The following is a 72,089-nucleotide window of genomic DNA, read 5'->3' on the forward strand; positions in this document are numbered from 1 at the left end:
TTGCTACAATACTGGAGCTCACCAGTTTGCAAAGGTGAAGGGAAAATCCATGGATAGCTAAGTCCAGGAGAGGACAAGAAGGAAGAAGGGTTGAAGGCATTCTCCTTATCCCAAAGGACCTCAAGGCAATCGTTGAAGCACAAGAGGTTTGTTGCAAAAGGATGCTTGTCTTTTGATTTATTACATTTCTTTGCTAATGGAATGCAAGTTGTAGAATGAAAAAGTTAAGTAGGCAGACTCACTTTATTGTTGCAACATTATATTCATTTCAGCTTCGAAAGTATAGTGTACTTAAGCGAAAGTTGAAGGATGGAACCTTATATTTCATTTCAGTTTCGAAATTATAGTGTGCTTAAGCGAAAGCTGAGGGATGAAATGCATGCATAAGAATGATGTTCATGAACACAGGGATGTTTATGGTTTCCTTGCTTTTGAACATGTATGTGTAATTAACTTGTGGGGTTGATTGCTTTGACATGCATGTGATGCCATGTTGACTTGGGAGAAGTTAACTTGGTCTCCAAATGGAGATAATGATGAAGTGTTTCGTCTTTTGAAAAAGAGTCCTAATGGTATTTTTCTACATGCTTGACTTGAATGTTCATTTGTTTAAAGGCATGTTTTGTGGGCTTGTTATCTAGTCCATCATTTGTATGTAGATGTAAGCCCTGGAGGTGTTCACAATGTGTGAAATCTGTTTCTTTTGTTGAAGTAGGAGTTTAGGCCATCCAGTTGTTGTCTGTATTTCTATTGTTGTTAACAGTTGTTGTTGACAGCTTGTCTAACATATAGAAACGAAATTTTTGTGGAGAAGATGTACTTCACATTTGTTTGAGCCACCTTGGATCAATGATCAAGGAAAAGAAGTTCAAACCACCTTCTATGATCAGTTTAGCAAAAGTTTTGCAGAAAGGCAAGGAGGAAGACAGTTCTTCTCAGGAAGACAGTTCTTCCAAGGAAGACCAGACCATCCAAGAAGGGAAGTGATCAGAAACTTTGGTTCAGAGGCACTATGCAAGGCAAGTGTAGGGAGGCTGAAAGAAGAGGGTGAGTCACTCTCATTTACTATTCAGATTAGTATATCAATATTTTGGAGACCAAAAGTTCTCTTAGTGGGAAGGTGTAATCCAAAAATGGATCTTGGATAAAGCTTGAAATCTAAAAGACTTCATATAAGAGGTGAAAGGTGCCAAATGACACACATCCTTTGTAAATTAGAGGAAAATGAAAGTTGCAAGCTACTCTCAGAAATAGTCTCATTGCAGAAAGCCCTTCATTCTGAATCCAACGCAACTTGAATGGGCGAAAACAAACTTCAGATGAAGAAGTTATCACAAAGAGAAGCTCCCCTCGTTCTTTGGGAAAAGAGGCAAAAATCCTTTAAAAATGAGCAAAAAATCCTTATAAGGGAAAATTGCATCACGTGAGGCCAAGGCTTAAAGTCGGGCGGAAGGCACCCCCGATCAGCGACCTCTGATGATCGGATCGACGGGTCGGATCAGAGGCAGGCAAGGTATACCCAAGGCAGAGGTCTCGAGCCGATGCAATGGTGTGATCACCGAAATCAGCTAATCGCAATCGACGATACCACGAGGCAAAGAAGGGACCTCGGGTGATGTGATATCGCAATCGCCGATATCGGTGGATCACAATCGGAGCTACATAGAGGAGTGGCTATAGACATATATATATATATATATATATATATATATATATATATATATATATATATATATATATATATATATATATATATATATATATATACATATATATATGTGCGATGCAATTAGCCGGACTCGATGGAGTTCCAAAATGCAAATGAATATTATTTCAAGTCCACACTAAGCCAATTTTACGATATTTTCCATGTTTTAATGTATTTTTGAAATACAAAGGGAAACCTTGGAACCGGGCCAAAACAACTTGCGATAGCGATTATGGGCGGACCCGATAGGAGTTTAGGGAGGAATTCATAGGGATTAAGTCCGATGAACAGTGTTCTCTGCGGATTTTCCCATGTTTTATAGTGTTCACTGTGTAAACAAAGAATGACCGTTTTTGAAGGATTTCAAGTGTCGATTGCCCCTTTCGTTACAGCACAAGTGGGCGCCATCCCTGAGGGAGTTTAGCAATGATTGATAATGCTCAGAGAAGGGATTTAAGCAAACAAATGTAGGAAGATAGGAAGCCTGAAAGGGAAAATGAATAGGTAGCACCAATTTTTTGGCTTAAAAAGCGCAGAACAACAAAACCGGGGGCACTCTTTGGTTGGTTGCTATTGTTGATTGTTTTTGTTGCTGAAAGCAAAGCCAAAGTAGGAGGCTGAGGTGAAGGAGGTAGTGCAGAAGCAAAAAGGCAGCCAAGGGAGTCACTTAGAGTTTAAGTGAAAAGCCCAGAGAGCTGTAAACTGGAGTCTGGGAGAGAGCAAGCTGAGCGAGCAAGGAGCAAGAGCTGAGTGCACAAAGAGTCTTTGGAGTCACTTGGAGGTCGAGTGAAAAGCCATAGAGCTCAATTGACAGCAACGTATTGTTGTTGAAGGTTGTTGGAGTTGCTTGGAGGTCGAGTGACTCACAAAGGCACGCAAAGGCTGAGAGAAAGAGCTCAGAGAAGCCAGAGCAGAGAGCCATGAGCCACAGCCAGAGCCGAAGAGCCAGAGCAAGAGCCGAGAGCCAGAACCAGAGCCAGAGCCAAAGAGCCAAAGCTAGAGTCAAAGCCAAGAGCTAAAGTGAGAGCCAGAGCCAGAGCCAAGAGCCAAAGTGAGAGCCAGAGCCAGAAAGCCGAGAGCTTCAGAGCCAGGGATGAGATGGTAAAGTAAGCCCATCGTGTTCTGTGTAAACTGATGGAGTTGAGTCAAAGACTTGTAAAAGAACTGCTGCCATAATCCCAAAGAGCCTAGTTGAGTTGACTAGAGCTCACGAAGATGTAGCCCAAGAGTTGTGGGTGAACTCCTAATTAACTTATTGTTATGTGTGTGCTTTACTTGTTGCATTATTTACTATTCTTTACATTTAAAATATCAGCATAAGCAATAGTAATTACAACATTTAACAGTAAAAAATAAACATATGCATATCCTATTTCAAGCACATTTCTTAATTCTGCATTGGTTAATCATTAAGACTTGGGAAAATTTAAATCTTTGGAAGTGGGAGAGGTTCTTGTAAGTTAGTCAAGAAGCCTAAGTGCCCCATTTTCAGATCAGGTAGTAAACATGAAAACACATCCGCACAACAATTTTTAAAAGAATATTTTAGATTCCATAATAGGAAAGAACATAAGGTCTTGCCTCAAACAATTTTTGCTACGCTATCAAAAAAAATATTCTTCTGCAATGGTGTAACTGAAAAACACAAATCCTAACCTCCGTATTCTAGCATATGTACACTCATTAAGGGTTCTAGGAAAACAGTTTTAGCAGATCCAAGAGGGTAAAAGAAAATCACCACACCCATCACAATTTTTAGAAGCACATAATGGTGCAACTGTACTTGATAACCAAATAATTGCAATTAAATACCTACAAGTGTGTACCATGGAAGCAACAGTTGAGTAGAATCCCTTTTTTGTTGGACACACACATTTCCAAAATTGTTTCATGCCATGATTCAAACAATATTTCAAATTGTTTGGTGTTACTTCGTCAGATAGTTTAATGAGGAGTTGGAGACATTTTTGAATAGCTAGTTCATCCTACTTCAGCAATGAGTTTCTAATGAATGAGACAAGAATTCTCAGGAGCGATATTGGATGGTGTGTTTCAGTTTCCGAAAGAGGAAATAGAAAAATCATTAGCACTATCTCCAGAGGACAAACTCTCTTACATGGATACTAGGAAAGTGTTGTTGTAATCCTTTTTCTTTTTTCTTTTTAAGAATACAAGGTTGAAACCTAGAGATCATGCATAAATCATGAACATAATGTATACTGCACATATGGATAGAGAAAAGAGATGTTGATATTGTATGGTAGGTGACCTATGTGATTGATTGTAAATGATAGAGATCAGAGGTTGTGGGCCAATGCACCTTAAGCCATAGAGATTGAGTGATGCCTTGATGTAAAAGCTCATTTAGCATTCATAGAGTTCGATGGTGAATATAGGAGTGATGGAAACATGGTCATTGTTGCAAGCCCTATTATTTTAGTTAAGGAACATCGACATATATATTTTATCAATGATAAATCATACATGAAGCAAGTGTGTGTTATAATTTTGTAGATACACAATTTGTAATTCCTACAAATGGATTTGAGAGCAGGAATGAGAATGCAGAAACAAGAAATAACATTCCATTCATTGGGGACTACGTGAAAATATAGCTAATGCGCATTACCATAAACAATAGCGTGATTTGAACAATATGTGGACTTGTAACTTCAATTGATTGTTGCAATAAAAATGTCAGTATGATCAATTGTGCAAATATGGTTTGACCTTGCATATATAGGTGGGCAGTTTGGACTAGCTTTTGGCCACACAGATCAGTGGAAATTTTGTGCCAAATTGAAAGTAATTTTTCTGCTATAATTTTATCATAACAATGTTGTTTTGCAGGGGCAGAGATTTCATTGTAAATTTTTAGATATTTGTCATAATGTTTTGAGCCATGTTTATCATGAGTTGTAAATTGGGCCATGAGATTTGGTGTAAATAGGTATGGGATGTCCTAGAGTCGCACATGCTTTTCTTAGTGCCTATTTGGCATTCATGAGAGTTTTTTCAATCTATAATTTCATATATCAGCCATGTACTTTCATAATGGTCATGTATCTCATTGATGAGGTCTTGTAAACAATGTTCAAAATTTTTTGGTCATGTAATATAAAATCATGATGTAGAGTGATTGATGTCATGTCATTTAAGTCATTCAGTCCATGGTGAGTTGAGTACTTCAACCATGTAAGATATCTATGAAGCCTTATATTTTGTGGTCAAATATTTGGTTAAGAGTTAGTCTTTTGTTTCATTCGGTGTAGCTTTCAACAAGAAGGAATTTTTCTTGCAGGTGATGATGATGCTCAAGGGGAGAATGTCTATTGCATGGTTGTTGCCTAGATGTGAGTGTCATGTAGTTTCTTAACATGGATGGTCATGATTGATGGTTTAGGGAGTTTGATTTTCTTTGTCATCATGATTTCTACCACTATGCTTTGTTAAAATATTCTGCTACTATTCATTGAGTTAGAGAATGATGATGATGATCATGGCATGTTGTTTTTGGCTTGAGATTAATATTGGTATAGGTGGAGTTGATACATGAGCTTTTTTCTAATGTGCTACCACTACTTGGTGTTATGATCCTCAAGGGGAGCATGTCCAGCATTTTGTTTTGGTCATTAGACATGTTTATATGTATGATGCTAGTGTTTTGGCCTGAATTTGATTTTGATAGTGATGGAGAGAGTATTTTTGCTAAAGTTAAATTCTTGATGATGCTCATTTGCCACTGCTATTTGACCATTGATGTTGTTACTTCTTGCCATGCACTCATAGAGGAGAGAGAGTGTTTTCAAATTGGAGATATATTATGGTGAGATTCTACTGCTATCTAGGGGGAGCTATTGATTATTCAATTATGATTTCATTGATGAGTTTAGTCCTTTTCCATTGATTTCAAAGGGGGGTGTCTATGAAGATTAGTTTCAATGGTCGCCATCAACTGGATGTTTTAGCAGAGGTTTCCATCAATGCCAAAGGGGGAGATTTTTAGCATTGATGATGAAATTGTTTGTGCAGTTGGTAGTTGTAGTGATGGATGTGTAGGTTTTAACACCATACAAAAATTACCTACATACGAATTCTAAAAATAGAAAATAAACAATGGCGAGAGCATAAAACATATATACACAGAGATTTTCCCTGGATCCCAACCGAGGCTACCAAATTGATTTTTCATTATATTCCTTTCAATGTTACAATACATTTATATACATTTTGATGCATTCATAAACCCAAATCCACTACCCTGGATTAGAATATAACATAGTGTTGGCTTAGTGGGTCCTGACCCAGGTTCAGAGTTAAGATTGCCAAAAAAATCCCTACACTACTGGCCCTTTCAACATCAATCCGCGGAGCTCGAACTGAAGTCTCACCCGAAGTAGTATGGGGGGATGCTGGAACCAAGTTTCTACACCCATAGATGGTTATTATTTCGTTTTATACCCTGTATCCGCCTTCGCGTAGATCAATAAGCCCTTAAGTCTTATCAATATAACTTCATTTTACCAGCCCCTAGACCTTTGTGAAGGTCTACGATTGCCTTTCGTGGACCCTAAATAGGCGAACCAATCACTGACACGCCTCTATAATTACTCCTAAGTCCATTATTATCCAGATTGACTTAAGCGTCTGATATCTTTAGCATGCATTAAGATATTCTTCGCATAAACAAATATTATTACTTGCGTTCATATAACAATGTAAACCATGCAGAATTGCGCATCAATACAGTATTAAATCATAAACCCAATATTCATCATAACATAAATGCATTCATTCATAACAGAGATAAATGGACAAAACATAGATATTTCTGGAATAATATCTTTATTGATACTTCAAATTTGCTTACAGACTCAAAACTACTATGCACACTCAGCTGCAAGGGTCTGCACACTCAACTGCGGACTCTACTCTAAGCCTCTACGCACATAGTTGTAGAGCCTCTCTTCTACTCTAAGACTCTTCTCTCTTCACTTCTACTAACCCATTACATTCATATCATTCACTACCAAAAACTTGCCTTAGACTCTCTAAGACTTTCCTTTTTATGCAATCCCATGGTCTGCAGACCATGGGTAGGTATATAGAAGCCGACACAACTTACATAAAAGAAGGGAAAATACCTTTATGACACTTACTACCTACATTCTCCGCTATCATAACTTGCGGATACTTTACACTTTACATCACAAAAACTTGGGCTCCCAAAATTGACCTTAGGGTACCCTGTCCCAACAGGCTCCCAACACAAATCGTGACTCACCCCTGAGTCACTCTGCTGGTGCAGAGATATTACTGTGAAGACCTCCCAACTCCACTTGTGCTCCCAAAATTGACCTTAGGGGACCCTGTCCCAACGGGCCTCCAACATAAATATCGTGACTCACCCCTAAGTCGCTCTGCTAGTGCAGAGATCTTACTGTGAAGACCTCCCAACTCCACTTGTGCTCCCAAAATTGACCTTAGGGGACCCTGTCCCAACAAGCCCCCAACACAAATATTGTGACTCACCCCTGAGTCACTCTACTGGTGTAGAGATCTTACTGTGAAGACCTCCCAACTCCACTTGTGCTACTGCAACTTCAGTTGTGCACTGCGTAGCTTCCTGCTTGACCTGCTCCACCAGCTGCTCGGTTGTTGGTCATGCGCTATCTTCCTGGATCTTCTATTGTGTTCTCTACAGGCTGGCCAACTTCTCCCCAATGGTGGTGGATATCACATAGGACTCCTCCAACCAAGGCCCCAATCTAGCCTTAGGGACTGCCTCTTTCCACTACACTGCTTCGACCTGTTCTTGCAGTTGCTTTGCATCCTACAGCTTTTCCAATCTCTACCTGACAGCAACAGTGTGCGTTGTCTCCTTTGCTTCGTCATATTGTTGGTGCAGTTCCCATGCCTCTATCTTCAACCTCTACAAGTTAGGATCTTCTTGCATACTTTTGATTAGCTCCATAGACTGCTCGAGTGCAGTGAATTCCGCCACCGTGAAATCTATTGTACCAACTCCATCCCTCACAGCAACTTCACGTTGTTTTTTGACCTCTGGTGGAGTTGAAGGCTGTGTCCTCAACTCAAGCTCTGTAATTTTTAGGTTTAGCTCAAGCTGAACCTTGGCCATCTCTGTCTTTGTGTCATGCACACCTGCAGCCAATTGCCGAATCTTGGCTTCCATTGGCGCTTCTTCTGGGATATGCAGTTCCAGAATGGTTCTGCATGCTTCGACTACTACTGCTGCAGTGTGCTCATTCTTCTCATGAACCTTCTTCTAGGCTTATAGTGCAGTTTTCTTCTCAATGAATATCTGTTTGTTGTTGACTTCTGGCTTGCTGATCATGCTCAATGTGTGCTACTGTCGAGGTTTATGCTCTTCAAGCACACCTTCTTGTAGTGTGTGAAGGAATTCGCTAGGGAGCGCGACCAAGTTTACTCCAACATTCCTCAAAGAGCCAACTGTAGCCTTGTGAGCATCCACCTCCACACTCAAGGCTCCATCAAGCAGCATGACTGCCCGAAGATCCAAAAAGCGAACAAAATCCGTCACTTCCGTTGTCCCCGGTGCTAAACTGGTTGAGGCCATGCTGCTTTGCCTTGCTCCTGCCTGTATTCTGGTTGTTTGAATTTGTAGCTCACGCAGACCTGTCTGTATGGTACTGAGTGCCTACTTCTGCTGCTGCTCAAACTACTACAGTAGTTTCACTGTCGTGTCCCTTACCTTGTCCCCAATGTCATCCAAGTTACCCTCTATCAAGTTGATCGAATCTAGTGACGACTTAGTGGCCTTGGTATTTTTGTGCGGCCCTTCCTTCTCCTCCTCCCTATTCCACTTTACTCAGAAGGGAGTGCTTTCCAGATCTCCACCACCCTGTTCTGATTGCTCCTCTTCCTCTGTCTATGGTGAAGGATATTTTTTAATTCTGTCAGAGTCGCACTCTTCCTCCTGTTCCTTTGCGGCACACTCTTCTTCTATTCAAGCCTTGTCCTCATTCTCCTTCTTCCACTTTTCAGCCAACTATTGAACCTTCAACCGGGCCGCTTCCTTTTTCTGCTTTTCCACAAACTTACTAGACCTGAAGGACAAATCGAATGTTGTGCACCAATCTGCTAGCCAATGCTCGAGGACCACTGTAATGGCATCATCTGTCACGAGGTATGTTAAATCATACCACTTTTGTTCTGGTTCCTTTTGCGCCCAGATGGAGATACAGTGGAAGTACGCTTTGAACTCTGTGTACCTAGAGAGCTGCTCGAAGACAGTTGGTAACAACCATGTCTTTTGGTTGATGGCCATATTAATGCTCATCTCCATCAATACCCAAAACACCTTGCTCTCCAAGACCCGCTCAGCATCCTTTGTGGCCCATAGCGAAGCAAACTTCGCTACTTCTGGAAAATCTGGCGCGATCAAAGGAAATTGGCTATTCTCCGGCAACTCCCAAGCAACCAGCACAATTGAAAGTAAGATCCATGAGTAGTGAAATGTCTTGCTGTGGTCTTGTGCTTCTCTGTAGTTCACGAGGAACTCGCTGCACAAGTAGCGCGCCCAGTTGAACTATATGCCCTCCGCGCATTGGGCCACTAGTGAAACCACTAGTGCCAGCACCTCATCTATGTGACACTTCCTCATTACCTTTCCAGCCAAGATCTGGGTGGCCACCTTCACCACAGGGTCCATAATGCTCGAAATTGAATGCTTGTGCAACTTCCTAACAAGCTTAAACTTGTCCTTCATCCTTTCGATGAGGTCATGCTTTCCTGTCTTTCCGCCAAATGCCTTGGCCAGATTCAACACTGAATGTGGTAGTAAGGTGATACTATGGATCAGCATATTGGTTATAGGGATCAGCTCTCCCAACCACAAGCACCTGTCGTGCACCAGACATAGCAACTGTTTGATAACAATCAAATTTATGGGAGCGCGGTGGTAATGCGACATGCATAGTAGATTCAATAATCTTGCCTTTTCCACCCCACAAATCCACTTCACTGGTTCCAGCGTGGTGACACCAAACTCCTTGTAGAATACTTGCTTCATGAAGGTATCAGTAGCTAGGTGGGGGAACCGCTCAGTGTCCCCCAAGTCCCAATCTTCAAGCTTCAGATGTGGGATGCACGCCAAGCGTGGACCTTCAAACGTGATATTTTCTGGCAGAAGGGGTGTATGAAGGAGAAACTTTCCCTCATCTAGGTCCTTTGGGACCTTCACCTTGCCCTGGCGCAGAGGGATGTATTCTAGCAGCTTCGAAATAGGGTCTACCCCCTCAATATCAATGTCCTTTGCGCCCTCGTCGACCTCTAGATCTACCACTTTGCCTTTCTCCTACGTGGTTGGATTTTCTTTTCTCTAATGTTTCCTTGGTGACTCACACACTGATAACATCTTCTTTTGTTTATCCTTCTTCAGTTTAGGGACCTCTCTTACCGGTGTAGGCTTCAGCCTAGGAGACCTTAGCAACTTTGGCACTACTGCAAGAACCTTCATACTCACAACCTCAGAGGCAATAGACCCTCTTGCACTCGCGGTAGTAGTTGGTGCAGACATGAAGTTGTTAATGAGCTATTGGGTTTCCTCAGGTAACCTCTCAAATATAGAACTAGTGACCAAGTCCTCAAAGAATGCATGATTCATGCACACCAGACAGCACAACACATAAACTCTCAGAATGCAAAGTGTTTCTCATTGGATGGCCATCTATAATTTATAGGCAAATTCGAATTAAAATTTGACCGTTCCCCCCAAATCTGCTCACAAATGATAGATTGGTGGAAGATTTTCAAAGATCTTGCTCTTAAATTCAGCCTTAAATGCCACCCCCTCCCCGCTCCTCTTAGCCATTTTCTCACTGTCAAATCATGAACAGTGACATTAACAGTCACTTTTTGGCTACGTTGTGCGGTCTCTCGTCCTATAGCGCAACTTGATTTGCACTTCTGTTGATGCCGTGACACCCTTCCATTCCACGCAGTCCCCCAGTCACGGAGTTATACAACCTGGGTAGTGTATTTTTATATTCCCGCGCCTCCTTGCAGCTACTTGGAGCGCTAAGACTGTGATACCATCATATAGTCATCTGGCCAGATCCCTAGTGTATGGCTTCAATCAGCTACCATTTACCTTTCCAAGAAATGGATCTCCATTCAATTTCACAAGCTGAACTGCTCCACCATCGGTAATATCCTTGATCACATATGGCCCCAACCAAAGCATCTGAAATTTTCTTGGAAATTTATCAAACTTGCTGTCATATAATAAAACTAAATCATTTACCTTGAAGGTGTGCAGTTTGATGTGTCGATCGTGCCATGCCTTTTCGTGCTCCTTCTGAACTTGTTGATGGAATCCAACCAAGAATCTATCTTCCTCTAGCTCTGTTAGCTGCGCAAGCCTTTCTTCTAAGGCTCCGCGGTCCACCATTCCTGTGAACGCTATTATCCATAGGCTAGGCATGATGTACTCCATCAACATCACAACTTCTATGCCATAGACCAGTCAAAAAGGTGTTTGTCCAGTCAGCTTTTTATAAGTAGTTCTATAAGCCCATAACACCACTGGTACGCGCACGTCCCAATCATTCCTCTGCACATTGCAAACCTTTGTTAGTGCATTCTCCAATATCTTATTAAACACTTCCACCATCCCATTAGCTTGAGGATGATATGACATACTGTTCTGATGATAAACTTGGAATTCCTCAGTCAGCGCATTGATCATTTCATTAAGCAAATGCGTACCACTATCACTCATCAACACCTTCGGGCAACCGAACCTAGTCAGCACATATTTGAATAGGAACTTCATTGTTGTTGCCCTTGTACAATATTTTATAGGATCCACCTCCACCCATATGGTCAAATACTCAGTCACAGTGATGATATATTGCACACCTGTCTTCTTTCCTGGAGGTTAAATCAGTCCTACAAAATCAATTTCCCATTTTTTAAATGGTTGTAATGACACTTGTGGATTCAAAGGCATCTCATCCATCCGTGATGGCCTGCCCATCCTCTGACATGCATCGCATGCCCTACAATAAGCTTTGGAATCCTTATGCAGTGTCAGCCACCACAACCCAGCACGCAAAATCTTCTACGTTGTTCCTTTTCCTACATAATGGCTTCCCGCGGCCCCTCCATGAGCTTCAGCCAGGATACTGCTTTGTTCAAAATCAAGCACATAGCATCTCAGTATCTCATCCGATCCCATTTTATACAAATGACCTACAATCACAGAGAATTCTTCCATGCATACCACCAATTCCTTCTTCTATTGACAAGTGTATCCCTCTAGAGTCGTTCCTGTAGTCAGGAAGTGGATGATGTCTACAAAATGATTGTCTGCCACCTGCACCGCAAATAGCTTACACACCTGGCAGTCCTTCCTCCAAATTAGTTGGCTCCTCTTTGGTTTTAATGCGTGACAGATGATTTGGTCTGACATTAAATATCCCTGGCTTCATAATGACTTCGAAATCATATTTCTGAAACAGTAGCAACCATCTACATATTTTCCCCCCCAACACAGGCTTGTTCACCAGGTACTTTAATGCATAATGGTTTGTATACATCTTAAAGTGTCCACCTAGCAAGTAATGGCTAGATTTTTGGAGCACATACACCATAGCCAACCCTTCGCGCTCCGTCATTGAATAGTTCTTTTCAGCCTTAGACAGCTTCCTACTTGCAAACACGATAGGGTGATCCAACTCTCCCTCACCGGCCTGTGTTAGTACTGCCCCCAGCGCAATGCATGACACATCCACATGCACATGAACTTCCTTCTTCCAATATGGGAAGACTAGGATCGGCACAGTGACCATCTTTTCTTTTAACACATCCAAGCTCCGCTGACATTCTTCATTCCAACATAATGTAGCATCCTTCTTCAATAGTTTTTCCATCGGCACGGTAATCTGGGCATAACTCTTGATGAACTTTCGATAATAACTAGTATGACCCAGTATTGTGCACAATTGTTTAACACTTATCGAATTGAGACTTATGTGATCCATATCAAATTTTTGAAGAATTCTTCGGCGAAAATCACATGGAGAAATTTTTGTCGACGCGTTTCGAACCAACCAGTGTGGTTCATCGTCAGGACAAGTTGAATGAGCAGATCTGGCATATGCACTTTAAATAGACCGGGCAGAATATCCAATGACTCAGATTACTTGATAAGGTAACAGCTAGAAAGACAACAGCTCGATTTGGCCTGATAACGGCTAGTTTGACCATTATATTAATTTATATTATTTATTTATTTTATTTATATAACAGAAATAAATTAATCATAAAATTAATTAATTATTAAAATTAATTTTAAATATATTAATAAACTTACATTAATTTAAGTTTGTTAGAAATGTATACTATAATAGGTAAAATTATAATAAGTAAATTACTAAAAATAAATAAATAATTTCAAATATATTAATTTTGAACTGTTAAATAAAAATATTAGTTAGTTATAACGGCTAGTTTGACCATGATAAGGGCTAGTTTGATAAGGCGAATTTATTTATTTATTTACTTATTTTATTTCAAAAATGGAATTAATAAATTATAATAGGTAAATCATAAAATATATTAATTAATTTAAAATTGTTTGAAATATAGAATAAGTAATAATAAACATAAATAATTTCAAATATATTAACTAATGAGAATAAAATTAATTTCCAAATGTTAGATAAAAATATTAGTTAGTAAAAATTTTATTCAAGATCTATGTAATGGTAAAAATAGTATTTTAAAATTAACTTTATGCAAATTAAGTTTAAACACTTCTTAGCACCTCCAAATTGATTATAACCACAATCTTAGCTAGATCCACCATTAATCCTTGTCTGCACACTACATGACCCAACAAAATTTTAAAAGGGATACAATATAGACACTTCTTCAAGTTTAGCATGATCTGATACCTCCGACATGTATCCAGCATCAAGCGCAAACTAGCTACATGGCGTTTGACCAGTCCAAACACCATCTAATCATCAAAGTATACCTCCAAAAACTTGTGAATAAACTCTTTGAATGCCGCAATGACTACGCACAAAAATATTGTCAGCGCATTCTTCAGTTCAAAAGGCATTACAATATATTGAAAGCATCCCCACTCGGCCGCGAAGGTTGTCTTACTCATATCTTCCAGCGTGATCTTGATCTGATGGTACCTCAAGAACCCATCAATGAATGAATATGCTTCCTGTCCTCCTACATTATCTAGCACTTCATCAGTGAATAAAGTTGGAAAAGGATCATGCACACAAGCATCATTCAGCTTCCTGAGATCTACGCAGATCCTTATTTCATCCTTTTGCTTCTTTTCCTGAACTACCATGGGATTGACCTAATCGGATTCCTCCATTGGTTCAATGATTCCCGCTACCAACATTTTGTCCAATTCTAAGTGGACCTTCTCTTTGTACTTCGGATTAAGGTGATATGGCCTTTGTTTCACAAGCTTCGCATCTGGTTTCAACATTATCTTCATTACTCCTAAATCGCCTACTATCCCCTTTAGGACTAAAAACTTTGTAGGGAAAAAAACCTGGTACTCGCGGAGCAACTCAGTGACCTTATCCACCGTATCATCATCCCAGTAGTCCCCTATCTTTGCAAAATTTAGCTCCGCCTCTATCCCAATGTTCACTTGTCGAGTTTTTAGTGGTGTGGTGATATCTGGATTCTCTTTCTGCGGCCCCTCAACTTAGCGGTGACCTTCTATCTTCAGGATATTAATGTTCCTTGAATCCTCCTCTTCTTCTTCAATAGTCACATTGTAGCATTCCAGCGCATGGCGTAGTTGGGTGGTCCAATCTGGTTGAATCAAATCCAACGGATCCTGTGGGATTATGAAGATCACTGCTTTGACCTCTTGTAACACTTCATCAATGCACTCAAATCCATCCTAAAATCTAAATGTCATCAAGAATCCTTGTCTCAAAATATCCCATTCGTCTATGTCACGGCAGAGCTCTGTTTCCAAATACCAATTCATTGGTATCATGTCTAAAGTGTGACAGAACAAATGCACCCAGTCCAGTTATGGCTCTGATCCATAAGTATCGGTCCATTTTTCTAAGTGATCACGTGGATCACTCCTTCCATCATATTTCTATGTCAATCGTACCTTTGGGTGACCAAACCGTACCCTCATCAGTGTTATTTATTTGCGTCATTCATCGAAATTGTCTTTATGCGTACCCCACCATCTTGCAGGCGTAGCATGCAGCGCCAAGTCTAAGGCTTGGAAGCGATGCTTCTCTAGCACTTCCCTTTCAAATGCATCCAAAAATTTATCAACATTAGTTAAACCATCATAATAAGGTAGACTTCTTACCTCCAACGACACACAATGCAACAATTTGGTGATCATGTTACATCGTAACATAGACACTTCGTGCAATCGATTATGCCAGTGTTCCAATTCTTCATCTAAATCTGATGTGCAGGAGCTCTCGTGGTCCCATGCAATACATCCATTAGCTATTAGATTCACCCAATATTGATCTTGCGTCATTATCTTATAAATTTGGTCCAAATCATCATCATTTTCATAATCGAAGATCGATTCAATATAGGGCGGTCCTTCTGCAGGGTCCAAAGGTACTACTAAGCTAAGCGATTTTCTTTCAAATGACATCATCCGCTTCTTCAAATTGATCACCCCATTCATGTCAATGGCCCAGTCAATCCCAAGGAGCGCGAGGTAGGGATTGTTGTCATCGACAATTTCTATCACTTTGAAATTCACCAATGCACTCGCACCTTCAATATCTACTGTGACTCCCTGCAATCTTCCCATGGGGATAATATTTTGTTGATTCACCATCCTTAATTGAATAGGATACCACTGCAGTGTAGGTCTCCCCATTCTCTCCCATGTTTGTTTCAGCAAAACATTTGCACCTGACCCAAGATCCAAAATAGCTTGGTCCATTTCATATTCTCCTATTTGCATAGTGAGCCTCATTTCACACCTTGTTCTTGCCTTATTCTTACCAAGTTTCCTAACCACGCGCGGCCCCTCAGGAGAATTACCAGCACATTTATTGATCAACTCCTATAATCCATTTATAGGCTTGCTATCACGTAGCAGCTTCATACAGGTCTCCAAAAAAGTAGTAAGCATGGATGGGTCCATTTCTTCAGACTGATTATCCTAACTTCTTGAAGTAGAAGCTTCAGCGAAGATTTTCTTTTCTTCCATGAAGGTTTCCTTCGCACGCTCCAAATCAAAGTCGACCTCCTTTTCTGGAGCTTTGCAGACCCATTCACTGTCTTCCAGCTACTTTCCTTTATCTTCACCAATCATCATTCCACTTCATAGCACAATATTCACATTAGGATCCTCTTCACGGGGTTCAGCCTTCATCATCTGCAGGTTTTGTGTAGGCCGTTGAAGTTGCGTCCCCTTTTTGTGCATCTTAGCTATTAATATAGGGAAGTCTTCTGTCACATGGTCAAACTAAGTATAGTATCGGCATGACAGGCACGTCAGGTTCATACATTCTCACACGTAGTGTCCTAGCCCCACACAATTGTAGCAAATAACTTGCCTCCGACCTCTCGCAAGTCCTCCTCCACCTCGACCTCTTCCGCGCCCCTAATATCCTCCTCGCGGTCCCTCAGCACCTTGATCTGAAGGTCGAGTTTCTATTTGCATTCGATACGTGGGCATTCTCTCCATCATTAACTCATAACTATGACAATTACACTCCTCGTGACCTATTAACTTGAAGAACATTCAGAAGAGAAGTTGCAGTGTTTGTACAATTTTTTGCAACAAGTGGCAATTATCTATTGAATGTTTTCCAGTTACCTGATAGATAGCACACCACATCGCGGGCCCTGTACTTGGCCCTACTTGAGCTTCTAGCCTCATAGGCATTGCTCCTCCTCCCGCAACATGATTCTAGAAGACGGGGAAATGATCTTTATCATTCCCTTAACTCTTATATTTCAAACACCAAACCTCTTCATGCACCTATGTCCGAGCTACTCTATCCTTCTTCAGACTTTGGAATTCTTGGAAAAGGATTTGCAACTCCGCGTTAATCTGCTAAACTTGTCTCTCGTGCAATCTCATCACAATTTCTAGGGCCTTCGCTTGGGTCCCAATCTTTTGTTGTGATAAAGCAACCCTCAAAAGAGGCAAGAGAGAAGCCACAACCATTTGCAGTGCTGCCCATCTGTAAGATTCATGTTAGCTTTGTGAATCTTGCACTTCAATCTTTGTTCCAGCTCCCAAGGTGTCTTGCCAGGCTTCACCATGATCTTTTTCAATCTATCGATCGATTATGCTTCAGATTTGGGCCTACTAAATTCCTTATTCAAGGTAGTCTGAATATCTGCCAACGCGGTCATCGGGTTGTTAGTGTAGTGCTTAATGTGCCACGTTAGCGCATGTTCCTTCAAAGTAGTAACCAATGTTGCTTTCTTCATATAATCTTTTGTAATGCCCTGGGCTTCCCACATAACCTTAGAAACGAACCAAAACTGGTGCGGGTCCTCATTCCCCAAGCCCTTGAAAATGGGAAATTTTATTGAATTCTCCATATTGAACGGTGGTGGAGGTGGTGGCAGTGTGGGTGAAGGTGTATGTGGTGGAGCTGAAGATGGAGGTGGTGTGGGTGGATGGGGTATTCATGGGAACCCTCACCTTATTAACTGGACAACCCTCTGTGGAGAAACCTGTGTTGCTTCTTCGTCATCACTCAGAGGAGGCTCAATCAGTGGGCTATATTTAGGTCTTGTTCCTTTTCTATCCCTGAATAACTTTCCACTTCACGTAGCTCCAAACGTTAAGGTAATCGAATAACCCTCTTTTCACACAAGAGCATATTAATCCAAGTATTCAAAGACCTTAAATACCTACCTCGAGGTCCTTTGGAGAAGCATCGTCTGCTTCACTATAGCTAACTGAGGTATTGGTCGCGAACTTTGTCATAGACCCTCCGAGGATATAATCAAGGTGATCGACAACACGGACGATCTTATCTTCAGAGGCTTCCAATCTTCACACTAACTCCGGGGTCCAAGCTATTGGACCATCAAGCCTCCACCTTCCTTGGCCATCTGCCAATTTAGCGATCCACTAATATAATATGACCTGGAAGGAACATAATAAAATTTCTTGTATCTCTGTGTATAGATATTTGTCCAACCACTGTTCTTTCGTTAATCGTGGATTTTAGTTTTCTTGCACCGCGAATTCGTGGATCTTTCTATCCAACCAATCTTCAATTTCCTTCTTAGTTGGATTCTAGTGATGCGACATCACACATCTCTTTATGGAGATCCAAGTCCTAGGAATAGAACCATTTGTTGGCTTAGTGGGTCCTGATCGAGGTTGATAGTTAAGTTTTCCAAACAAATCCCTACAATACTGGCCCTTTCGGCATCAATTTGCAGAGTGCGAACAAAAGTCTCACCCGAAGCAGTATGGGGGGATGTTGGAACCAAGTTTCCGTACCCAAATATGGTTATGATTGCATTTTATACCCTTTATCTTCCTTCACACAGATCAATAAGCCCTTGAGGCTTATCGATATAACTTCCTTTTACTAGCCCCTAGACCTTCACGAAGGTCTACGACTGCCTTTCACAGACCTTAAACAGGTGAACCAATCACTTACGTGCCTTTGTAATCACTCCTAAATCCATTATTACCTAGTTCGGCTTAAGTTTCTGATATCTTTAGCATGAATTAATATATTATTTGTGTAAATATATATTATTACTTGCATTCATATAACAATGTAAACCATGTAGAATCACGCATTAATAGAGTATTAAATCATAAACCCAATATTCATTATAACATAAATGCATTCAATCATAACAGAGGTAAATGGACAAAACACAAATAGTTTTGAAATAATCTCTTTATTGATACTTCAGATTTGCTAACAGACTCAAAACTACCCTGCACACTCAGTTGCAGACTCTCCTCTAAGACTTTGTGCACACAGCTGCAGAGCCTCTCTTCTACTCTACGAATCTTCACTCTTCACTTCTACTAACCCATTACATTCATATCATTCGCTACCAAAAACTTGCCTTAGACTCTCTAAGACTTTCCTTTTCATACAATCCCATGGTCCGTGGACCATGGATAGGTCTATATAAGCCGACACAACTTACATAAAATAAGGGAAAATCCCTTTATGACACTTACTACCTATGTGCTCCGCAATCATAACTTGCAGAGAATTTACACTTTACATCACAAAAACTTGGGCTTTTTGCTCCAAAACTTGGGCTTTCGCCCCAAAATTGACCTTAGGGGACCCTCTCCCAACATGTAGTTCTCTTGATCGGATCTACAAAATACCATGGGTAGAAAACCATCATGGCAAAAACCATGTGTGAAAACCATGCACAAAACCATAGGTAGGTCCGCCCACCTAATATAGGGTCCAAAAATAATTTCCCTGGGGCATTGTGCCCGACGCAACAAACATGGGTGACTATTGCCCCCACGGGTGGGGTTAAACATGGAAAGAATATTATAGACACCCAACATTGTCCAGCTTGTTTTTTTCTTTCCACGGGGGACCATAGGAGAGCTTAGTCATTTATCCAGCCCTGCAATGCCAAGAAAACTTCTCAGTGCTCACAGACTTCATCAATGCATAAGAAGCATTCTTCAAAGTGTCCACCTTTACCAGCAACACCTTTTTTCCTGAACCATGTCCCTCAAAAAGTGATACTGAACATCAATGTGCTTTGTCTTGGAATCATAAGCAGGGTTCTTTGCCAATAAAATTGTACTTTGGTTGTCACATTCTATCCTTATATCTCACTGTACCAACCTCATACTTGAACATAATCTTTACAACCAAAATGCTTCCTTGGTTGCATGAGTGGCTTCCATGTATTATGCCGATGTAGTTGAAAGTTCCACTACAAACTACCTCTTACTCATCCAACTGACTGCACCTCCAAAAAGGTTAAATACATACCCACTTGTAGATATTCTCTGATCCAGATCTCCAGTCTAGTCTGCATCAACAAATACATGGACTTCCAAAACTCTTTCCAATCTTGGTCTTCCTTAGTAGCATAGACCATTATAATCACTAATGCCATGAAAATACCTGAAAAACTGCTTCACTGTTATCCAATTCTCCTTCCCTGGTTTTAAAATAAAATTTCTCAATATTCCCACTGCATGTGCAATGTCTGGTCTACTATAGAGCATTGCCTACATCAAGCTACCAACTGCACTTGCGTATGGAACATGGGACATGTCCTCTTCCTCTTCTTGTGTCTTGGGACACTGTTCAATAGATAACTTTACACCAACCAGAATAGGAACCTTCACCAGTTTACTATCTTGCATATTAAACCTCTGCAATATTATCTTGACATACTTCCTCTAGTTTAACCAGAGCTTCCTCTTTGCCTGATCTTGTTTAAATTCTATGCCCAAAATATAGTTTGCAACACCAAGATATTTCATGTCGAATTTGGAGGATAATTGGGTATTCAATTCCTGGATAATTTCTTTGTTATTTCCAATTAGAAACATATCATCCACATACAAGAAAAAATAAATAACATGGTCACCAATTAATTTAAAATACACACAATGATATGCTTTGCTTCTGGTGAAGCCAAGTCCTCGTATATATGTATCAAATTTCTGATACCACATCCTTGGTGATTGTTTTAACCCATACAAAGACTTTTTTAACTTGCATAAACCCTTCACTGCAAAGCCTTCAGGTTGTTTCATGTAGATCTCTTCTTCCAAATCCCTATGAAGAAATGTTGTCTTCACATCCATCTATTCTACCTCAAAATCAAAAGCAACAACAACAAATAAAAGTAATATAATAAAAGCTACCTTGGAAACAGGAGAAAATTTATCACCAAAATCAATTCGCGGTGCCTAGGAATAACCTTTCTCTACCACCAAGCTTTTTATTTCTCCACCTTACCTTTTACATTCGTCTTCTTCTTAAACACACATTTGTTTCTGGTGAGCTCCAGTATTGTAGCAATAATGCTATAACTCCTGGGGCTTCATGTCTCTCATTTTATCAACCCGGTAGTTCGTAGAAACTTGGAAGCGACGGTGCTATATGCACAAGTACTAGCTCTTGTCGCAGCTGTCACTTGGTCAGCTGGCACAAGTCCGCTAGGGCTCAAGCCAACTTCTATAGGTTCTCAGAAGAAGCTTGCTAATTGATGGACAAAAGCTATTCTCAAAGGAAAACTACTCTACTTGACAAAATGGACTGAAAGCAAATCAAAGCATGTAAACCTAGGAAACCCTAATTTAACTAGTCTAACCTCTATAATGCAAAGAATGTGAATGAAACCTCTACCAATGCTGCTGTTACCTCTAATAAGTGAAAATGCATGGATCTAAGCTGCTTGCATCATAAAAGACATGTTTTTGTATTTTTCCTTTAAGTGTATGGAACGATTGTGATTGAGTGCTAATTAGGGTTTGGTTGTGCAGATGGGATGGAGAAGGAAGGAAAGCGTGGGACAGGTTGGGGAGGCTAGGAGAGGTCCCTAGGGATCCTTAGCATCCATCCACAGAGGTTCCTCGCATTCAGATGCTCAGCAACCGAGTGAGTGGCCTCCTACAGGATGTCTGCAGGGGATCCTACAGGATACTCTGGTTTCTACAGGATGTCTACAAACAGCTACAGGATGACCTACCGTGAGTGTTTGGCGTGATGGAGGAGTGATGAAATGGTAGGGGGAGATGTGTAAGGTAGGAATGAGGCTGGTGATGGCTCAGAAGTGGAAGAATAGGATGGGAAGTGAGTGTAGGGAGTAGGTTGGAAGGTAAAGGGCTATGTCAACGAAAGGGCTAGAGAATGAAGTTACGTGAGGAGTGAAAGACTTTGGGAGATAACAGAGCGGAACAGAGGGCAAAGATGTGTTTGCATGCATGATCAAGATGGAGGAGAAGGTAATGGAACGAGAGAGAGCAGTGTAAGTGAAACAAATGCTTATGATTGTCACCAAACCAAAAATGCATTAACCTAAACTACCTGTGCTTGTAAATTCAATGAACAGCAATCCAAAACGCGAAGGAGAATGTGCATGAAGCTGTGATGAAGGAGTGTGGTGCAGGTGTGAATCATGTGGAAGCATCTAACATAACGTGACTATGTTTGCAGCAATCATGAAATAAAGAAATGCGTATTTTTGTGGCTGGTATAGGCTGCACTCCAATCTCCAAACGGAGATGGCAGTGGAGACTTCCTCAACCTTTTTTGCTGGAGCTCCAATGTATTATCAACCTGCTAATCTAACTAAACAACCAAAAGCAATTCAACCATAAACCAGTCCTATCTATGCTCATGAAAAAGACTAATTCAACAACCTGTAATTCAAATTGCATGTGAAAAGGAAAACTCAGAGTGCTGAAACGAAATGCAAACAACACTACAGCAGAGGGGATCTATGGCTCTCAGGTTGGGCCCTAACCTGAGAGCTATAGTCTCCTTAAGAAAACTCAGAGCTAGATCAAAATCTGCCTTCTTTATTCATAATCTGATGTCATGCCAAATTGGCTTACAAAAAGGAACAAAAATTGAGCTGTGCTCCAAAATTACAATAGTAGTGCGAAAGTTTCAACAACCTATCAAAGGCTACGGCCTCTATACTTATGCAAAACAGTGATCCAACAAGTGTCCTTGATTTTAGGAGCTCGGCTGTCCAACTAGAGTTTAACTGTTGATCCTGTAGGACAGTCATAAGTGTTGTTCCTGTAGAACAGTTGTAACTGCTGTTCCTGTAGAACAGCTGGCTGCTTCTAAGCTCGGAGGGGAGATGGATTGGAGCTCGGAGTTCTTGGTGGGAATCACAAGGAATGTCCCCAAGACCGTGGACATCCACTCCTAAAAACCAGCAGTGCCACCTCGTTGTCTCCTTGTCTCCTTTTTCGTTGTCTTTTGCTCCCTTTTAATGCCAAAACCTGGAATCATAATGCATTAGTCACGTAGATAGAGTGCCTACCTTCTTCCTACAAACAACATGAACAAACTAAGAAATGCATGCATAAGCAATAAAAAATGAATGGTTTGAGCAAGTATAATAGGCCAAAATGAGCCCAAATTGTACCAAAATTGAGGCTCATCATCACCCCCCAGCTGAACCATTTGCTCATCCTTGAGCAACTCAATCAAGATCCTCATCCTTCATGGCTTGCACTGCTCCCCTTACATCCCAAGCTTCTGTGGTGATGTCCTCTTTGTTGATATGAAACCCGGCTGTTTGGTCCACCTTTTCCCATTGTGCATTGTCATCTTTCTCTGTACTTCCTTCAGCCAATCCTAGCAGCAATGGGGGGCTGAGTTTAAGGCCAATCCAGCTGGCCTAAAGTCTTTGCATGGATTTCTTGTAAAGGTCCACTCTTGCCAATGCTTCCCTCATCCGGGTCGGGGTATGGTACTCCCGGATCTTCAAACTATGTGCCAAGGTATGCCACCTGCGTGCACATGCGTGGGTAGCAGTTTCTCCCAATAATCTGTCCATATCTTCAAAGTGGGCTATTGCTTGGGCCTGTTGGCCCATAAATCTCAAGGAAGCTGTGGGATCATTAGACAACTATTGGCGGGCTGAGATGAGGGCAACCGGATTCTCTGGTTCTGCTCGAATGTACAGTGGCTCTCTCACTTCTCGGCTCATAACCGATTTTTCTTCGGTTGCTCTCTGATCCTCATGATTTAACCATGAAGCGAAGGCCATCAACTGCATATCACCCAAGGCGATATTGGGATCCCAAGAGACTTCATTAGGCAAAACTAGATTGTGGATGTAGAATTCTGCTAGCTTGGCTTTGTCTTCTGCTGAGCTAATATTGCATAATTCGGCAAATTGCTGTGGGCTATGGATTTGTGCAATACCTCTTTGTGCTAATGTGTTTATCTGGAACTGTAGCCACTGATCCTTTAAGTACAACCCATAAGACTTTGCAGGATTTCTGCACTGCAGGGCTTCCATGGCCCAACTGGCCATGCAGGCCAATTGTGTTTCCTTTTGTTTCAGCTGCTCTTTCAGAGCTTGTGTTTCAATTTGGCCCTGTTGTCTTGTTTCCTGTAGAAGTGTAATTGGCCCCTCAAGATGGGCGGTCAGCTCTTGTTTCCCTTGCTGCTCATTTGTGGTGTCCTTGGAGGAGGTTCCTACCCCTGCCCTTAGCTCCTGTAGCTGCAATTTCAACTTCTGGTTCTCTTCCTGTAGAAGTGCATGTTGGCAGCTAGCCACATGTTTTGCCATGGTGAATTCACTCCTGACCTCCCTGAGTTGATCTTGTAAAGGGCCTATGTCTGCCACACCCTTTGATTTAGCGATCTGCATCGATGTGTGGGAACGGACTCTTTCTTTCTCTAGTTCAAAAAATAGAGGTACAGTAAATTTTTGCGGTATGATCTTTCCCGCCTCCAAGAAGGTGTAGTAGGAGTTCAGATTCGGTGAAGGGCTAGGTTCAGGGATATGTTCTCTTTCTTCCTCTCCAGGAGGTGCTAGCTCACCCTTCTTTGGTGACGAGGGTCCTTCCCCTTGTCTTTGTTCGGTTTCCTGTAGCCGAGCCAAGGTATCCTGTAGGACATTTTCGGCTTCCTGTAGCCGGGTTTTTTCATCCAACAGATCTACCCTTTCTTGCCATGTGCTCTTCTTTGGACTTCCCTTTTCGTAGGTAACTGTAATCTTTGAGGGTGATTTCTCTTTGGGAGAAGCAGGGGTGTCTTCGATGACAATTGGGCTGCTGGACTGTGTTTGTGGTTTCCCTGTTTTTATCCGAACACTTCTCCGGGCTTTGAAGTAGAGAGGAGGGTCCCTCTTCCTCTTCCCTTTTGGCTTAGGTGGCGTATTGAGGCCAGCTAATACAGCCACTGCCTCCCTAGCCAGAACATCCACCCTCTGCTCCTTTGATTTTGATTTTGCATGGCTTCCTGTAGAAGCCTGTTTCTGTGCTTTTGTGCTTCCTGTAGAAGCTATTTTCAGGCTTCCTGTAGAAACCTGCTTCTCCTTTCCTGTAGTGACAGGTGTCTTCACTTTCGCTCGCTTTGCTGCAGGGGTTTTCTGTTTTTGTTTGCTTGTGAGTGCTGGAGAGGTAATTGGGCTGACGTGGGCCACCTCTGCTTTGTCCATTCTGCTCTTCATCCTCTTTTCCCTTGCTGACAGGATAGGTGTGCCACCCTTTTCTTCGTCCTTCTTTTCTTCAGCCACTGCTTCCTTGTCTTCACTGCTGGAGGAGCCACTATCTTCGATCAACATTTTAATGTCCCCATCTCATGTTAGATTCCTAAATGACTCCCAGGAGAGGGGAACTTTATACGAGTGTAGTGCATCCTCCACAAGCAATTTTATTAAGCCATGGTGGGCTATCTGATCAGGTATGCCCTCTCGTAGCTTTGTAGCACACTCCATTAAGGACTGCAAGAGATAATAAGGGATGCTCAGCTTTTGCTCTACAGGAAGGTCAATTCGGTGCCTCAACTCAGTGAGTAACCGAAAGTGGTATGCATACACGATGCTGAACCGGCCTTCACAAGTAATATATTTCATGATTTGCAAACTGACTTCATTCCAAGGTGGTGATAAACTTGTTCTTCTTACCCCATTTTTATCCTCCGAGAATTCTTCCTCAGGTGGAAAGAATTCTTTCTTTGCTTGCTGGCTCTGCTTCCGCTCTTCTTTATCCCACGGCAGACCCATGGGCAGTTCTGTGATTCGACTTATATGCTCTGGGGTGAGTTGGAGGCTGAGACCTCTGAAGCTTACTGTGGCCAGTGTCTGGGATTTAGGCTTCAATGCCTGCAAGAATTCCTCGGCTACTTCATCATCGTAGCCCTGCAACTTATCACAAAAAGGCATCCATTGTGCTCTGGTGAAGAGCTCTACCACTGCGGAATTTCTCCTTAATTTGGTGGAATCTGTGGGTTCTCGCCTGATAAATCCACCCGGCATGATGGCACAATTTTCTTAACCGGAGGTGGTGATGGTGGAAGAGAGTTTAGTTTCGGTGACAGAGTGCAGAACAATGCGTATAACCCACAAAAATTTTATAACACAGTCTAACCATGCAACAATCCTGTAGAATTGCAGTATGGGCACACAGACAGCAATTTGTCTACTTTCTCATTTACCCAGACAGTAACTGACAATCCTACCACCTTAAATGAGCAATTGCATGAGGAATCCAGGGTTACCTCATTACTCGGCCACCTTTTTTTACGTGAACACCCGCGCTCCTGTAGAAGACTGCGCTCTTGTAGAGACTGCTTCCTGTAGGACTGCGTTCCTGTAGAAACTGTTCCTGTAGGAGCAGTATGCAAACTTCGGGGAGGACTGCAATTGGACTGTGGTTGAGGTGCGCTTCACCGGTGTTCTGGTAGCCGAAAGCTTGGCGTATCAACGTGCCGAGGAAATCAGAAGAGCCACTCAAGTTCGAAGTGGTGGTTGATTGAATGCATGTCAAAATCTAGCCGATTAGATTTTGAATCGGCGCGATCCGTGGCGCAGGGGACAGCTCATCCCCCGCCGGACCATTGAGCGACGTCATCAACCACTCATTGGCGTATTCACTTGCTGCCGCATTCATTCCCACAGATCTGCCGCCGCCTTTTTCTGCTGAACTCATTCCCACGGATTCTCACGTGCGTGCTGCTGATTTTTTCATCGTGGCTGCCACCCGATCATCCGACTATACCATAACTAGCCGACGTGGCTAGTCAACTGGCCATACGGCTACTCAACCATTCACTCTTACGCCATGCAAACAAATCAAAGTAATATTCATGCGATTTGATGGAGAGAAGGTTGAGACACTTACCTGCGCGCGTCTGCACACGATTTTCAGTTTTTGGACGACGGATCTACCTGCTGCACGCGGCTTACACAGACCCGGAGGCTCATGGTTACAGGTTGCTGACGCTGGAGTGGATGGTTTTTCTTTCATGCGCCCGCGTTTCATCTCGGATGGCGGTGCTGTGGAGGGTATTCACTCGAGCAGGTTGAACTGTTACAGGATCCCCGCGAGGGGTCTCGTCACAGTCCTTTCTCCTTGGGTGCATGCTGCACGCTGGCGGTTCTGGCTTCTCGATCACGATCCCAGCGCTCTTGATGCATATGGTATGAGATCTCGTCATTTGTTACCTTTGGAAATGGCTTGCCCGCGAGAACTCATCGATTTTCTTTGTGGGTGCAGGGACTTGGCCGCATGTCGACACGGGTGGTGGAGTAAGGTAACAGCGTCGTGCATGGGCCCAAAAGAGGCTTGCATGCGTCCACACCAACTCGTAGTCATCAGATATGCTCATGAAACGCATTCTGAGCCGTTCTGAGCTTCTACAGGAAGTTTCCTGTAGAAATACAGGGCTTCCTGTAGACAGGCAGCTCTTCCTGTAGAAATTTGCACCTTCCTGTAGAAACTCGCACCTTCCTGTAGAAAATTTGTGTCTTCCTGTAGGAGACTCAATTTATAATGAAAGTGCATATACCTTGAAGAACATAAGCATTCTTGGAGGAGGTGCTGGTGAGGTGTCCTGGCTGCATGATAAGGACTTTTGGCCTTGAGTTGAGAGGCTTCCTCTCCTCCATAGAACACCTGCAATCTGCATGCAAATTTCACATAATGACTTATTGATCTTGTATTTTTCCCTTTTTTTGTTTTTTTTTCCTTTTTTTTGAAAGATAGCAGGGGCGCCTCAATGAGGTTTTCACCCCTACCACCTGCCTTAAGCGCCTCAGAGAGGTTTTCACTCAAGGATCTTTATCTCTTTTTTTTCTTTTTTTCTTTTTTTTTTTGAAAGATAGCAGGGGCGCCTCAATGAGGTTTTCACCCCTACCACCTGCCTTGGGCGCCTCAGAGAGGTTTTCACCCAAGGATCTTTATTATTTATTTTTTATTTTTATTTTTTATTTTTTATTTTTTTTTATATTATTATTATTATTATTTTATTTTTTTTTTAGATTCTTCAGGGTGTGCCCAAAGCAGGGGCAGGACCCTTCTCTATGACCAATACTGCCTTCTCCATTGTTTTGATGAACTCTTGTCTTGAGGGAGGCTTCCTGTAGATCTTCAATCGATGCCCATTGACAAGCATGGGAATGGCTTCCTCATCAATGGTTCGAATGAGGACAGATCCATTGTCATGAAACTTTTCCACTGAATATGGTCCCAGCCATCTGGTTCTCAACTTCCCCTTGAAATCTTTGTATCTGGAATCATACAACAAAGCCCAATCTCCCGGCTGAAATTGCTTGTCATGGAGATGTTGGTCATGCCACACCTTCCTCTGAAGTTGAACCACTTCTGAGTGAAGGAGCGCCTGCATGCGGTGCTCATCCAGTCCATTCAGCTGCAATAACCTTTCTTGCTGTGCATGGCTGAGATCTAGGTCCAGCTGAGCTGCCATCCTCAAAGTGTTATACTCAAACTCAATGGACAGCAAAGCTTTCTTCCCATAGACCAGCTCATAAGGTGTGAAGCCGGTGGTGGTCTTCCAAGTGGTGTTGTAAGCCCATGTGGCTTCAACCAGGCGATCTGCCCAATCTTTTCTGCTGCTGCTCACCACTTTGGTCAAGATCCCTTCTAATGCTCTGTTGGTGACTTCCACCTGCCCATTTGCTTGAGGATGATAGGGAGTGGAAGTCCTATGCTTGATCTTGTGATGAGCTAGGAGATCTTCAACCAAGTTGGATGTGAACTGGCTCCCTTGATCGGTCACCAGCTCTCTGGGGTAGCCAAACTTGTAGAAGATGTTCTCTCTTAGGAACTCGGCCACTTTCTCTTCTGTTGTTGCCTTGATTGCTTTGGTCTCTGCCCACTTTGTCAAGTACTCAGTACACACAATGATGTAGGATCTTTGCCTCGAAGAGGGATTGATTGGACCCACAAAGTCCATGCCCCACTTCTCAAATGGCTCAAGAGTCACTTGAGGTTGGAGAGGCATCTCATCCCTTTGGGTCGGTTTCCCCATTCTTTGACATTGGTCACACTGACTGACATATCTTCTGACATCTTGATGAAGTGTGGGCCAATAGTAGCCTGCCTGCAGGATCTTGAAGGCAGTTCTCTTTGCTGCAAAATGCCCTCCACAAGGCCCATCATGACAAGTGAGGAGGATATCAAAGACTTCCTCCTCCCTTACACAACGCCTTAAGATCTGATCGGGGCCAAGCTTGAACAGGTTGCCCCCGATCCAAGTAAATGAGGCACTTTTTCTGATGATTCTGCTCTTCTCTTTTGAAGAGAGGTGCGGAGGGAACTGAGCTGAAACGAGGTAGTTTGCTATATCAGCAAACCATGGAGAGAGTACTGAGATAGCAAACAGATGCTCATCAGGCATCTGGTCATCCACCGTCCCATCTTCATCTGCAGACAAATCCAATCTAGATAAAAAGTCAGCAACAACATTTTCTCTACCTGGTTTATCAACAATGGTTAAATCAAACTGCTGCAATAAAAGTAACCATCTAATAATACGAGCATTCACATCTAGTTTATTCATCAAATATCTAATAGCAGCATGGTCAGTATGTACAAAGGTCTGGTAACCAGTAATATAATGTCGGAACTTGTTTAATGCATGGACCACAGCCAAGAATTCCTTCTCGGTTACAGTGTAATTCAGCTCAGCTTTGGACAAGTTTTTGCTAACAAAGTAAATGGCATATGGAAGTTTCTGCTCAACTTGTCCTAAAGCTGCACCTATGGCTCTATTTGAGGCATCAGTGTGGATGTGGAAAGGTAGGGCCCAGTTTGGACCTCTCAAGATTGGTGCTGACACCAACTTGTCCTTTAACTCATTCAAACTCTTCTGACAATCGTCAGTCCACTTAAACTCCACATCTTTTGCCAACAGACCAAACAATGGTGAGGCTAACTTGCTGAAGTCCTTAATGAATCTCCTGTAGTATCCCGCTAATCCCAAGAAACTCCTAACATCCCTGACCTTTTGGGGAGGTGGAACCTTCTTGATTAGAGCAATTTTGTTGGGATCCACCTGTAACCCTTGGCAAGAGATGGTATGGCCTAGCACGGTCCCTTCAGTCATTAGGAATTCACATTTTTCAGGGCTAAGGGACAAGTTCATCTCGATGCACTTGGTGAGGACTTTTCCCAAGTTGGACAATGCTTCCTGGAAGTTAGCCCCGTAAGGAGTAAAGTCATCCATATAGATTTCTACTACATCATGGACCAACTCTGAGAAGATGCTCAAGACAGCTCTCTGAAAGGTAGCAGGAGCGTTGCATAGTCCAAAGGGAAGGACTCGGTAGGCAAAGGTACCCCAAGGACAAGTGAAGGTGGTCTTATCTTGGTCTTCCGGGCTGATTTGGATTTGATTGTACCCGCTAAACCCATCCAGGAAAGAGAAGAAATTCTTTCCTGTCAGTCCATCCAACACTTGATCTATGAAAGGTAGAGGGAAATGGTCTTTCTTGGTAGCTTTGTTCAGCTCACGGTAATCCACACAGATTCTCCACTTCCCATTCTTTTTGGGAACCAACACTAGAGGGGACACCCATTCACTGTCTGAGATGGGGTAGATGAATCCGGCATCCAACAGTTTCTGCAATTCTTCCTTGACAATGTCTTTAAGTGCTGGATTCATTCTCCTCTGAGGTTGCTTAACCGGTTTACAATCCTCTTTGATGTATATATGATGGGTACAGACCGAGGGATGGACTCCTTTCATCTCTTTATAGCTCCAAGCAAAAGCATCTAGGTGGTTGGCCAACAGACTACACAGCTCCTTTTCCTGGGAAGGAGATAGGGAGGAGCTGATTTTCAATGCTCTCTCAGGGCCGAACTCCACATTCTTAACTCTGGGAGTGACAGGGTTGGTTGTACAAAGATCCACTAAGGTGCTAGCTTGGGCATCCTCCACCAATTTTTCTAAAGGTAGTGCACTGGTAGGTGGGTTTTGGATCAGAGTCTCAATCAAGTCATCCTCGGTTGGGGGGTTTCTTTTAGTGGTATCTAGGGTACACAGAGGTGCTGAATACACCTCGTCTTCTTCTCCTTCCTCCAACCAGAGTGGTAAATCATGCTCTAAAGAAGGTTGGGCAGGAGGGTATAAGACTAGCTGCTTGGACATGGGACCATTTTTGATGGTCATGTTTCCTGCCTGACAACTTATGTAAGCATCTGCAGTAGCTAACCAAGGCCTTCCTAAGATGAGAGGATATCCAGTAAGCTTGGCCTTTGGTTGCAGAACCAGGAAGTCTGCAGGGTATTCCCAAGAATCGATGGAGACCATGACATCCTCCACAACCCCTTCGGGAGTCACGGTGGAGCGGTCTGCTAATTGCAGTACTGTCGAGGTCTTCCTCAAGGAACCCTGAAGATTGAGTTTAAGCATGGTATCCCTGGTCATCACATTGATGGCTGCCCCCAGATCAATCAAGGTGTGGGGGATAATGGTGCCATTGATGTGAACATCTACTACAGGACTTCCAGGATCTAGGTACTTTGGGCAGATGACTTGTCCTAGCATAAGGTCAGACAGTTGTCCTATGAAATTGATAGTTGAGGCATCTTTCTTCCGTCTACCTGGGTGTTTGAAACACTTCTCCTTAACCAGCTTGTTATATATTGGCACATCCTTGATAGCTTGGAGAAGGGTATCTTCACACACAACTGCTTGAGCTCTCCCAGAAGCTCATCCTCCTCTGGGTTGGGTTGTGTGGTGGCTGTTAGTCTCTCAGGAAAGGGTGGAATAGGCTTTGGTTCACTCTCCTGATGGTCTTCCTCATCCTCTGGGGGAGGAGGTTGGCGATCTGGAAGAGTCTTTCCAGATCTAAGATTGATCTCCTGGATCTCCACAGCATAGGTAGGGCATGAGGTCTCCCCAGTATATACCTGCTGAGCCTGTCTATTGTTGGGGTTCGGGTTCGGTTGAGCAGGCATTTGAGGTTGCCTTGGAGGAGCAGGAGGTAATGGTTGTGGTTGAACTGGAGGTGGAGGCAGAATGGCGGGTGGAGTGTTGTACTGAGGCCTCCACCCCGACTTAGGTGCATTCCATTGAGGCTGTGGCTGGGTATGTGAGTGATATGGATGAGAAGTAGGTTGAGTGGGGTACTGAGGTGGATAAGACCATGGAGGAGGCATGGACCAAGAAGGATGAGCAGGGGGGCCCCAAGAAGGCATGGGAGTCGATTGGTTGGGGTTATAATAAGCTTGAGATGCCCCTTGCATCCCCTGCTGATAAGGTCTAGATCCTTGTGGCCTCCTTTGGTTGAGGTAATAGAGAGGCTCTGTGGGAACTTCGGTCCCTTGGTACATGGCTTTAAACCCAGGTAAGGTTGGACACTGATTTGTTGGGTGGTCCTCCTCACAAACGAAAAACACTTCAACCGAATGTAATGGGCATTCGTTCTTAGGGTGTCTTCTGGTGCACCTAGGGCAGAAGACAGCCAAGGCTCTCTCAGCTTCTTCTTTCTTCTGCTGGATCCTGAATGTGTCCAGCTGCATGGCAATGGTCTGTCTCACCTCACTCTTAAGATCTTCTAATTGGTTTGTAAACTCATGTTTGGAGAAAGGAACACCGGTGGAGAGGAGATTTCCTCTACCTCGTTTCCTAGCTGCCCTGGAATGATTTCTAAACACAGTTTTGATGTCCTCATAAGGCAGTTGGTAAATGTCCCCCCCAGCTAACATGTGAAGGGTGTCTAAGAGATCTTCAGGGACTCCTCGGAGTAGAACCAACTTGAGGGATTCAGGGTCGAGTGTGCACCTGGCCCGCTTATAGCTAATTTGGAACCTCTCCTCATAATCCTCTAAGGACTCATCATTCCCCATGGTCATTCGAAAGATCTCTCCCTTGGTTTCCTTAGACCTACAGTAATCCCTATACTTGGTATTGAAGGCTTGCTGCATTTGAGCCCAAGTAGCGATGCTATTCCCAGGTAGTCCCATGAACCAGCGTAGTGCTGCATCCTTAAGGGTTGAAGGGAAAAGCTTCAGCTTTTGCTCATCTTCAGTATAGTCATAGGTTCTACAAAGGACAGCAAACTCAAACAAGAAGGTATCAGGATCCTCAGTGGTCAATCCATGGAAGTGAGGCAAGGCAGAGGGGCTAATGTTCTTCATTTTCATCTCTCCATTGGTCTCTCAGATGGGGAAAGCTCCTTCTATTCTCTCATCTTCTCTTCTATTATCAGCCATGGCTTCAGATGGAGTGGTCTCTAACTCTTCTTCTTCTATAGGGTCTTGGTATATCTCAGGATGTTCACCTATAGGTTCCTCTGGGTCACTGTCACCAAAGAAGAGAGAAGGGTGACTCAGTGATGTGGTGGGGGTGTTTGGTAGGAATTTGCCTGATCTATCTCGGTTCCTACGAGGCATGAAATGGAAAGGACTTTTCTTTCTTTTTGTGCTTTTGCTTTTTCTTTGGTACCTGCAAAACTGAAACATAGTGATCTACACTAACTATATTGCTCAAATGAAATTTGCGGAATTGGAAAGCTAATCTATGAAAGCAGGAAATACTAAGCTAGGAAAGCAAGAAATATTAATCTAGGAAAGCAGGAAATGCTAATCTATGAAAGCAGGAAATACTAAGCTAGGAAAGCAAGAAATACTAAGCTACTTTTGCAGAATGGAAATGAAATAAACCACTGAGCAGAAGTAAGAGTACGAAAGTAGAAGAAAAGCAACAATTACTAATACTCTGACGCTTCCCCGGCAACGGCGCCAAAAAGATGGTGAGCTCCAGTATTGTAGCAATAATGCTACAACTCCTGGGGCTTCCTGTCTCTCATTTTATCAACCCGGTAGTTCATACAAACTTGGAAGCGACGGTGCTATATGCACAAGTACTAGCTCTTGTCGCAGCTGTCACTTGGTCAGCTGGCACAAGTCCGCTAGGGCTCAAGCCAACTTCTATAGGTTCTCAGAAGAAGCTTGCTAATTGATGGACGAAAGCTATTCTCAAAGGAAAACTACTCTACTTGACAAAATGGACTGAAAGCAAATCAAAGCATGTAAACCTAGGAAACCCTAATTTAACTAGTCTAACCTCTATAATGCAAAGAATGTGAATGAAACCTCTACCAATGCTGTTGTTACCTCTAATAAGTGAAAATGCATGGATCTAAGCTGCTTGCATCATAAAAGACATGTTTTTGTATTTTTCCTTTGTGTATGGAACAATTGTGATTGAGTGCTAATTAGGGTTTGGTTGTGCAGATGGGATGGAGAAGGAAGGAAAGCGTGGGACAGGTTGGGGAGGCTAGGAGAGGTCCCTAGGGATCCTTAGCATCCATCCACAGAGGTTCCTCGCATTCAAATGCTCAGCAACCGAGTGAGTGGCCTCCTACAGGATGTCTGCAGGGGATCCTACAGGATACTCTGGTTTCTACAGGATGTCTACAAACGGCTACAGGATGACCTACCGTGAGTGTTTGGTGTGATGGAGGAGTGATGAAATGGTAGGGGGAGATGTGTAAGGTAGGAATGAGGCTGGTGATGGCTCAGAAGTGGAAGAATAGGATGGGAAGTGAGTGTAGGGAGTAGGTTGGAAGGTAAAGGGCTATGTCAACGAAAGGGCTAGAGAATGAAGTTACGTGAGGAGTGAAAGACTTTGGGAGATAACAGAGCGGAACAGAGGGCAAAGATGTGTTTGCATGCGTGATCAAGATGGAGGAGAAGGTAATGGAACGAGAGAGAGCAGTGTAAGTGAAACAAATGCTTATGATTGTCACCAAACCAAAAATGCATTAACCTAAACTACCTGTGCTTGTAAATTCAATGAACAGCAATCCAAAACGCGAAGGAGAATGTGCATGAAGCTGTGATGAAGGAGTGTGGTGCAGGTGTGAATCATGTGGAAGCATCTAACATAACGTGACCGTGTTTGCAGCAATCATGAAATAAAGAAATGCGTATTTTTGTGGCTGGTATAGGCTGCACTCCAATCTCCAAACGGAGATGGCAGTGGAGACTTCCTCAACCTTTTTTGCTGAAGCTCCAATGTATTATCAACCTGCTAATCTAACTAAACAACCGAAAGCAATTCAACCATAAACCAGTCCTATCTATGCTCATGAAAAAGACTAATTCAACAACCTGTAATTCAAATTGCATGTGAAAAGGAAAACTCAGAGTGCTGAAACGAAATGCAAACAACACTACAGCAGAGGGGATCTATGGCTCTCAGGTTGGGCCCTAACCTGAGAGCTATAGTCTCCTTAAGAAAACTTAGAGCTAGATCAAAATCTGCCTTCTTTATTCATAATCTGATGTCATGCCAAATTGGCTTACAAAAAGGAACAAAAACTGAGTTGTGCTCCAAAATTACAATAGTAGTGCGAAAGTTTCAACAACCTATCAAAGGCTACGGCCTATATACTTATGCAAAACAGTGATCCAACAAGTGTCCTTGATTTTAGGAGCTCGGCTGTCCAACTAGAGTTTAACTGCTGATCCTGTAGGACAGTCATAAGTGCTGTTCCTGTAGAACAGTTGTAACTGCTGTTCCTGTAGAACAGCTGGCTGCTTCTAAGCTCGAAGGGGAGATGGATTGGAGCTCGGAGTTCTTGGTGGGAATCACGAGGAATGTCCCCAAGACCGTGGACATCCACTCCTAAAAACCAGCAGTGCCACCTCGTTGTCTCCTTGTCTCCTTTTTCGTTGTCTTTTGCTCCCTTTTAATGCCAAAACCTGGAATCATAATGCATTAGTCACGTAGATAGAGTGCCTACCCTTCTTCCTACAAACAACATGAACAAACTAAGAAATGCATGCATAAGCAATAAAAAATGAATGGTTTGAGCAAGTATAATAGGCCAAAATGAGCCCAAATTGTACCAAAATTGGGGCTCATCAGTTTCCAATGGGTTTCCTTCCATCTGACAACTCCACCATATCCCAAGCCTCATTTTTGTGAAAAGATGCCATTTCATCAACCATGGCCTCCTTCCAGAGTTTTCCATCCTTTGAATCTATTACTTCCTTGATAGTTCGGGGATCATCATCAGTAATAGATAAAGAAAAAATTGAACATAAAGCAAGTGTACTATACCTTTCTGGTTGCCTTGTTTCTCAAACTGATCTTCTCACAACTGGAGTTTGTGGCTCTTCATCTTTTGATTCCTCTTCTACTGTAGAGTATGATTCCTCTTCCTTTAGCTCAAACTCTATCTTCTCAGTTTCCTTTGGTAGGACTTCATGTTTAATAACATATTTCACCTCTCTAAACACCACATCGCAGATGTACACAAACTTCCTTGTTTCTGGGTTGCAAAGCTTATAACCTTTTAAACCATCCTTATACCCAATAAAGATGCACCTTTCAAATTTACTATTCAACTCGGTTATTTCCTCCTTTGGAACATGTACATATGCATCACATCCAAATACCCTCAAATGTGAAAGAGAGGATCTTTTATTAGTCCATACCTCTTATGGAGTCTTATCTGTTGGGTGTTGAGCCTGATTATCTTCTTTATTCAGAGGTATCGCCACATTGGATCCCATTTCGTATTGTAGCGAAAACATCACCCATTATTTGTGCTGCAAGGGGGGTCCAGGTGGGGTGATCATAATAGATGTAAAATTGCCTTGTAAATTGTTGTAATTTCATGGTCAATCTAGGTCGTTCATTAGGTAGAAATATGACAGTAGAGTTATGTTTGATTTAAGGGTTTTTTCCCTAGAAGAAAACCCCTTGCTATATATGAAGGAATTGTATTGCATCTATGTAGATGTGTATTCTAAGCGAGAAAGAGAGAGGATATTGTGTGAGAGCGAAGAGGGAATTATAGTGGATTTTCTGTAGATTGTATCTCTTCATTTTGATGGATAATATAAAAGGAAGGAATGGTTGTTTCTCCATGGACATCGCTAATATTGGGTGAACCACGTATATCTATGTCTCTCTTGTTTTATGTGTTTTCTGTTTTATATTTCTGCAATACTTTATGTTTTCCATTGCTCTGTAATATATAATTTTCTAACAATTGGTATCAGAGCCAAAGGTCTATTTGATTGATAAACTCGCAGGAGAGAAGGGTTCCTAGTTCGAATGGGAGCAATGGTGGAAGATGGTAGGTTTAGGGTTGAAAATTTTAACAGCCAAAACTACCAGTTGTGGAAGATGTAGATGGAATATTTTTTGTATCAAAATATATGTACCTACCATTGAGCGGAAAGACAAAGAAGCTGATGAGTATGACAAACACAGAATGGGATATTCTCGAGAGAAAGGAACTTGGAAAAATATGGTTGTGCCTAGCGGCATCGGTAGCCTTTAATATTTCAAAGGAAACTACAACAGAGGGGTTAATGTCAGAATTGGCCAAACTATATGAAAAACCCTCAGCTTTAAATAAGGTATTTCTTTTGAAGCATTTATTTAATATGTAGATGTCAGAAGGTGGATCTGTTGCTGATCATTTAAATGAATTTAATACAGTTACCAGTCAGTTAAGTTCTGTAGGGGTAACTTTTTATGATGAAATAATGGCTCTGTTATTTCTATGCTCATTGCCAGAAAGTTGGAATGGTTTGGTGATGGCCATTAGTAACTCTATCTCTGGATCTAGTACTTTAAAGTTTGATGATATTATCGGTGCAATCCTTAGTGAGGGAATGTGACAGAAAAGCTACTGTAAGACATCAGGGAATGCTTTGATTGCAGAGACTAGGGGAAGAAAAATGGAAAGAGGAAAGAGCCTAGGATATCACAGTAAGTCAAGGAAAGGAAGATCCAAGTCCATATTGTGGATCATCTACTAGAAATTCTATAAGAAGCGACACTTGAAGAAAGACTGCAAGTCTCAGAAGGGAAAAGAAGGAGACGCGTAACGAAAGCAATCATGAAGCGAATGTGATAGGCGATGTGTTGCAAGATGCTTTGATTCTTTCATTAGAAAATATTATTGTTGCCTGGGTGGTAGATTCAGGGCCCTCATTCCATGCCAAACATGATAGGAAACATTTTCATGATTATGTTCAAGGAGATTTTGTACAGGTTCGATTGGGTGATGATAAACCCTGTAAAATCATTGGAATGGGTACAGTTTTCATAAAATAGCATAATGGAAATCAATGGTTGTTGAAGGAGTTAAGGCATGTTCCAGATCTAAAGAAAAATATAATTTCAATGAGGCAGTTGGGAGGTGAAAGTTGTGTAACTACTTTTACAGATAAAACTTGGAAGGTCACTAAAGGAGCCCTGGTAATAGAAAAGGGAGAAAAGGTTGGTACATTGTATTTATGAAATGATATTTCTAATTCTATTAATTCTTTAACCTCTACAGGAGCAGATACGGCATTGTGGCATCATAGGCTCGGGCACATGAGTGAAAAGGGGATGTAGATTCTTCACTCAAGAAATTTGTTGCCGGGTTTGAAGCATGTTGATTTGGAATTCTCTGATAATTGTGTTTATGGAAAATAGAAGAGAGTGAGATTCCTCAGAGTTGGGAAAGAAAAGAAGAGCGAAAAAAATAGAGCTTGTGCATATAGATGTATGGGGACCTGCTAAGGTATCATCTCTTGGTGGGTCTTATTATTATGTTACTTTTATTTATGATGCAACTAGAAAAACCTAGATTTATTGTATTCGGAATAAATCTGATGTATTTGATACTTTCAAGAAATGGAAAGATTTGGTTGATAATGAGACAGGAAAAAGGTTGAAGTGTCTCAGATCAGACAATGGAGGTGAATATTGAAGCATAGAGTTTCATAGGTACTGTTTAGAGAATGGAATTCAGAGAGAGAAGACAGTCCCAGGAACACCAAAAGAAAATGGTTAGTCAGAAAGGATGAACAGGACAATCATGGAGCGTGCAAAGTGCATGAGGTTGCATGCAGGATTTCCTTTACAATTTTGGGCAGATGTTGTAGATACTTATGTTTATCTAATAAACAAAGGGCCTTCAAGTTCCTTGGATGGTGGTATTCCAAAGGAGGCATGGACAAGTAAAAAGATAAACTACTCATTTTTAAAGACTTTTGTTTGTGAAGCCTTTGTCCACATTAATAAAAAAAATAGAACAAATATTGAGTCAAAATCAAAGAAATGTACCTTTATTGGATATGGTGTTAATGATTTTGGTTACCAATTTTATGATTATGAAAAACAAAAAATCATTAGAAGAAGAGATATCATATTCAATGAAAAGGTTTTGTATAAGGATCAAATGTAGGAAAAGAAACAGGAAAAAGAAAACAAAGAATACACAGTGCTTGATGAGATCACAGAAAAAGTGAAGGTGCCTGAAAATCATAATGATCAACAACCAGAACAACAACAACAACCACAACATCAACAAACACCTCAAACACTTGAAAGTGGTGTTAGAAGATCCACCAGGAGAAGTAGACCCCCTAAGAGATACTCTCCTTCATTATATTATGTATTGTTGATTGATTCTGGTGAACCAAAATTTTATGAAGAAGAAGTGCAGGTAGAAACCAGAAAGAAGTGGGAAGAAGCCATGAAAGAAGAGATGGACTCCTTAGTACATAACGAGACTTGGGACTTAGTCAGGTCACCTACAAGTAAAACAAAATTGCAAAATAAATGGGTTTATAGGCTGAAGGAAGAAGATGGAGGTAGAAAAAGGTGTAAAGCTAGACTTGTGTTTAAGGGGTTTTCACATAAAAAGGGTATAGATTTTGATGAGATATTTTATCCTATTTTAAGTCTAGTAGCAGCTGAAGATTTTCATCTTGAGAAGTTAGATGTAAATACAACCTTTCTCCATGGGGATTTGGAGGAAGAGATATATATGCAACAGCCACAAGGATATGAGGTAAAAGGGAAGGAGAAACTTGTTAGGGCCTAAATCTACCTCAGGCTGAGAAAGGCGAGATCTAGGGTAACATCAAACCATGCTTAACCTGGTAGCTAGCCCTACTAGGTAGGGAGAGGGCTCTCTCCTTGTCAATCTCTAAAGAATATGTTCAATAAGGCTTGAGATGACTGATGTAAAGACTGATTTTAGTCTAGGTATATGCTCTGAGGAGTTTGATGAAATTTAATTTTGGTTTGCTGGCTCAAATGTGAAAGGCAGATTTGGGTTCGGGGAACGAACACAGTCTTGTAGAGATCTCTATGGGGCAAGGTAGGCAAATGGTTTAGTACTTCAAATTGAGTGAGATGGAGAGCTTTTAGACTGGTGAGAAGTTGGAGAGGGCATGAAGGTCTCAGGGATCCTCTTTGAACAGCTGAAAACATAAATAACCAAACAAACCCTAGGTAGAGCACTACAACTTCAATGAATTCTACTTTTATCCTTGTTTCATTTGGTTAAGATGAATAGAGAGAGATGATGGCATACATAAACACATGTAAAATTTCAATTACAGAAGGAAAAACTATACCAAATCAACTTGCCACAAGAATCCCATAAAGTGTTGCAAACCCTGGTCTATTCCTTTGCAAAACTGCAGAAATGAATTTACAATAATGCTCAAAGCATTCACAAGAGTCCAACCTTTTCCAATGACTGAAAAACTACTAGATATAGGCAAAAAACAACTCATGCTAGGATTTATGGGTCGAATTCATGAGCTTAAGAGCTGTTTCAACAAGATCTAAACTAAGAACTGAAAAGTAGGCAGTGGAACAGCTTGCCTCTAAAACCTAGGAAACTTATTCATTCAGTTGCAAACTACCTTTTCACGATGTATCTACCTCCATGAGTGAAATTCTATCATATTTACATCAAAATCCATCAAGTTAGATCAAATTACATCATGAGTTTGACTATTAGAGAGAGAAAAGTCAAACTGAGAAAAAACTAGGCGAAAAACAGAGTTTTTTGGCCAAAATGACAAATTTTCATCCTATGCGCTGCGCTCTTGTCTCTAAGCACCACGCAACTTTGAAGCTGATTTTGGAGGCTTTCTTGTGCACCACTTTCCTCCAAGTGGGCTTGTTGGAAAGGACTACCTGTCTACTTTGTAGAACAAGTGGAATTTATGAATTTGGTGTCCATTTTCCCCTCCAAAAATGAGTTCTCCCAACACTGCTTCCTGTGTGGCCAAAAAGGGGCAGAAAGGGCATTTTTGAGGTGTTTTTGACCCTTTTGGAAGCTCAAAACTTGACAAAATTTCTAGGCCATGTGTGAGAATTCATATTTTTGCCCAAGGAATCCAAAAATGTTGAGTTTTCCTCCAAAGGAGGTCCCTAGCAAAAGCGCGCGCCAGGTGGCGCGGCGCACCAGGCAGAAAAACCTATTTTTTACTCCAAAAATTCGAAATTTTCAATCCAAAAATTCGAAATTTTCAAAAAGTATCCCAAATTTCTTGAAATTTGGGCTGAGTGTCCTGCATCAAGTGCTATGTCGGGCTAAGGAAGCCTTGGCCAAGATTTGGAGTTTGTCTTGCTCTTTTCTCTTCCTCGATGCTTTCGTCAACTTGGCCTTCAAAATCCTCATTCTAGCTTTGCACACCTTGTTTCTCGACAAGTAGTGGTAGGCCATGTGCCTCAACATCTTTTTCTCTCTGTTGTCCTTCTCCAGTATCTTTTCCAGGTGCATGTTTGTCCTTTCAAGCCAAGATTCACAATCAGCTTCAATTTCTTGTTCAAGTGGTGTCAACTTGACTTTCTTCCTCTTGGATGCTTGCTGGTTTTTTCTTATGTTTTACAGCTCCATGGATGAGTGGGACTGATGAGGGAAGGATTTGATGCTAGCTGTAGGGTTTTTAGGGAGTGATAGGGTTTAAAGATGCAAATTAGGGTTTGGGAATAGTGGAAATTTGTTAGGTATTTGTTATAGACATTTTTGTGCCTTACAGCTATAAGCATGAAATGTCCATAATTCAAGGGATCCAAAGTCCCTAAAGATGTTGTTACAGCTCCTAAAGGAACAAGGCCAACCAATGACAGATTCTCCCAGAAGTTCTCCACCAAAAACCACTCAGAAACAGTCAATTCAAGATCAATTCAGAGGCTCCACTAGCTGCCTGCGTTGAAATGCAGAAGTTACACTGGCTAAGTGCACTGCAACGCAGGTGGAAGCACTACCAGGGTGCGCTGAGCGGGAAATGACAAATGGCAAGCTCATTCAACGAGGTGTAAAGACCCTGGAAGCTTCCAGAATCTTCTCCAATGACACTTGCCTCAATGAATTCAACTAGTGATGAGTAAGAGGCTCTCAACCTCCAAGTGGAAACAAGAACTGACAGAGAGAAGCCACAAGTCAAAACATAAGCTGACTCATCCTCTCTGCTTACATCTATATATGGATCTCTCACCTAGAGGTTCAGGAGGCTGGAATTTTGTACTTTGCAGAGAATTGCTGTTGGTTTGAGATTGAGATTAGTACATTGGGTGATTTATGCTTTGCTGGAGGAGAGGAAGGGATTCCTTTGCTGGGAGGTAGATGCTGGATCGGAACTCACTTGGTTGTATCTCCTCTTGGACTTTATTATCTTATCAATAAACTATTTGAGTTTCTCCTACATGCTGTGTACCAATGATGTTTTGTTATGCTTACATGTTTAGCTTAATCTGATCTTGAGCTTTTTATGAATGTATATCTGTATCTTTGTGTAGTTTCTCTCTCTTGTGATCTTGCAGGAATTCGGTGAAGCTGGGCCGGTGAAGGAGCAAGAAGTTGGGAGCTACTGAAGAGAGGAGTGATTTGGATCGACAAACTAGCGGAAGACACAGGTTAGTTAGATCCATCTTCCTCATTTACATTTCATAAAGAAGGATACTCAAATAGTTTACTTCGTTTGTTGCTAAGGCACTATCACACCTTAGAGTGGGATAGGGGCATTCCGAATTGGATACTTTTCCCAACAACAAATTGGCGACTCCGCTGGGGAGAGTATCTTGTTAGTTTATTTGTGTTTCTATTGTTGTTCTTCTCATAAACTCAGGAGTGCTGAATCGAAATGCATTTGCCATTTTCAAATGCAAAGTAGAGATCTGCCACTCTAGTCCACTCACTGGGCCTGTTTTTATGATCTGAACAAACTGATCCACAAGTGCTCTAACAGCCCTTTGTGATAGATCTTAGTCCTCCTTTAAATCATCCTCCTAATTGTACCTAATTGATAGCTTTGATCCGGCCAAAAACTGTAGATTTAACTGCAAACTGTAACCCAGAACCCAGAAACAACTCTCGTTTCTGCTTCAGCGCAGACTCTGTGAAGAGGTTCTGCATTTCAACGCAGGTCCCGTGAAGGCTACCTGTGCTAAAGTTCAGTTTCTCTGTGCTGAGGGTGCGCTGATCAGCCTTTGCCTTGTGCATTTGTGGTTCCCTGCTTCCTTTTGCTCAGTTTTATCTCTGTTTTTTGCAGCCTGTTATCAGTCAGTGTACCTATCTGAAACCCCTTTTCTTTGCCTCAATTCCGCCTCAGTTGTATAAAGAAACTTTATTTGTTCTTTGTGTATTTGTTACATCATTTTCAGTTTCCCATTACAAAAGTAAACTAGTCATACTATCGCCCTTAGATCCAGACCTGCCGTAAGTGTCGTTTTGATCTTAGGAGTGAGTTTGTTTACTGTTCACAGTTGATTGAGCTTTTACTTTTGTCATTTGGTTTGAATTTATGCATTTCTAGTGTCGAAACAAGTAAATCATAAGGTGTCGTAATCGTCTTTTTGATTTTGAAAAAGGAACTTGTTTATGTTTTCACTTGAAATCGAATTCAAATTTGTACAACAGCTTTCTTTTTAGGCATCAATATTAAGAAAGCGAAAACAAATACATGCATTTGTGCATTTGCATTTTGATAGTTTGCATGTGTTGATTTAGGGAAAAGTGCATTACAGTGTGCTCTATGCTCTTTGAGAAAAGATTGTGTCTTTCTTTTCCCCTTGTAGCTAGGATTTTCATTGTTGAAAAGATATAAAAGCTTGCTTATCATCTTTAGACTGCATTTAGGAATTGTATCATACATCACGTGGTGATCCAAAAAGGCAAACTTCTAAAAAAGATCAACCTAAAATAAATTGAATGAACTTAACAACGCTTTGTAACTTAACGCACAACATAGAGGTCTAGGCTAGAGACGTGTTCCGGCGTCGTAAAACCTGGTGACTGTCGATCTTGCTAATGGTTGGGTGATTCCTCCTGAGGGACGATAGCGCCAGTACGGATTGTGCTCCCACGTACCGTCGAGTATATATTGGGAGACCCCTATAGGAATAAAGCCTTTATCCTTAGGAAGCCGTGTCGGCCGCCCTACTGATCGCAATGCACTGAACACAGCATTCGGGAAGATTGACCGCCCGTACCTTAAAAAGTATTCTGCGGTTTTGCGAAAATTTTGGCACACCCTCTACCTAGAACTCCAGAGCAGTTCCTTTTGGCCTTTTTCAGACTCTATAACGGAAAAAGTCCATCCAAGCATTTGTCACTTCGGGCTCGTTAAAACATCGAAGGAGACTAGAGTCATCTTTAGCTTTTTCTCGACTCTTTAAAACTGAAAAATCAAGTTGTGTCTAAAGCGTCGTTAAAATTTATTTTAAACGGAACAATCACCCCTTTTTCCTGCGTTGATCTTTAGGTTGAGAAAATGGAACCCACCAACCAAGCAATTCCCCTTGGTGGAAATCCTAGTCCCTTCTCTTCTTGGGGAGATGTTGGTGCGCCCCATATGGCCACATTGTCGCTTCCAAGACTGACAATTGGCTTGCCGGTCTGGCTCTTCTCAACCAATGTCATTCAGAACACCACTATTCCTGAACAGTCGAATCAACAGTTAGACCAATCCAGAGTTGCCCACCAGCCTTCTACTTCCTCTAATTCTTCCTCTCCTCCTTCCTCTTCGCTTGACGGAACTGGTAAAAAAAAAAACCAAGTTCCTAAGGAGAAGAAGGAAAAGAAGAAGAAAGAGAAGAAGAAGAAGGAGCCAAAAGCGACTGGGGGCAAACAAGTGTCGTCTAACAAAAATCCACACACAGCACTGACTAGGCCTAAATCGCCATGTGTCATATGCAAGGGAGACCACTTCCATAGAGAATGTCCCTGCATCCCTCGGATACTAAGGGACTGGTCTCCCCGTTTGCACAATCCGGTGGCATCAACCTCTGATAGCCATGTTGAATGCATACCGTCAACTAGCGAAAGTGAAGTCCTTGGACAAAAAGGGAGAGCTAGATCCCCCTGTAGACTGTGCAAAGGCAATCATGCCATCCACCGTTGTCCCTTCTTAGACGAAGCGAAAAGAGTTTTGGATGATCGTCCGGTTTCACCGTTACAACTCCCTCCTGGATATAAAAAACTCTTGCCGAGTCCTTCGTTAGTTGAAAATCCAGCTGGCCCGCCCAAGTGGTCAGCTGAAGCGCCGGTCATTGAAGATGAACCAGCTGAATCCATACCCGACGAAAGTCAAAAGGTCGAGGCGGCAGTTGACCCGGTCTTGCCTTCAGAGGATTTATCTTCGAATGATACAGTCACTGAAGAGGATAAAGATGACACCATCCAAATTCTCTTCATCAACACAGACTTCGACGAGCACGGGGGCACTCCCCCCATTCCTTTATCGCAGGAAGGAAGTTCGTCAGAGCGATACCCGGCCGTTTACTCAGTCCCACCACCAAGCAACCTAGTTGTCTCCTTCGACTGGAACCAACTAGGCAGACCCCGTTTGCCAGCAAGCATACAATTCAGAATTATCGTCCAAATATACAGAATGGTCATGGCTGGCACCATCATTGATGAGGGGACATCTGTGAGTATCCTTTCTTTCATTGCTTGGAAAGCGCTTGGTTCGCCAGCGCTTTTGCCTGAAATGAGAAATCTGACAGGCTTTGATAAAGGAACCAGTCGACCTTTAGGGTTCCTCCCCAATGTGCCTATAACATTGAAAGGGAAGACCGTTCAAATGAACGTGATGGTCGTTCAAGGACCCTTGGATTATAACCTACTCCTTGGACGAGACTATATATATTGCATGGGAGCCATCGTCTCCTCACTCTTTAGAGTAATGTGTTTTCCACACGAAGGAAGAGTGGTCAAGCTCGTGGACCAGCTTTCATTTCCTGGATCACGCATCGCAAATAGTCATATACCTTCCCTAAATGGTCTCTTCACGCAAGAAATGTCTCAACCCACGGTCCGTCCTCCCGATGAGCGCGAGTAATTCGGAAGGATATGACTGGAACCCAGGGGGCATGCGTCCTGGCCTGCTTCGACAGGAAAACTTTGGGTATAGGGTAGGTTTCTGCGGGAGAATATGACTAGTCTGTACCCCGTCCGTCTTGGAAGAGGGGTTATTCTAGAATAAGATTCTTTTGTCAAAGTTATGTGTTTGGCACTCGTTGTCACTCACCTTTGTCTATCTCGGTAGACATCGCCGAAGAAGTGTTTTGTTTGAAAGATTAATAGAACAATCTTTGGGTAACCTGAAAGAGGTAGGTCTTTCCTGGTAGAACGAATGTTTTATCTGCAAATTGAGGGGTAACCTTGAAACTCTGTTTTATACCTGGGGACATGCAAACCTTTTGGAGTGCAAGCAAAGAGCGGTTATTTATCTGTTTTTTGGGTTAATCGTTTCCTAACTTGCATAAAGAAAGGATGCGGAGCAAAGCTTTGTAAGGCGCAAGCTCCATAAAAAATGGGATCTTACATGAGACATCCTTATCATATGACTGGATTATCGAGCAGTTTTAGCACATAGTTCATGCTCGTTAAAAAATAAACATAAGATTGAGCCGTTTTAGCACATAGTTCATGCTCGTTAAAAAATAAACATAAGACCGAGCAGTGTTTTTCCGCGTTTAAGCTCGTTAAAAAATGAACTACCCTCCGGTAAATAACCACCGTGAATGTAACATTATCAGCCATTAAAGCCTTGGTCGTATTTGCACCATCACCTCCACTTTTCCATTAGCCGATCGTTCACCTCCATATGATTGTTTACCCATTTTGAGGAACAGCTGCGAAGAGTGATCTCACTAGCCATCCTTGTGACACTGTCGTGACTGGAAAATTCCAACCCGTACCTGGAATCAGCTGCTAACCCGTTTTATCACTCGTTCCTCAAAAGACGAGTCTTCTTTAAGCTCTTTTCATCTGACTTGTAAAATATGAAAAAATTGCCGAGTTTTGGCCTTCCAGCTCGTTAAAGCGACCGGAAGAGCTATCCCTCCTCTAGATTTTAATCTTTTTTGACCTGAGGGATTATTGCACAAAAAGATCGAGCGCTTGTTTTGTTCGGCTCGTTAAAACTATCGAAAACTCATCCCTTCTGTATTGTTTTATACTTTTTCGGACTTAAGGGATTAGATGATGAAAAAGGACTTTCAGAGTTGACTTTACGTACCTTTTCAGACTCTCTAAAAATGAAAAGGACCGAGTTATCTTTGTCGTTAGACTCGTTAAAAACATTAAATAGCGACAAACTTGTCTTTAGACGAGAACGAGTTTCACTATCGCTAGGCTCGTTAAAACATAGCGATGGGTTTGCCCGAAGGGAAAATTATAGAACAAGAATATTTTATCCTCCTCAAGCTTGACAAAAATAAAGAGGTACTGGTCAGCAATGACTGGGGAAAATGGGAAGAAACTCAAAGAACTTTATTGGTAGCAAGTCGCTCTTGAACATGACACTTCCACTCCGTGCCTGAGTCGGGTTGGGTTGTTTCATTCACCGGTCACATCGCCATGGTCTCGCCATACCATCCATCTTTGGGGTAAATGCTACCAATCCATCACATAAGTGTCGCTGATATGTTCAAGAGAAGTCATCGAGAGAAGTCAACCGTGTCCCATCCACTACCATACATTATCCTTCATTCTTTCATGACCACCACCCTGAACCATATATCATCAGATCGTTTTCACCTCCATCAAAATCATTTGCTCCGTTCTGTGTCACTGATGTGGGATACATTAAGGCCCTCCTTTGACGGATCTCTTCTTGTTGACATCAGCTCATTATCCAAGAAGTTGATCTAGGAACAACCCCTTCAGTACTTTGAAGCTTGCATACCTCAATGGCAAGTTTCTCACTTCCGGCGACAGGTATACATCAATGACCTTCGACCGAAAGATTTTGCGTGGTGTTCGACGCCAAGTCCTTTATTCACACCACGTGAATTGTACTGCAGTACCTTGAGGGTCATTATCATTATCGGTGATTCCTCTCGCGCTTGTTAACAGTTTACATCATTGACCGGTAATCAAGCGATGTCTTTCCATGTTCGACTTCAGAAAATTTTTCACATGGATCGACTTGTACTTAGAGTGAAGATCGGACGAGATTGAAGACCCCGGATCTAGTTTCATCCATCCGGGCTGCGATATATATTCAGGAAAAATAAAGACATTGACATGTACAGCATTACAGCACAGAAAATCATCTTACCAAAGGATGATGATTTCAGCAGGATCATCAGTCTATCATCAGACAATTGTCTATCCTATGTACATAAAAATGAATTTATAAAGTTGAGCATGGGAATGCCCGCCTCAGCTAGATCATGAAAACAGTATGAAAAATAATGTATTGTATTGTATCTTATTACATGTCTCCTCCCAGCATTGAATGAACTTCGGATCCTCCTAATAAAGAATTTCACCCGATAAACGGCCTCATACTTTAGGGGGCAACTGTTATAGACATTTTTGTGCCTTACAGCTATAAGCATGAAATGTCCATAATTCAAGGGATCCAAAGTCCCTAAAGATGTTGTTACAGCTCCTAAAGGAACAAGGCCAACCAATGACAGCTTCTCCCAGAATTTCTCCACCAAAAACCACTCAAAAACAGTCAATTCAGGATCAATTCAGAGGCTCCACTAGCTGCCTGCGTTGAAATGCAGAAGTTACACTGGCTAAGTGCACTGCAACGCAGGTGGAAGCACTACCAGGGTGCGCTGAGCGGGAAATGACAAATGGCAAGCTCATTCAACGAGGTGGAAAGACCCTGGAAGCTTCCAGAATCTTCTCCAATGACACTTGCCTCAATGAATTCGACTAGTGATGAGTAAGAGGCTCTCAACCTCCAAGTGGAAACAAGAACTGACAGAGAGAAGCCACAAGTCAAAACATAAGCTGACTCATCCTCTCTGCTTACATCTATATATGGATCTCTCACCCAGAGGTTCAGGAGGCTGGAATTTTGTACTTTAAAGAGAATTGTTGTTGGTTTGAGATTGAGATTAGTACTGTTATCTCAAAATCAGACCCTGGAAGGCTGCTGACCAGGAAGACTTCAAGTAACTGTTTCAAACCAATCTTTTGACTAAGTTTTAGCCTCCTTAGCCTGAGAGGGTTCTCTCAAAAGGTTATTGATTTTGATTAAAGAATAAGAGGGCTAACTCTTGTGAAATAATAGTGACAAATATGAAGGTTGGACAAACATTACATAAGTTTCCATTGGGCCTATGGAGTCAATAAAACCTCAGCAAATAATGATACAGCCTTTACATAGAAGTCAGGGCATGTGGCATTTAAATGTTCAAAACACAACTCTTATAAAACCACAGTTCATGAATGTGTACAGGAAATCAGAGCAGCATAAGTGAATTCTGAGTGATTACACATCTATGCAACTGTAAAATAAATCAAGGATAAAGTAAAACCACACATCTTGAACATAGAAACACTTTATGAATCCTGAGAAGAAAAGCAGTTCTATTATATTACTGAACTCTGTCTTTCTACATAAGCCAAAACAGTACTCTGTTTTATAAAATCTCCAACCCTCATTACATCACTGTCTTAGCTATATATAGAATTCTTATTCTACCTAATTCGAGATTCCTCCTCCAGCATGAGGGGAATTCGATAACTGCTTTTGATGACACCTATCTGCTATTCAACTAACTATTAAATACAATAAAGTGCTTAACTGGAGTTTTAAAGAGTTCTAATTTGACTATGACTCTAACTCTATCTTCCATGTATAATGATTCCTCCTCGTTCTTTGACACCTGGTCTTCTTTCAGTTTGGCTGAGATGGCTGAGATGGGTAATCAATGCTCCATGTTGACCTTGGATGCTGACCCCTTTAACTGCTTCAGTGGTGTTAGGAGATATCCCTTGCTTTTCGGTTCCAGTTTTCCACAACTTGTTCGAATATACAGCAGCATGCCTTCTAGCCCTTTAATATCCCAAAAATATAGAACACTACCATGTTCCTAATGTGTTGGAAGCTTCATCGATGGACAAGTGTGCAGGCCAAAATTCCTTGTATGCAATTCATTTAATACCCCATGAACGGTGATAAAGTGGCTTTATAACAAAAACTTTAAACTTGAGTTAAAATATTCCACCTTTTTAAAGGTACACCTGTCTTGATCTGAACGGCTTTGATAGCTTCATTTGGTTTCTTACACATCCTTTAGGTGTTTCCTTTTGAAAATTCCCGCTCATATTACCAAACTGTTTGTCTGCGTTAAAACCATCACCTACAGCAGTTTCGTAGCGCGCTACGAAACTGCTGAATTGTTTAAACAGCTTGCTTTTGTCCTGAGATATTTACCGCCCAGACATTTGATTGCCAAAACTCCCTTTGACCTTTGATATATATAGCAGGGATCTACATGTCCTCAAAACAATAAAACTAAGCAAACTTTGACAAAATTTGGAACAAACCTTTCTTTGAAAAGAAACTTCATTTAGCAGCTAACTGGTCTAGCTGTGCCTTCAGGTCTTTGATTTTCTTCTTCATAGCTTTGTTCTCAGCTCTTAGGTGCATATTTATCTTTCTGACGAATTTGGCCTCTTTGATTGCTGGTACTGTCCATGTGTAAACATCAACTACTGAATCCAACTGGTTTTCTAGGGTTTCACTTTCTTTCCATAGAGCTTTATAATACGTTGCAGCTGCATCTTCCAGTGCTAATCTTCGGAACTCATTATACATGGAGCGATTGAAATTATTTCTGAGGAAAAATGACCAAAATCTGTAGAGAGTATTCATTTCCTCACTGCAACCAGTATCAACTCTCTTGCGCTCTGCCATAAACAAAAATAGCATTCTCCTTGTCATCTATAACCTGGCTGTAATAACTTCTGAGTTCATTGCGATCTGCGGCAAGATTTGTAATGAAATGTAACATGTATTTCTCCTTTGATTAAACAAAAATATCAGAATGCCACGTTTTTGTGTGCTGTCAACCTTTGTCCATGTGTGAAGACAAAAGTTCTTCTAAGCTGCCTAACATATTTTGGACTGTAGTAAATGTGTTCACTTTATGACAAAAGTTTAAAGTTGCATTCGAATACATGTTTCCTCCACCTGTATTAACTTTGCTGAAGATTGATAGTTTTGAAGGATCCCTTGAAGATATTCCCTTTTCAACATTTCCACTTGCAGTTCAAAACTAGTGACTGAGATTGGATTATTTAGCTTCAGCTGCTACGAAACTGCTGTTCTGGCTGAAAAATATGTCTTGGGACAGAGCTCATAATTTTTCACAGAAAACGTATTTGGAAAAACTGAAGGAGGTTTTTGTGAACCAATCCGTTCTTAACAAAAACCTCTCTTGGTTTTTTGAAACACCTTCCCTATCGCCCAGAATCTATCTTTGAAAAGCAGGTGTAAAACAGGAGATGAAAAACTGCACCTACAGCAGTTTCGTAGCGCAACTTTGGTCATTAATTTCTCTCAGATCGTAATGGATTTGGAGAAACTGAAAGAGGTTTTTCTAGTTCAGTCTGTAAGGAATAAAAACTTCTTTCAATTTCCCAAAATAGGCTTTCAGTTGCTTTAGAGACCTCCTGGAAGTTGACTACCTTAAAACAGAGAAATATGCCTGTAAAAAACATCACCTACAGCAGTTTCGTAGCGCGCTACGAAACTACTGTGTAATTTCAAAAACACAGATTACATGCCAAATTCGACTGTCTTGAGCTTCTTTATCTTGAAATGTCCTTCTCATCTGCCTTGAAACTATACAGAGGCACCATTTTTCAAGGGAAACTTCACAAAGGTAATTCATATCAAAATTTAGGATTACCCTACTTGCCTTGCTTGAGCCTTCAAAGAACTTTTAGGTATGCTGACCTTGATTTTGCCACGTGATTCTTATGCATGAAAGGAGCATGAGAATAACCAAAACCAAATATTTCTTACCTTACCCTTTTCCTTTGAAATTTGTTTAGTGATAACAAGTACATTGGGTGATTTATGCTTTGTTGGAGGAGAGGAAGGGATTCCTTTGCTGGGAGGTAGATGCTGGATCGGAACTCACTTGGTTGTATCTCCTCTTGGACTTTATTATCTTATCAATAAACTATTTGAGTTTCTCCTACATGCTGTGTACCAATGATGTTTTGTTATGCTTACATGTTTAGCTTAATCTGATCTTGAGCTTTTTATGAATGTATATCAGTATCTTTGTGTAGTTTCTCTCTCTTGTGATCTTGCAGGAATTCGGTGAAGCTGGGCCGGTGAAGGAGCAAGAAGCTAGGAGCTACTGAAGAGAGGAGTGATTTGGATCGACAAACTAGCAGAAGGCACAGGTTAGTTAGATCCATCTTCCTCATTTACATTTCATAAAGAAGAATACTCAATTAGTATACTTCGTTTGTTGCTAAGGCACTATCACACCTTAGAGTGGGATAGGGGCATTCCGAATTGGATACTTTTCCCAACAACAGTATTATGGTTTTAGGGATAGGGGGAGTGGAAATGAGAGAGGGAAATGGAAATGAGACTTGGGAAATGTAGTGAAGGGAAATGAAAATGAAGTAGAGGAGCAAATAGCAACAATTACAACTTTGCAAACCCTAGGCCGTTTTTCAATGAAACTGTGCAACCAACTAGGGTTTTCATTTTCACCTATTTTCACACCATCAAAGCTAATGAAAACCCTTGCAATGGCACAATGGAGTGTTTTACTTACTTATGGAATAAATTTTTCAAGATTTGGGAGCTTTGCAAGATGATTTGAGTGAAATTTGGGCTATGCAGGCAGGTGCGCGTGCCACTACCCAGGTGCGCTGCGCCTTTTTGTAGACCCATTTTGGAGGCCTTCCCGGTGTCAAAATTGGGTGTCAGATATCTATTTGGAAATCTTATTGAGTCTAATTTCCAAACCAACTTGAATTTTTCAATTTGGAGTTCATTTCCCCTATCAGAAAGAAAATATCCCAAGACTGGTCAAAATGTGAAAAATGAGGCTGCCTAAAGGCAGAGTGCTGTTGCAGTCAACTTTTGAAGGTCTTTCTCAACCTACAATTGAGCGTATGATAGCTCATTGGAAATATATTTGTGTCTAGTTATCATTTGACTCATCAAGCAAGTCATTTGCCCAACCAAGCTAGGAGAAATCTTGATTTTTCCAAGGTCACTTCAGAGGTGCATCAATTCTCCTGAGGCAACTGTATTTTTGACATTTTTCTAAAACCATGACACCTGTGTAAAACTTGAAGGAGTTTTTTATTCCTTGGACTATTTTGGACAAAAACCTCTCTCATTTTTCCCAAATTCATCTTTTCTTTCTCAGAAAGAACATTGGAGTAAAACCTATCCCGATGTGTGGAACAGGGGATTTGTCAAAATGAAGTGAAATGAAGGGGATAAGGGGCTGCTAAATTCTTGAGAAAGTTTGGGAAGTAGGGAGGGATGTTAGGAAGAAAGAGAAAGTTGAATTTCAAATATTGAGTGAGGGAAAGGGGTCAAAAAGGGCAAAACACAAGCCTAGCCTAGAAAATTGTCAAATTGTAGCAAGAAACTAGGGTTTGTGTGAAAATGAGGAATTTGAGGGATATTAGTGATGGGAAATGTTTAATAAGGTACATTAAGGATAGGGAAAGGTGTATGAACATTGGGATACAAGTGTTGTTGATGATTTTACCATCTAAGAGAAATTAAATTCAAAACCCTAAGAGAGGGAAATGAACCTTACCTAGGCACAACTGAAGCATGAACAAGATGTAAAATGACCCATTGGAACCTAACATGATGATGACAACCCTCTAAATGATGGTACACTCAGCTGAATGGTGACATGAATTAACATTTGGACAACTTTGAAAGGAGTGAAAACAAACCCTAGACCTAATACCTAGTGACCAAATTTTGCTTGAAGACTCACTGAAATGACAAAAATTGACCTTGACACCTTAAAATCACTTTATGAGAGCATGTTTAATCACTGGAGGAAGGTTTCAAAGACTAACACTAACAAAACCAGTGTGCAGGTTGAAGAAGAGCTTATATGGCTTAAAACAGGCTCCAAGGCAGTGGTATCTAAAATTTTATAGGTTTATGTCTGAACAAGGTTATACTAGATGTCACTCTGATCATTGTTTTTATCTCAAAAGGAAAAATGATGGCATCTATATTATATTGTTATTTTATGTAGATGACATGTTTTTTGTAGGTTCTAACAAGCAAGAAATAAATCTTCTCAAAAGAAAATTGGCAAACTCATTTGCAATGAAGGATTTGGGTGCTGCAAAACAAATCCTTGGTATGAGAATAACTAGAGACAGGAAGAATCTCAAATTAACATTGTCTCAGAGTGAGTACATACAAAAGGTGTTGAAAGTATTTAATATGTAGAATGCGAAACCAGTTAGTATACCTTTGGCTAGCCATTTCAAACTAAGTAAGGAGGCATGTCCCAAGACTCGGGAAGAAATGGTTTATATGTCTAAAGTTCCATATGCATTAGCAGTTGGAAGCTTAATGTATGCAATGCTCTGCACAAGGCTTGATATTGCACATGAAGTGGGAGTTGTAAGAAGATACATGAACAGTCTAGGAAAAGAACATTGGATGGTAGTGAATTGGATTCTCAGGTATTTGAGAGGTACCACAAATCAAGCATTATACTTTGGTGGTTCAAACATTGCTCTACAGGGATATGTTGATGTAGATATGGCAAGTGATAGAGATAACAGGAGGAGCACCACAGAGTATGTGTTTACTGTAGGTGGAACAATTGTCAGTTGAGTTTCAAAACTGCAAAGTGTTGTTGCACTCTCAACAATGGAAGTAGATTATGTTGCTGCTACAGAGGCTAGTAAATAAATGATTTGGTTACAAGGTTTCTGGATGAATTTGGTAAGAAACAGGAGTTGGGTAGATTATACAATGATAGCCAGAGTGCCATACATATTGCAAATAACTCTGCATTTCATTCTAAGACTAAAAATATACAGCTCAAGTACCATTTCATACAGTCAATGTTGGAAGATGGACAGTTGAAGATGGAAAAGATACACACTATTCAGAATCCTGTAGATATGTTCAAAAATTTGTAACCAGGGAGAAACTAAGATTCTGCTCGGTTTCAATTGGTCTTCAAGTATGATGATGAAGATGAGAAACAGCCAGGTCCAAAGTGGAGTCATTGTCCAGCAAATGAAGCAGCAGTGGAGTTGCTATAATCAGTCTCTAAGTGGGAAATTGTTGGGTGTGGACCTTGAGCATTTTCTTTATTCAGAGGTATGGTTGCATTCGACCCCATTTCATATTGTGGCGGAAACATCGCCCATTATTCGCACTACAACGGGGGTCTGGGGGGGGGGCGGTCATAATAGATGTAAAATTGCCTTGTAAAATGTTGTAATTTTGTAGTCAATATGGGTCGTTCATTAGGCGAAAATCTGACGATAGAAGTTATATTTAATTTAGGGTTTTTTTCCTTAGAAGGTAACCCCTCGATATATATGATGGAATTTTATTGTGGCTATGTAGATGTGTATTCTGAGTGAGAAAGTGAGAGGAGATTGTGAGAGCGAAGAGGGAATTACAGCGGATCTACTTGAGGTTGTATCTCTTTATTTTGCTATATAATATAAAAGGAAGGACTAGTTGTTTCTCTGTGGACATAACCCAAATTGGGTGAACCACGTATATTTGTGTCTCTCTTTTCTTATGTGTTTTCTGTGTTTATATTTCTGCAATATTTTATGTTTTCCATTGCTCTGTAATATATAATTTTCTAACATTATCCTCCAACGCTGATGAAGGTAATCTATTGACCAGGTAACATGCAGTCTCCACTGACTTTTCCAGAACTCCTATCCTAACCTGGCATTATTGAGCATGCTTCTTGCCTTTTCCATCAACGTTATGTTCATTCTTTCTGCAATTCCATTTTGCTGAGGTGTGTATGGAGTAGTCTTCTTCCGTTCTATACCACACATCTTACACAAATATCCAAATTCCTTCCTAGAAAACTCTCCACTGTTATTTGTCCTTAACACCTTTATGTTCTTATCTGTCTGGTTTTCCACCAAAGCCTTAAATTCTTTAAACCTGTCAAAGACTTCATATTTCTTCCTAAGGAAATATATCCATGTATTCCTTGAGAAGTCATCAATAAATGATACATAATACACAGAATTACCCAATGATGGAACCGACACATATCCAAACAAATCACTATGCACAAGCTCTAATATCTATTTCACCCTATTAGTACCAGAGGGGAAACTCACCCAATTCTGCTTCCCATATACACAATTTTAACATAAATCAAAATCCAGAGAGAAATGTGACATACCTTCTATCATACCATTACCATGAAGTATTTGAAGTCCCTTCTCTCCAATATGTCCAAGCTTTTGATGCCATAGCATGGTATTTTCTAGAGATAGCACTAGAATTTTTGCTCCACTTTCAAGAACCATTGAACTATTGCACCCATCAATAGCAGTGCTACCCTGAAGATTGTATATAGTTCCAATCTGAACTCCCCACATCAATACCAGTGCTCTCTAAACCATCTTGCAGGTATCTTTCACGAACATTTTTTTTACACCTGCATCATCCATCTTGCTTATAGAAATCATATTTCTGGCCAATGCAGGAATATGCAGAACACTTCAACTTGACTTTTCCATGATCAACAATTATAACCTTCCTTTCATCCCCTAAGAAGACATCACCACCATCATATTTATCATACTCGCAGAACCACTCCCTATGGGGAGTGAAGTGAAAGGATGCACCTTAGTCAATCAACCATGCCTCATGATCTACATGTGTATTTGAAGAAGAAGCCAAGTACACATCAGCACCTTCATCTAAGGTGGTTTTCGCCTTTGCAGAAGGAGCATCATCAGATTCCTTTTCTCATGAGATTTTTATCTACAGTCCTTTTTGAAGTTCCCTTCCTTTCCGCATTTCCAACACACCTTTATAGGTTTTCTTGGATATTTAGATCTACCTCTAGATTTAGATCTCCCACTCGATGATTTATTTTTGTTTATGTTCTGGGACCACCCTTGAACAGACAAGGCATCACCATTATGGCCCTCCATATTTTTCCATCTCATCTCCTCCGACAACAAGGATGAGACTATTTCATCAAACTACAAGGCAGTCATATTGCTACCTATCGCAACAACTAGACTATCCCATGAATATGGTAAAGAACACAATAAACTGATGCACTTATCTTCATCTGAAAATTTTATATCAATATACAAAACCGTCCTTACCACAGTATTAAAGGCATTCTGATGATCTATCATCGAGTCTCCATCCTTCATCCTCAGGTTATACAACTTTTTTGTAGGAACAATTTATTCACTAGAGACTTAGATTGGTACAAAGTCCCTAACTTGTCTAACAAAGCCTTTACCAAAGCTTCTCCTAATATATTCAACAATACTGAATCTGAGATACACAATCATATTGTACTCTTTGCCTTCTGATCCAACTTCACTCAGTCTTCAGCTCACATTGTTGTTAGTTTAGTACCTGGATCTACCATGATCCACTGATCTTTATCCACTAGCAGATCCTCCATCTTGAGTTTCCACAACTCAATCTTACCATTAAATTTCTTGATCTCTATCTTTCCACTGCTTGCCATCTTCTTTCACCACAAGAATCAATATCACAGATCTCCCACTGAACAAGGTCTGCCACAGGCCCGAGCAAAACCACTTAGCAGTAAAGGCATCCCCTTGAAGCCAAAACAACTCTGATACCAAATGCAGGTTTTAACCCCGTACAAAAATTACCTGCATATGAATTCTAAAAATAGAAAACAAACAATGTTGAGAGCATAAAACATAAAACATATATACACAGAGATTTTCCCCTGGACCCCAAAACTGGGACTACCAGATTGATTTTTCATTATATTCCTTTTAATGTTACAATACATATATATACATGTCGAAGAATTAATAAACCCCATCCATTAACCCTGGATTAGAACATAACTATAGTTCCCTTGACCGGATCTAAAAAATACCATGGCAGAAAACCATCATGTCCAAAACCATGTGTGAAAACCACACACAAAACCATAGGTAGGTCTACATATATGTAGGGCTATTCATGGAAATAATATAACACACACCCAACATGATGGTTGTCATTGATGTCAACCTGGGCATGTTTTGACAGATGATTGTGTTGCAGTTTGGATTTCACATGATGTGTGTGTGTTTGACTTTGTCTATATTTCATTGTAGTTTGGCATGCACATGATGTGTGTGTGCTTTCCCTTTGCCCAGATGGTATGGTTGTGTTTGTTGACTGAGGTGCTTATGTATATATGGTATGGTTATGTGAATGATTAATATGGCAGATCATTGAGTGGCAGGTCTTATCTTTGATTTGTTGACAGTTGTAGAGGAGTTGTGGTATTAGCATTACCCTAGTATTTGGCACTTGGTATTGGTTTGAGGTTGATTTCTATATGTTTTTGTGTGTGTTTTAGGTCAACACTTAATATTAGCATTACAGGTATTGGTTTCACCATGGTATCTACGTATGGTATTAGATTGGAGATTAACACAGTACATGGGTCTGTGGTATTGGATAACCATGGTATTGGCCCATAGTACTAACTTGGATATTACCATGGTACAAGTGTTCGTAGTATTAGTATAACCATGGTATTCACTCGTAGTATTGACTTGGAGATTACCATGGTGTAGGTGTCTGTGGTCTTAGGATAAGCATGGGATTTGCCTAAGGTATTGATTGGAGATTTTTTTATGGTGTGCGTGAGAGAATGTGCTACAATATTCTATCTAGCATATTGCATACCTGTAGTTGTGTGGAGTTGATGTTCTTATCAGAATTTATTTTTCAGATCAGTGAAGTTGTTGGGTTGCTCATGTTGAGCAGGTTTGAGAGCCCAATTTGAAAATGCATAAAACGTGGTTCACATGGAGGTGTTGAAGGCATTGAGGCTTCATAATATATAGTCTGTAGATAAGGTGGGGAACTTTTAGCAGATAGACCAGTACAGGAAGCAGTTTCTCTAGAGTCTAGTAGAGTTGGGAAAGGCTCATTGGTTATGGTGGATTCAAACAAATGCAGATGGATTATCCTCCAACGCTGATGAAGGTAATTTATTGACAAGGTAACATGCTGTCTCCACTGACTTTTCCAGGACTCCTATCCTAACCCGGCATTATTGAGCATGCTTCTTGCCTTTTCCATCAACGTGATGTTCATTCTTTCTGCAATTCCATTTTGCTGAGGTGTGTATGGAGTAGTCTTCTTCCATTCTATACCACACATCTTACATAACTCTTCAAATTCCTTCTTGAAAAACTCTCCACTGTTATTTGTCCTCAACACCTTTATGTTCTTATCTGTCTGGTTTTCCACCAAAGCCTTAAATTCTTTAAACCTGTCAAAGACTTCATATTTCTTCCTAAGGAAATATATCCATGTATTCCTTGAGAAGTCATCAATAAATGATACATAATACACAAAATTACCCAATGATGGAACCAACACAGATCCAAACAAATCACTATGCACAAGCTCTAATATCTATTTCACCCTATTAGTACCAGAGGGGAAACTCACCCAATTCTACTTCCCATATACAAAATTTTAACATAAATCAAAATCCAGAGAGAAATGTGACATACCTTCTATCATACCATTACCATGAAGTATTTGAAGTCCCTTCTCTCCAATATGTCCAAGCTTTTGATGCCATAGCATGGTATTTTCTCGAGATACCACTAGAATTTCTGCTCCACTTTCAGGAACCACTGAACTATTGCACCCATCAATAGCAGTGCTACCCTGAAGATTGTATAGAGTTCCAATCTGAACTCCCCACATCAATACTAGTGCTCCCCAAACCATCTTGCAAGTATCTTTCTTGAACATTTTTTTTACACCTGCATCATCCATCTTGCTTATAGAAATCATATTTCTGGCCAATGCAGGAATATGCAGAACACTTCAACTTGACTTTTCCATGATCAACAATTATAACCTTCCTTTCATCCCCTAAGAATACATCACCACCATCATATTTATCATACTCGCAGGATCACTCCCTATGGGGAGTGAAGTGAAAGGATGCACCTGAGTCAATCAACCATGCCTCATGATCTACATGTGTATTTGAAGAAGAAGCCAAGTACACATCAACACCTTCATCTAAGGTGGTTTTCGCCTTTGCAGAAGGAGCATCATCAGATCCCTTTTCTCATGAGATTTTGATCTACAGTCCTTTTTTAAGTTCCCTTCCTTTCCACATTTCCAGCACACCTTTATAGGTTTTCCTGGATATTTAGATCTCCCTCTAGATTTAGATCTCCCACTCGATGATTTATTTTTGTTTATGTTCTAGGACCACCCTTGAATAGAGAAGGCATCACCATTATGGCCCTCCATATTTTTCCATCTCATATCCTCCGACAACAAGGATGAGACTATTTCATCAAACTACAAGGCAGTCATATTGCTACCTATTGCAACAACCAGACTATCCCATAAATATGGTAAAGAACACAATAAACTGATGCACTTATCTTCATCTGAAAATTTTATATCAATAGACAACAACGTCCTTACCATAGTATTAAAGGCATTCAGATGATCTATCACCGAGTCTCCATCCTTCATCCTCAGGTTATACAACTTTTTTGTAGGAACAATTTATTCACTAGAGACTTAGATTGGTACAAAGTCCCTAACTTCTCTGACAAAGCCTTTACCAAAGCTTCTCCTAATATATTCAACAATACTGAATCTGAGATACACAATCATATTGTACTCTTTGCCTTCTGATCCAACTTCACTGAGTCTACAGCTCACATTGTTGTTGGTTTAGTACCTGGATCTACCATGATCCACTGATCTTTATCCACTAGCAGATCCTCCATATTGAGTTTCCACAACTCAATCTTACCATTAAATTTCTCGATCTCTATCTTTCCACTGCTCGCCATCTTCTTTCACCACAAGAATCAATATCGCAGATCTCCCACTGAACAAGGTCTGCCACAGGCCTGAGTAAAACCCTTTAGCAGCAAAGGCATCCCCTTGAAGCCAAAAAACTCTGATACCAAATGCAGGTTTTAACCCCGTACAAAAATTACCTGTATATGAATTCTAAAAATAGAAAATAAACAATGTTGAGAGCATAAAACATAAAACATATATATACAGAGATTTTCCCCTGGATCCCAAAACTGGGACTACCAGATTGATTTTTCATTATATTCCTTTTAATGTTACAATACATATATATACATGTCGAAGAATTAATAAACCCCATCCATTAACCTTGGATTAGAACATAACTATAGTTCCCTTGACCGGATCTAAAAAATACCATGGGCAGAAAACCATCATGTCCAAAACCATGTGTGAAAACCACACACAAAACCATAGGTAGGTCTACATATATGTAGGGCTATTCGTGGAAATAATATAACACACACCCAACATGATGGTTGTCATTGATGTCAACCTGGGCATGTGTTGACAGATGATTGTGTTGCAGTTTGGATTTCACATGATGTGTGTGTGTTTGACTTTTGTCTATATTTCATTGTAGTTTGGCATGCACATGATGTGTGTGTGCTTGCCCTTTGCCTAGATGGTATGGTTGTGTTTGTTGACTAAGGTGCTTATGTATATATGGTATGGTTGTGTGAATGATTACTATGGCAGATCATTGAGTGACAGGTCTTATCTTTGATTTGTTGACAGTTGTAGAGGAGTTGTGGTATTAGCATTACCCTAGTATTTGGCACTTGGTATTGGTTTGAGGTTGATTTCTATATGTTTTTTTGTGTGTTTTAGGTCAACACTTACTATTAGCGTTACAGGTATTGGTTTCACCATGGTATCTGTGTATGGTATTATATTGGAGATTACCACGGTACATGGGTCTGTGGTATTGGAGAACCATGGTATTGGCCCATGTGTACTAACTTGGATATTACCATGGTACAAGTGTTCGTAGTATTAGTATAAACATGCTATTCACTCATAGTATTGACTTGGATATTACCGTGGTACAGGTGTCTATGGTCTTAGGATAAGCATGGGATTTGCCTAGGGTATTGATTGGAGATTTTTTTATGGTGTGTGAGAGAGAATGTGCTACAATATTCTATCTAGCATATTGCATACCTGTAGTTGTGTGGAGTTGATGTTCTTATCAGAATTTATTTTTCAGATCAGTGAGGTTGTTGGGTTGCTCATGTTGAGCAGGTTTGAGAGCCCAATTTGAAAATGCATAAAACGTGGTTCACATGGAGGTGTTTAAGGGATTGAGGCTTCATAATATATAGTCTGCAGATAAGGTGGGGAACTTCTAGCACATAGACCAGTACAGGACGTAGTTTCTCTAGAGTCTAGTAGAGTTGGGAAAGGCTCATTGGTTATGGTGGATTCAAACAAATGCTTGTTCGTACAGTCATAAGAGAAGATTATTTCCAGTTGATGTTGCTAGCAGACTATCTTAATAGTTGAGTCTTCCAACCATTGGGTGGTAGCTCCTCTATGTAAAAAAAAAAATCACATTAATAGAAGATTTGAGCAGTGGGTGGATTTTTTCCATGGAGAGGGTTTTCCACTAGAAAACTTGTGTCCATTTATGTGCACGTTTCTAATATTGTTTATGGTGTTGTTACATGTTGATTTACTACATATTCATATGTTAGTTGATGGGTTATTGACTCTTGGGTTTTGTGATATAAATTTTGTAAAAGGTTAATAAACCCTCAAACTACTGATTCAACCCCCCCACTCCCCTATCCATAGTGAGCTCAGTTCCAATAAAAGATACAAGATAACTGTTATATTTTCAGGAGTTTCAATGGAGTCACCTAGTTTTTCTCCCCTTTGTGATATAAGGTCATTGTCACCATCAGGATTAGCCTATAATTTTGTGAGGAATTGAAATCAACAAAAATATAAAACCATAAAATTATTGCATAGCTCTCTCTCAATAGTTCTCTCTCCTTACCATCATAAGTCTCTCCTCTTTTTAAAGAGACTCCAAACAACTTTGGAAGTTTTCAAGTTTAAAAGATCAAATTAGTTGTGTTTCTAATCAGGTTGATTAGATAACAAGAGGAGAGAATTCTAAAGGCTTGTTTAAGAAATTATTTTAATTAAAAAAATTTACCCTAGTAGGTGGGACCCTCTCTATACCTATTCAATTAGGCTCTATATACCTTTATTTTTAATGCATAAGTGAATAGGAAATGTGAGCCATACAATTGGTTCTTCCCCTAAATCCTCAACCATGTTGATAATCATAATAATTTCATAACCAAGGCATAACCATAAATTTTATATGCAACCAACATATATATAACATAAAACTACATCTTCGATATCAAAATATTATCATGCAAGCCCCAAAAACCTTGTATCTCCCATCCTCCTTGTCACTCAATTAATCATTCATGTGTAGTGTGGTGTCACAATAATATAAAGTGCAACATATACATAAATAGAACCATAATGTTTCCCCTCAAAAATATGAACCATCATAAATATAAGTGCAACATCAAGTAGCCAAACAAAAAATAACATCAACATGTGAAAATGTCAATAGTGCTGAAAACCATGCCAGATAACCTATACCAAAATGCAACTTGCTTTCAGTATGAAAGACTAATTCATCTTCCCATGAGAAGGATTTTACTCTACTTATTGTTCCTCTTGTCATGGATTGTTCCTCTTGTCATGGATGTGATTTCATTGAATTTGATAAACCATGGGAAGAACTCGAAGAGGTGGATTGAGCATTTTTCTTCTGCTCATTGCTAGAAATTCAGGGAATAACTGGATGTTTCAATGATTGGCCAATTGGACCAATGAATACCATAGTTTGTCTGGAAGTTTGATGCGCATAGAGAGCATGTTGAGTAACATGTATAGATGTTTGGGGTGCTACAAGAGCGGTATACACTATATGAGAAGCGACATATTGCATACGTGACATGTGTTCTTTGGGAGGAGGGTTGGGTGGAGAAACAACAAGCCAACCCTGTATTGAACGTAAAGGTTGTGCAAAAATGATAGGTCCCCATTGATCATTATTTAGATTAACCAAAGTGGTATACATATGCAGAGGGATGGGACTACCCATAACTTGTTTAGGAAAAGGAGGTTGTTGTGGTTGAGGCTCCACCACGGGTTGATGTTCAAGTTGTCCCACTAAGGTCACCACACCTATGCACAACAACTACCTTAATTATCGAGAATCAACATCGAGATGGATAGAAACCCTTGGTATCCTTGCTCCTCTTACACCTAGATGTTGGTTTGTTTTCATTACTCCCTTGCCCCTTCCTTTTCCACTATTTCTATTGAAAAAGTTTATGTTGGAAGATACTCATCAAATTGCTTACAGGCAATAAAAGATAAGAACTATTCATAAACAAATACAAATAATTTTGAGTTTGGAACATTAAATAAGGAATATTATTTAATGAGGAAAGGGATCTGGCATTGATATTAATGTTAACAACCATCACAACTGTCAACATGAATGATAAAATCAAAGGGAATAGATAGACCGAGCAATCACTAGCCAATAAACTCATTTTTTGAAAGAGACCAATCATGTAATAAGCTTTTTAGTTTTGAGGCATGTCGAGGATTCTGTCGAACTAATATGATCATACAAACTTCAAAATTAATGAACGTATATCATATGAACATATAACATATTTGAAAAGAGATTTCGACCAAAATGAAGCGAGTCTACAAAACAACATATTGGCTGAATAACTTGCAAAACCTTGGTGTGTATGTGTGTGTGTGTGTGTGTGTGTATATATATATATATATATATATATATATATATATATATATAGATAACAAATTTTGGAGAGAGTTTGTTCAATTTGAGAACATTCGATGCGAATTGCTTGACCATAATTATGACTACCATGGAAATGGTAAAATTAAGGTTTATCATTTAATACAAATGACCTATTAATTAAAAAAATGGTGGAATTGGATGACGATTTTGGTGTAATAATTTCATACAAAAGGAATGGAAACTCCTACGCACAGGTCAACTGTGATTTTTTTCCCAAGGTCCTATGACCTCAAAGGTTACCACAAAAACAAGATATTGTAACTGTGTTAGGCTAGGGTTTGGCAATTACCCATCGTAATAAAGGATTTAGAGTTTACACAGTCAAGAAAACTAATTAATGCAAGTAATTAGATCAGTGATTACCACACATTCCATTGCCTTTGATAATAATAAGTGCCCAAAATAAACATAAGCATCATTTATAACTAATAGAACAAAGACATATCACAATTGCTAAGTTTGAATTAATAAGCCATAAGAGATAAACATTTACAATGCTTGGTGTTATTTTCTTGACGAATTTCCTCAAGGGCGTCACACCTCTATGCATATGGTAACCAACTACAGTGGGGTCGACAGAACTGAAATCTTACTAACATAAATACCGCAAAGGTGTTTCCTTTTTTTATTTAAATCTTTTCAAGATAGAAATTAACAAATTATTTTGATTGAAGTAGGTATATCAACGCCACAAAGAAACCAAAATAGGGAGATAGGTAAAATATGGGGAAAATCTCAGAAAAACTTGACTTGTTGAAAAATAGTTCAGTGTAAACATACTTGGAAAGCAAGAGCATTCTGAATAGTGGCTCAATTTTAAGAATACACCTTCCTTCTCATTACTAAACTCTAGAAGTATAAAAATCCTATGTTTAGCCCATATATTGTTTGTAGAGTGAAAGATTGTGTGAATTGGAGAGAATGAAACCATTTGAGAGTTTACAAATGACAACAAACCATAATGCATGGCTCAAGGTGATGGCAAGTTAATTCAAGAGTAAAGAACAGGTTGGCACCTTAACGAGCTCAAGCCTCAGTGTCATGCCAAATAAGTCACCTACATATGACCCAATAAACAAACGCTGACAGGGAAGGGCACCATACAACAAATGTGATACATGGAGGATGAATTAGTGCAATGTATATGAAAAAACCAATAAAATTCAAAAGGGATACCAAATATAGAAATAAGAATGAGTTGGCACATTAACGAGCTCGAGCCTCAGTTCCATGCCAAATAAGTCACCTACATATGACCCAATAAACAAACGCTGACAAGGAAGGGCGCCATACAACAAATGTGATACATGGAAGATGAATTAGTGCGTTGTATATGAAAAACCAATAAAATTCAGAGGGGATGCCAAATATATTTCTAACACAATGTTCATACATGAATGTCCTGGATTTCAAAAATATAGTCACCGTTGTTAATGAATATGATGTATCAAAAAACATGCCCATTCTTACGAAAATCCCAAATTATTAAATAACTCAGTGGTAATCACATCATAAATAATTTCAAATCAAACAACACCAACTTTTTCCGGCAACAATCCGATCATTCATAGTGACATCTCGTTGCACAACATCATATTATTGTTACACTATAGCAGGCTATATCAGATATCAAACAACGCCAATAACTATATCATATGCATGTATATGGATTTCAAACCAAATATATATAAACATCATACTTTGGATCATATAACCTATCAACAAAAATACACATGCATACTTATCAGGGAAGTGCCCGAAATAACCATAATGACATATGCACAAAAAGGAAAATCCTCTCAATTAGGTCGATAGACCTTTGACATTAAGACCATAGCTTATTATACCTTTGACATTTTCAACATCATATATCTAGTAATGACATGTGATGCTCCAAGTATATATATATATATATATGGATGTCCAATGAGTCATATCCTAATATGGTTTTCCCTCCTCATAGTGTATAAATTTATGAGTGAATATTGGTTGGATATCAATGGTCGTGATTTGATGAGAAGTATTGACTTACTGCCTAGAAATATTCTTTTGGGAGGGGTCCCACGTACTAGGACTTTTTCTATTGTTCGATTTAATGAATGATATTAGTTAGGCACTTGTTTTGGTAATAAACATTCGCAATGGTTTGTGGGCTTTAATTAGTGTTGAATGACATCAATATATAATAGGGATATGTGTGCACATGTATAAATTAAATATTTTATATTAATATTATAAGTTGATATCTACACATTAAAATATAAATTAACAATACTGAAATGCATTATGGTAATTAGATGTTGAAAAAATTCACAATTTCATAATTGAAGCTAACACTTTCATTATCAAAATTCACATTTTTCGATGTTTTTGGAATCTGTAGAATTTGGTATTCATACTTTTAAAATCCAATGACAACACTTTGGGAACCTGATATTCACACTTTTGAATCTGATATTCACTTTCCTTTTCTAGATTTTAGATGATAAGTTCAAACTTAACAAAAAGAGTCTTTAACTCTAAAATAATTTTATAAATGGTCCATTATAAAATAGTTTTAGTTTATTAAAATTAAAATATATATATATATATATATATATATATATATATATATATATATATATATATATATATATATAATTATAATATTAAGTTTTGTGTTAGATTAAGTTGTCATTTATGTTGGTGATGAAATCTTAGCATTATTGAAGAAGATTGAAGCATGACCCTATCATTGTTGAAGGATGATGAAACCCTGCCATTATTGAATAAAATTTGTTGGATGAAAAATTATATGTTAATAGTAATGGAACCTTAGATGCATTGAAAATCCCTAATAAGCCCTAGAAATTAGTGGTATGAATGGCAAAGGGTTAACATGTGTTATCTCAATTTTGCTTCATAGTTTTAAGTTCAAGATTGGAACTAGACTCCTAGAGAGAAGTTCCCATTTTATTTCCATTGCAGGGTCTTATCAGAAGGAAGCTTTAGAGGTGCATACGATAGATTGGAAAAAAACTTCTCTGCAGCCATTTTTCAGATGATATTCGAGACTGATCCACCATCTATGATCAATCAAGTGAAGGATTCACTTCAAGATATTATGGAATGGCTTGCAACTCCTTAGGGTACATACATCATATGCTTCAGATGTCAAACAATCCCTCATCTTATGCCGCAATATGTGACAAATAAGGTGGTCATGCAGGAAGTGGCAAATCAATTGGACAAGGGACTGTCGGGAACTCTTCACAAGAGGAAGAAAGCCCCTTGGACTATCTATCCATTGAGGATCATATTGTATGAACTAAAAAGTCACAAGGTGTTAGCAGCTAAAATTGAAGAGCTGAATCGCTTACACTTTTCCACCAAATACTTCAACGCATATGCTCCTAGGCAAATTGTCAAAGGGTCAGTCATAATATGGGGTATTCATCAATATGTAGACCAAAAGATGAAAGGATAAAGATCTAGCACAATGATAGAATACACATCCATCCATGAAGACCAGTTCACTCCACGATCCATCAGCTCGAGACTCTGTAGGAGCAAGAAGGAAACAACACATTAAGTAAAGAAGTTAGCTCCCAGGAAAAGGATTCAGTATTCATCGTGCAAGAGTAGTAGGAAATGGAAGGTTGATCCTTTAAACATAGGAGCTGCATAAACAGAGTAGGAGAGGAGAAAAGGGGAAGAAGAAGAGGAGGAGGAGGAGGAGGAGGAGAGAAGGAAGCAGGTTGAGTTGATTGAGAAGTAACGGGTAGAAGAAGAAGAGAGGAGACAGATAGAGGAAGAACAATAGAGGTAGTCCCAGGAGGAAGCAACGTTGAGACTAAAAGAAGAACAACTGACTCAAGAATTGGAGGAAGAGCAGTTAGAGGAAGAAGATACCATCCAGCCCATAGATGATGACCCAAATGCCCCAGATGAATAACAACGCACAAGAGGAAATCTAGCATTCAAAGAGATGGGGATTACACCTCCACCAACAAGCCAAGTCATGGAGGTATGCAGCGTAACATTTGATCAGCTGAAGAAGAGGATCATGCAACAAAGGCATAGATACTTTCCCAATGATCCTCAGAACCTAGTCTTAGTAACAACATAAAATGTGATCACCTCCAACACTAGAAAAAATATGAGGGCAGTTATGGCGGAAAATGTTACATTCGCTATAGTGGCACAACATATCTCAGAATATTTGTTGAATGAGAATGTCATATTATGAAGAGAATTGGATGTGGTGAAGCAATAGGTAGAACATCTTGCAGTGGAGAACCTGTGGTTGTCATCATAGAACTCCAACACTACGAAATGGTATTCATCCATGCAAGAATAGTTGGGGCCAATGGAGGAATCCATGGAATGACTATTTGACAAGATGATACTTATACAACAGGTCATGGTTCCTCTCATTGGAATTCATAAGAATGCACAAGAAGTGGTGAAGCTCTTGAAGATAGAAAATAGAGTAGTTGACCAGATGTAGGAGTGGACTGCCAAATATCCATATGCTCCACAACACTTGGAAAAGAAGGATAAGATTGTTGCAAAAATTGGTAGAGTTCAGTTGAGACTCCACCTACAGAATTACTCACATATTGGAGCACACTCAGTTAACACCATGGCTTCTTACACAGAAGCACGGGATGCCTTCCAATGGATCTCTTGAAGAAATCAATGGTAGGGAAGTCATATTTCAAGAGATTAGGGAATAAATTAAATAGATCAAATAGGTAATAGAAGGGAAGGCTTAGAGGTAACCAAGGACATTATTTAGAAATATGCCTTTGCACCAGTCAAAGTGCACATGAAGCTTTCATGGATGTGGAATAATGTACAATCAAGCTCCACGAAAATATTGACAGAGGCATTGGAGGTGAAGGTGAGACACAAAGGGCACTTGCAAATCTGGGTCGAAACCATCGTGGAGGAGTTCAAAGCATGGCACATTTACATCACAAGTGAACTCCATGAAGAATCAAATGATCTATCCTTTGATGAGCTTTTTCCTTTAGTAGTTTTGTCATACTAGGCCATCGTCTCATTTGTAAAATGTTTTATGTAATAAATGTTGTGTAATGAGGTCCAAGGGACACATGTGAAATATGAAAAGCCACATATTGGAATGTAATGAGTCATACTAGAATATGAATAGTCATAGGAATCCAAGATTCATGAGGAATCTCAAAAGTAATTATGTTTGTTATAAATATCTCCTCATAGCTCAAACAATGGGTTTTTTGGGACCAAGCTCTTAGGAGTTTTAGCCTTGCCTTTTCTTGCACTACATAGGAGATAGATTATTATTTGGAGAAGCAAGTTGTGGCTTCAACTTCCACTATTGGATACAATGTCTCATTCATTTAACAATGTACTTGGGATCTTATGCTTATAATTAGAAGTTGAATGGGCCAGAATTCCTTCACACATGTATCATAGAGGTAGTTGGATTATTTTGGTTATGTTTATGGTATATGTTGCTTTATTCACATACTAAGTTGATGAACTATTTTGTTGCTTAGCTATGTCTATTATTGAATGAATGTTGTTATGTTTTAACAATTTTTGTTTACTATGTGGACTAATTTGTATTTACTCAACAAGTCTTTCTCATTTTCTCGGGTCCCCCTTTAGGAGAGTACTATTACTTTTATAACCAGTGGCTCATTTCTCTCACCAGCTGCGTAATTCTCCCTGATATACCTTACATTGGGTGTCTCACAAAGCTCACATTCTTGTTCAAAGAAAGAGGCATTGTGTTCCATTATGTCCGATTGTAACCAAGGCATATCCCGGAAAACCATTCAACGGTGGTTGGGTCATATGACCAAATGGGACTCCTATACCAAACAGTGTGAGGTCTAATTGGGACTTCACATCGGGGAGATCCCCTTACAATTTTGGCAAAATTCAACACCGTAAACATTTTTGGTGCTAGAAGGAGGGCCAAATGACAAGTTGAGCCTATGAAGTCTCTTTGAGTCTCTTACCTTCAATGGCTTCATCCCAAACCATAATCCCAAGATATTTTACTAAAGTTGAATATCTTTCAATCCCCATGGAATTTTTACATAACTTGTCATGATTTAAATTTGACTGGCAAGGGCACAACAAGTGTCATTCATTACGTTGTACAATTTGTTCAATTTTTCTTCTTGAATGGTGATTATTTAGAATAAATCCTTGCATGGTTGTTTACCCTTACATTGGATGGTCGTGTGAAGCAATGGTGTTATTCTCTACCCACTGCTTCTATCACATATTTCGATAACTTGGTTAACAAGCTTCATCAATTTTTTTATAAATATGAATATCCTTATGTTATTGATGAAATTAATTAACTTAGAATGGAATTGATTGAATCTCTTGAGCATTTTGTTAATCGGTTCCTTCACCTTTGTTATCAGTTTATGGATGAGGATGTGGATTGGTATGACAATAGGTTTTGATTCTTAGTCTGGATGTCAAGGAAATATTTCAAATTGGATCCTCCTGATCAAGAAGAATTTCAACATTCAAAGGAAGAACTGGATATGCTCTATGTCCCATGTCCTCCATAATGTCAACGCCAATTTGGAAATGTTGAATAAAGGCATTAACAACTAGATTATGAACACCAACTGTAAAATTTAATTTTTTTATGTCAAAATCAAAGCGGTGACATATCACACATCAGGAGAGGGTCGAGTATCAAGATAAGTGAGTGTTGACAACTAATTTTTCAACGTAGGTTCAAAAAATTTGAAACGGTGGCATATACAAATCAAATGTTAGCAAAAACTCTATTTTACTCTATTTAAAAGGCGGTAACTTCGGGCACAGTTTCAAAATAGATGGAAACAAAAAGAGAGGATTTTGTTGGGAACAAAACAATTAACAAAAATGTCTCTCATTTTTTACACAGGTGTCACGGTTTGAAATATTCAAATGGATATTTGAAGCCTATTTTTCAGGAATTCGCCATAATTAATTTTTTCTATTTTTAGAAAAATGCCTAATCAACTTTTAGATAGAGAGCCACCTCATCAAATTCGACTTTGGGATCCTTAGTTTCAGCCATGTATTCAAAAACAACATATTTATCATATACAAAATATTATCATTTTGTTTTATGATTGAACAATGTAATGTATTTAGTTTTAATTAGAGATTTACTTAGCTATTTTTGGACTTTGTAATTAATATTTTTTCTGAAAACTTGAATATGATTATGTACGTATTATATAAATCTGATAAGGAAAATATGCCATGGTTTGAGAATTTTTTGAAGAAGAAGTATTATGTCTTTGGCTATGATATTAATATAATCCATTATCAACAGGTTTACATGTGCAATTTTTCTAAAATTCATTTGTGGGAGGTTTTCCAGTCAATATTTCTACTGCATATTTTTCTTCTAAGGTATAAATTTGATAAACAATTCT

The sequence above is a fragment of the Pinus tabuliformis genome, chromosome X (genome assembly GCF_031772625.1).
Source record: "Pinus tabuliformis cultivar Carrire ecotype Pingquan chromosome X, CPIR1, whole genome shotgun sequence".
Classification (NCBI taxonomy): domain Eukaryota; kingdom Viridiplantae; phylum Streptophyta; class Pinopsida; order Pinales; family Pinaceae; genus Pinus; species Pinus tabuliformis.